Source organism: Micropterus salmoides, unplaced genomic scaffold (genome assembly GCF_014851395.1).
Source record: "Micropterus salmoides isolate LMB-PRFRI ecotype aquatic unplaced genomic scaffold, ASM1485139v1 Ms_hic_scaffold_2, whole genome shotgun sequence".
In the NCBI taxonomy this organism is placed as follows: domain Eukaryota; kingdom Metazoa; phylum Chordata; class Actinopteri; order Centrarchiformes; family Centrarchidae; genus Micropterus; species Micropterus salmoides.
In genome coordinates this window covers 31926743-31998831 of record NW_024041150.1, presented here as the reverse complement: position 1 = coordinate 31998831, position 72089 = coordinate 31926743, and the positions used below count along the sequence as shown (strand labels likewise).

Genomic DNA, 72089 nt, shown 5'->3' with positions numbered 1-72089 from the left:
GAGGGAGGAGGAGGATGATGTTTGTGATGAAGAGCGTGGTGAAGATTAGGGAGGCTGGTCTGGTGATGAAGCAATACATGTCAGAAGGGAGGAAGGAGTTAGTGGAGGAGGAGGAAGAGTTATCTGACATATCTGGAAGAGAAAAAGACATGAAAATCAAGTGGAGAAAATGCATAAATTATATCTATTGCACAGTGATTACTAGTGTTGCAACACATCTGCTGAGTGTGTGAATAGGAAAGTGCTTGCTAATATTTACGAAAACAACTGTATAACAGATTATTATTAATACCAACTTTATTATTTGAACCAAAAAAAAAAACATATTGTGAAATTAAGGGGTACTCCATTTATTATTATTGCACTTCAAGAAAGTTAGGATACAACAGAATGGGCAAATCAGTGTGGGTCTACTGACTTTTAGTCCCTGGTCAGAGTCAAGGTTAAAAACAGCTGGATCCTACATCTCCAAAATTGCAACTGAAATGCATCATTCATTAGATGTTATCTGTCTGTTCAATATCCACTGCTTTCAAAGTACATGCCTCCACTTGCATGTTTTTTGTATTTTCAATCCTCACCCTGACATGAAATCAACAGTGTGAACTTCTCAGACTTCAGAAATCTACTACAGAGCCACAGAAGACATTATGCAACTGTTTTCATATGCAGGATGAGTGGTAAAAACCATGATGAGCAAACTGACCTTCATGTGTAAAATCAGTGGAGTTCCCCAAAAAGTTTTATAGAGAGTCTATGAGAAAACAAGTGCGTTTATAAAATACTGTATCAACTGTGTAAGTGTCCAAACAGTGAGATAAAGTTTTAAGTTTTAAGATTTAAGAAGATTAGTGCAGTGCCCATTCACAGGGGCCAATGTGACATCTCCCTGCGCTTTTTGTTCAAAATGTGCATCTCACATTGGTTTCACCTACAGAAGTGATCGGCAGAGGTGGCCTGCGGTCCAAATAAATACATACTTTGATAGTGGCTGGTGCTGTAAAAGATCTCAGTCATGACAGCAACAGTTACTCACATAATCACTTCCTCTTAAAGGGGCTTTTGAATATTTGAATAAAAGTTTTCATTTCAGCTGTTTAACTTTGTTAATCTAAATAATGATATAATCTTTAAAAATAAGCATTTTATTAATGTTAGTCCAAAGTTTTATGTTTCTATCAAGATCCCTAACCACATTTGTTATTGTTCTGTGGTTTTTCTAATCTTATTTTATTGTACTGTGGTATTTTTACCAATATTTCTATAGTTTTATTCATTTTATATTCAACATTTGTGGACTTCCTCAATAAACAGATGCACCAATCATACTGGTTGTGCTACTGTCTTTGGTTTTGTATTGGTGCCTGCTTACTATGCCAACATGCAATGGGACTGTTGATACTGCTAGCCTTTAATATCCAGCTTTCACTGGTGTGGAAACTTTAAGTTAATATTAATATTTTTGTCAATAGTACTACTTGACATGAAAAAAAATTGCTCATCGGTCATAATACTTTCCCAGATCACTTTAACATTTAGCTTGTGGGAACGAGAACAAATTGAGCAAGAGACTTTAATTATTATTTCATTAAGTACACTAATTTGATTCAGTAAACTAAACAAGTATTGGCAGAGCTGCAACATCCGTTAAATATATCATGATATCTTTAAAGGACACCTACCTTGTCAGTATTTATTTCAGACCTTCCTCCTGCTGCATTTCAGAGTCAGAGACGGCTCAAAACTGATATCTGATCCAAATATATAGCATATTAATACATGAGTGGGTGTGTGGGTGTGTGTCTGAAACAGGTACTAAGCAGAACTGTGGGAGGTTTTGCATGTTTTTATATGGTTCATTTCTGTAAGCAAAGTAAGTAAAAACATCTGCTTAGATTTGACAACTGACACATTCATTCCTTCATTTAGACCAATATATTTTTTACTAGAACCTCATAACTTCTCACCACCAAGTCTTACTATAAGCATAATATCAATCAAGTTTTACAAAAACATTGATGATTAATTTAATATCTGAGCAGACATTTGTGCCAGTTTCCAATGTAACAATACACCAATGCAATTGTAACTAATTCTATCTGCCCATTATGATGAACATTTGACAGAATTCAAATTACTTTTATGTAAGCAATGACTGCTGTGTATTCAAATCAAATAATGAGATTTGGTCCAGAGAGTCTGTCTGTATTGTTTCATTCAAATATGAGCAGTAAAAGATTACTTGAAATTTGTGGTTTTGTTTTCATTGGGGGAGGATTGTTGGTCATGCAAATAACTTGATTAACAGAAGAGCTAATACTATAATAAATCATAATTAAAGGGGTTATATGTACATTTTTAATGAAAGCTTTGAAGTTGGAGAGTTTTAACTGCAGCAGATTTGGATGGGATTTTGTCATCAATACAGTCCAGGTGGCTTATCAACGCAGTCTGCTCAGGTATGTTTTCTGCACACTAACTTTTCTCCCCACATAGATATGTTCAGTTTCTGAGGATCAGAGAGGTAAATAAACTCAAAGAAAATCTCCTCCTCCTCTCTCTCTCTCTCTCTCTCCTTACAAGAAGGGCTGCTGGATTATGGCAAAAATTATAATAAATATTTTAGTCAATATTGAGATCATGATTATTTAACATGATTACTCTTTGACTTTAGAAACATGCACTTAAACTTTTTAACAGTGGATTTCCTTGAACTTTAAATATAATTCAAATGAAAAAAGCCCTAATCACAAGTGACATTTTGTTTGCTGTTGTTCACCTTTTGGAGTTCATCACTTTTTACCCCACTCCAGTCTCTCAGAGCAACTTGGTTGTGTCCTGTGTTCCCAAGGTTTCCAATTTTACTGAGCATCTGATGGGAACACATCCAAAGATGTTTCAAATCCCACGGCAGAACTTCCCAGTTACAGTGATGAATGCACTGAAGAAGCAAAGAAGACAGATGACATCACTGAAGACTTGATTGCTACTGACACCAGACCAAGCAGAAGCAAGTTGAAACAGGTTGCACAACAGCTGGTTGGGAGATACCCTGAATTCTTCTTGGTAAAAAAAAAAGTATTTCTGAAATGTAGCGGGTCAAGGTTTTCCCTTCCTTATTATGCAGGTTGAACCTCAGATGATAATATGTTTTCAGCATAACCTATAAGGTGAGACCAAAGAAGAAATGCAAATCATCTGACCATTATGGTTGTAGTCAGTGGCAACACTGAATGACTTCGACAACCACAAGGAAAAAAAGAAAAAGCTTCAAGATGCCTTTCAAGAAAACCTTCTACCTGACAGCACATTAACAGATTGATGTCTGAAACTGCTACTAAACAAAGACGTAGGCACACAGCATTCATTGCCTCACATTTGTTTTGGTTTAGTAGGTGGGGAATCTGCTGTTTGATGTACTGATACCAATGTTACCACTGTCAGTAAAGAGTCCTAAGCATTACAGGGAAATTCACAGCAAAACAACATTTTGTGATTGAGCCCAACAAATATGTCTGTGTAGCTGGACATAGTGTTCTTGTAGAATCCTTAAATGCGCTGCACCTAGCAATCCCTATCTGACAGTTTATTTGCCCATTCTGTCTTCACCTCTTACAGGATGCCTAATCAGAGCTGCCAAGCACCCCACGTATCATAGTTGTGGGTAAGGATATTGTGACAACCTGCACTTGTCAAGCTGTAACATCCATGAGCACCGCCAATTTATACAGCCCATTCTGGCGCCAACAAGCAGTCCGCCCAGAAAATGAAAAGAAAAATACTTTATTGTGCAGAAAGTGCAGAAGTGTTTTTGTGTGTAGTGTCAGGGAGAGGAGCAGTTTACTATGGAGAAGAAAGGTGAGGGGAGAAGAAGTGTCGGAGCAACACACTCAGTATAGTAGAACAAGTTCAATAGTAAGGCCATCCAATCCCTTCTGCCATTCAAATACCGACAACAGAGCAACGTTCCTGTACGTCTGCACTGTCACCATCCACGCCTCAGAAATAACCTCAAAGTAACAAGCAACAGAAAACACCAAAAACAAACCGGACCAGATTCCAATAACCGTAGTCCGTCGTAATCGTCGTAATTGCCGCAACTCCCCCCTTTTTTACCGCATGCTTATGTTTTTGTAATTGATTTAACATTTGTTTTGACGAACAGTGCAGCTTTTGTTATTTGATAAGCAACCTTTTTTTTTGCTGCTAAGGATTATTGCTTTATGTCAGAAAATTATTTCATAATTTGCTACTTTAAATGACCTGAACTGAATTACTTTTTTGAATAGATAGAATTGAAATGAACCTTGAGGTGGAATTTGAGTTGTGTTTTGTTTTGTTAATGTGATACACTTTATTAATACAAGTTACCTTTGTTGCATTTTATATTTGAGTTGTGGTTTTAATTACAGTACACTGGTTATTTTCATTCAATGGGAGGGTCCATATCATAATGTATCCTTTGTGACCTTTGGTGGGTCAAAACTTACATTACATAACATAAAATATCTTATACTGTAAGTCAGGAGAGAAACCTGATAGGCACCCCAAAACAGCCCGTAAGTCAAACTGTCACAACATGCATGTCTGCTATTAAATATTGGAAAGTGTTGTATATTTTCTACCTCTTAGACCCCATCCTGACTAGGCTGCTTAAAGAAGTTTTACCCTTAGTTAGCACTTCTATACTAGATATGATCAATCTATCTTTATCAACAGGCTATGTACCACAGTACTTTAAAGTAGCTGTAATTAAACCTCCAACCTCCTTAAAAGCCCAAACTCGATCCGGATGTTTTAGCCAATATAGACCTACAGTATATCTAACCTTCCATTTCTCTCTAAGATCCTGGAGAAAGCAGTTGCTAAACAGCTGTGTAACTTTCTACAGAGCAATAGTTTATTTGAGGATTTTCAGTCAGGATTTAGAGCTCATCATAGCACAGAGACAGCACTGGTGAAAATTACTAACGACCTCCTTATTGCATCAGACAAAGGACTTGTCTCTGTACTGGTTTTATTAAATCTTAGTGTTGCATTTGATACCATTGACCATCAGATCCTATTACAGAGACTGGAACATTTCATTGGCATTAAAGGAACCGCTCTAAGCTGGTTTAAGTCCTATTTATCAGATCGATTTCAGTTTGTACATGTTAACGATGAGTCCTCCATGCACGCCAAAGTTAGTCATGGAGTTCCTTAAGGATCTGTCCTTGGACCAATCCTCTTTACTTTATATATGCTTCCTTTAGGCAATATTATCAATAAATATTCCATAAACTTTCATTGTTATGCAGATGATACTCAGCTATATCTATCGATCAAGCCAGATGAAACTCATCAGTTAGCTAAACTTCAAATGTGCCTTCAGGATGTTAAAACCTGGATGACCTGTAATTTTCTAATGTTAAACTCAGATAAAACTGAAGTTATTGTTCTGGGGCCTAAGCACCTCCATGACGCATTATCTAAAGATATAGTCTCCCTTGATGGCATCGCCCTGGCCTCCAGCACCACTGTGAGGAATCTTGGAGTTATCTTTGATCAGGACATGTCATTTAAGTCTCACATTAAGCAAATTTCAAGGACCGCCTTTTTTCACCTACGTAATATTGCGAAAATCAGGAATATTCTGTCTAAAAATGATGCAGAAAAACTAGTCCATGCATTTGTTACTTCTAGGCTGGATTACTGCAATTCTTTATTATCAGGCTGCTCGAAAAAGTCCATTAAGACTCTTCAGCTGATCCAGAATGCTGCAGCACGTGTTCTGACAGGAACCAGGAAAAGAGATCATATTTCTCCTGTCTTCTCTGCATTGGCTTCCAGTAAAATCCAGAATAGAATTTAAAATCATTCTTCTTACCTACAAAGCTCTTAATGGTCAGGCACCATCTTATCTTAAAGAGCTCATAGTACCTTACTACCCCACCAGAGCACTGCGCTCCCAGAATGCAGGGTTACTTGTGGTTCCTAGAGTCTCCAAAAGTAGACTAGGAGCCAGAGCGTTCAGCTATCAAGCTCCTCTCCTGTGGAACCAGGTTCCAGTTTGGGTTCAGGAGGTAGACACCATCTCCACATTTAAGAGTAGGCTTAAGACTTTCCTCTTTGATAAAGCTTATAGTTAGGGCTGGCTCAGGTGAGTCCTGAACCATCCCTTAGTTATGCTGCTATAGGCCTAGACTGCCGGGGGACTTCCCATGATGCACTGAGCTCCTCTCTCCACTACTTTCTCTCGCTCTGTATGCAACCTCATCCCATTATTGCATGTTACTAACACAACTTCTCCCCTTTCCTGTAGTCTTGTGCTTTCTCGTCCCTCTCCTCTCTCCTGCTATCACTTCCTGCAGGTGTTTCTGGCTCTGGAGCTGTGGAGTCTGGATCTGTGGCTGCGGGTCACCTGCTGCCCCCGTGTTCCTGCTCAACACCCTCTGCTACAACAATTATTGTTACTAGTCCTATTATTATTGTTATAATAATCATTAACATTACGATTATTATCATTTACACTACTATACATATTTATACCATTTTTCATTTAGTAGGCTGCCTCCCTCCCCTCTCTCTCCTTCCATCCCTCTCTTTTTCTCTCTGTTCCTCTCCTGCCCTCTTCCTCTCTCTCTCTTCTTCACCCCCAACCGGGCGAGGCAGATGACCGCCCACCCTGAGCCATGGTTCTGCTCGAGGTTTCTGACTAAATCGGAAGGATCAAAATGCAGGATTGGCTGCTGAATGTTACCAGTGAGCTTAATGTGGCGACTCTTTTCTAGCCCCCTGGATGATCTCATTTTAAAGCTTCTTTTTCGTCGCTCGAAACTAAACTTGACTGTATGCAAGAGACTTTGTCTGATCATGCTCAGAAAATCTCAGCACTTGAGACCAATTCTAGTCTACAAGACGAGCGTATTTCAGTTTTGGAAACTTCCCGTGCTTCATTGTCGGCAATTATCTCTAAACTGCTGGCTAAAGTGGCTGATCTGGAATAACGTAGCAGTCGCAATAATATCAGGCTACTCGGCCTACCTGAATCCATTGAGGGCGGCCAGCCCACTTCCTTCTTCTCGGGGCTTCTGATGGAAGTGTTCGGTGAGGGTGTTCTGGGTTCTCTGCAGGAGTATGGTATGGCTCACCGAGCTCTCTTTGCTAAACCAAACCCAGGTCAGCAACCTAGGCCAGTTATTATACTCCTTCTAAGGTACCAGCAGAAAATGATCATACGTGAAGCCAGGGATAGAAGAGGAAGGCTTCAGTACCGTGGGACATCTATCGCGATCTACGAGGACTACACTCCCGAAGTAATGGAACAGCGATCAAAGTATTGTGAAGTTATGTCAGACCTCTAAAAACTTGGACTTAAGCCTGCGCTACTGTTTCCTGCAAGACTTTCCATCAATGTGAAGGAGGGACGTAGGAAAATGTTCTCCTCAGCTGATAAAGCCAGAGAATATACAGCATCACTCCCTCCTGCTAAGTAGAATTCTCTGGTGTTTTCCTGTGCGTTGCAGTTCTGTGCTTTGCTGTTTGATTTAATTCTGCTACTCCACTGCATAGATACACTACATTGCTCTTTTTGAAGGCCTGCTTGTTTATTGATTCCGTTTGGACAGCAGTAGTTCTGTCTTGACTTTTCTGTTTGAATATTGCTTCTTGTCCCTGCTGATGGCTGGTTGCTTTAGTCTGAGGCCTGATCTGGTTTGTCACTGTGAAACTATTATGTATTGATTAATGATTAAAATAAAGTAAAAAGATTAGCCATTTTTATTTATGTGGGTTTTGAGACTCCCTGAGTAACGTATTCTTTATAGTTAATGATCGCTGAGCAATTGTGCCCAGTTGAAAGTTGTTGGTTTGTTGTATATTTAACTTGTTTTTTGTTTCTATGTCTTTGTATATTTTTGCTCTTGTCTGTTGCTATTGCGGCTCATTTTCAATGAAATCCGTTAAAGGTCTACATAACCACAGGTCTCCCCTTACATGGATCCAAAACGGACAAACAGCGCTACAGAGCGCATTTCGTCAGCACGTTCTTCTTCTAGTAGATTCTTGTAGAATTCAGGCAGTGTAGACGCTCAACTACATCGAATATGTGTGTTTAAAGAAGAAGAAGAAAAAGAAGAAGAAGTAATAAAAATACAGCAGGGGTTGGCAAATAGGTTTTGCATCGGGGGAATTTTTTTTTTCGTTAGATGCTGGGTAAGAATATAAGCTATATTTAAATTAAATGTTATGGTGTTCAGTTAGCTCAGTTGGTAAAGTGCAGTACTCTCCCCAGAAGTTTGTGTGTTTGATCCCACATTGGGAGTAATTTTTTTCCCCTCTTCAACAAATTAATTATGAAGTGACTGTTTCACATGCTCACAATAAAGCATGTTCTGCAGTGTGTGTGTGTTCCAGTGTTTGATCCACATCCATCAACCTGCGGACGCTTTTTCATTTCCCCAGTATCTCCAGGCAGAGGACATTTAGAGGAATCACATTTTCTGACAGCTCTTTCAGAGGTGTGTCAAGCAGGCAACAGACTCTTTTTAATGTTGTTCAAAGCTTTTCAAAGTAAAAGCTCTTAATTCAACTCAAATTAAAGCATTGCTACAAAAAACATTCTCGCGTTTTTATTTTGCAAGCAAAACCATTACATAGGAAGTGATTATTTGACAGTTGTTGTCATGACTGAGATCGGGTGTTAAATACTGTAACCGGGATTCTATGAGTATAGGCGCAGCCCTCTAAGGCTATCGCTATTGGTGTACCCCTCAGCCAAAACACTCAGTACTGGGTGAGTCAGAGGGAAAAGGGAGACATCCCGCAGGTAGAAACGAACGAAAGAGCATGGGGACGACCAGGAGGCCGCCGTGCAGAGGTCATCCACTGTCATCCCACCGTGCAACGACACTGAGGAGGAGGTGCGCTCTGATGCCATCCAGGGTAGATTCACCAGCAGACACGTAAGCCTGGGAAATGGCATTGCACAGCCAGTGAGACAGACGCTGTGCCGACAGGGGAAGTCCCTTGGACCACTCCCTGTAGTGCACAAACAGACGCTGTGAATGGCGCCAGGCGGCCGTTCTCAAACTCGGAAGGCTGCCTTGCTTGCTTTATTTGACAAAGTATAATGCACAAATTCACCTCTTGATTACTGTATATCTTCATTATACATTATAAAGCCCCCTGGGCCCACAACCAAATTCAAACCATGTAAAAACCACAGAAAAATGTTGTCAATATGTAATCACCACTACTAAATCCTTCCATTTTCACAATCTTTCCCGAGTATACAACCAGACCAGCCACATAAAGGCTTATGTATATAATTACTATCATTATCTCTGAAGTGCTCATTCATACAGTAGCCTAACGTCCCTATCCATGAGTAAAATATATATCAGATTTGCAGTAAATATACTGTAATACTGTAAAGGTATAAGCTTGATACACTACATGAATAAACACACTCTTATTAAAATTCAACCAATTTAATAATAATCTGGATCAAGCCACCAAGTTGTTAAAGAACAGAGGAACAGAGAAATAAACACATATAAACGCAGCAGTTTGGCAGTTCTGGAAGCAGAATGGGCCACATCAGGTCCGGTCACAAGCTGTGAAACAACAGCACGGCTCTGTTGGTAAATAAAATGGAAAAGTTACGTTGCGTTCTCTAGTGGACCTGGATCAGCTGTTAGCTGTTTACAGAGCTAATGCTAATGTTGCTACGTGGCTGTGTTTTAATGTTTTAATGACCGGGTCTGTTTGTTTTGGTGAGGAGACGACCTCTGAGGTAATTCGGCTCCAGGTAGAACCCTGTCAGGGCTCTGAAGTGGAGCGGACCCAGAACAACTCTCATCAGCTGTTGGCTGTAATGGTAAACACTAGCAGGATTAAAGTTACGGTACGGCTGTGTTAAAACTATAACTTAACACAACATAACCGCGCTGTAATAACGTTATGCTTTATAAAATGTCACATAAGTAACAAAATAGATATATAATATCAGTCCAGTGACTGTTACCTGACAGCCGAGCTGCCTCTCATTCTTCGCCGCTGGCAGTCACTCAGCCTGCCAAGTGAACGAAAGACTGAGGAGGACCCATGTGAGCGATGAACGAGTAGTTCATTCCTGCTCCACAGTAGCTGTCACGTGACAAATGAACGACTCAGACCTAGAGACCCACATTTGAGAGTCTAACTTGAGAACTAATCAATTCTGTTTCCTGTGCTGCCTGCTTACCACAGCCCTGTAGCTGAGCTGTCACGTGACAAATGAACGACTCAAACAGACCCACAGTTGAGAGTCATGAACTAATCAATTCTGTTTCCTGTGCTGACGGAGCCCATGCAGCTGACGTGTGACGAGTGAACGTAAGTGTCCAAGATCCTTCACGCATGCGTGAAAACGAACGAATTACTCACTGAGACAACACGTTCCTTCCAAGTCATATACGCGATTAGGTCTTATGAATTAAACGTTCTTTGAACGACACAACACTAGCGTAAACAGCTGCAAATCCCACTGTGGGCAAACAGGCCGCGTCACCAGCCTGCGCCTCCGCACCCCCCAAAGGAAATGCTTCACCAGGGGGTGGGAGAACACAGTCCTGTCCCGAAGCCCTCGTGACAGGACGAAATGGCGGCAGTGTAGGTTTTAACTGTACTGAACGCCAGCCTCCCGTCGATGGGCAACTGGAGGAACGAAAGCACCACCGGCAGCAGACAGGTGACCGGGTCTGTCCCCTGGTCTAGACACCAGCGTTGGAAAGCCGACCACTTAGAGGAGTAAGAGGACTGAGTGGAGGCGGCCCTCGACCCCTTGATGGTGCGAACCACCTCCCGGGAGAGACCTAAGCCCTCCAGGCGTTGCCTCTCAGCAGCCAGACCCAGAGAGGTTGGCCGAGGAGCGGGTAACTCCTGATCGCACCCCAGCCTGAGAGAGAGCGTCCCCCCTCCAGGGGAGTTTCCAAACTGCAGGCGATTCAGAAGGCGCGGGATCAGCCGCACCGACGGAAAAGCATACAGCAGCCGGGGAGGCCAAAGGAGGTGCGCAAAGGCATCCACTCCCAGCGCAGGGACGTCCCACGGGCTCAATGAAAACCAAAGGGCGCACTGAGCGTTCTCCTTTTTGGCAAACAGATCCACCTCTGCCCTGCCGAACCAGAGACAGATCTGGTCGCCAGATCGGGATGGAGGTGCCACTCGTCTGGGCGAGGGCCCCCCCTCGACATGATGTCCGCCCCTCTGTTCAGCACGCCAGGAATGTATTCTGCTCTGATGGAGAGCAGGTGAGTGCGCGGCCACAGGAGCAGCTGCCTGGCCAGACCGAGCAGCTGCGCTGAGCGCTGGTTTATGTAGGCTGCCGTGGCCCTGTAGTCGGTGCGGACCAGCACATGCCAGTCCCACAGCAGAGTGGAGAATGTCGGATCACCTTCCACACCGTGACGAGCTCCATCACATTTATGTGGAGAGGCCTGCGGCCCTGCCACAGACCGCCCACCACCAGAGAAAGGCAGGTCTCGCCCCAGCCCATCAGGGAGGCATCTCCGACCGAAGAGAGAGGGGGTCCAGCCAGTAGGCCAGATCAGGGGCCTCTGTCTCATCGGGTTGACACGCAGGCGGATGAACTAGCGCTGCAGCCTCCTCATATGGAGGAGCCCCAGGGGGACCCCCACGTGAGCCGCCAACATGAGGCCCAGAAGCCTCATGACCGACAGAGCTGCCACCCCCGCTCGAGGGACAACACGGCGGAGCAGCTCCACCAGAGCATCCTCCCTCTCCTGAGAGAGCCACGCTCTCCAGAGAGAGGAGTCCAACACCGCCGCTTCATCCCGGGGTGGCGCCAACAGCACCAGGTCGTCCAGATAAAACAGGACCCTGATGCCCGACTGCTGCAGCAGCTCCAGGGTCGTCTTGACACACTCTAGAAAAGTGCGTGATCCGTGAAGGCGGGGATGCCGGCCGTGGGGGGCCGTGTTCCACCGAACAGGAGAGCCTAACACCTGGCAGGGGGGAAGGGAGGCTCATGGGCGCCAACACACGCCGCCATGCAGGATGGCGGGCATGTGCGAGTCAATCTGACGGCAAGGTGCGGCCACTGGGGGAGGCGATCCAACACTCGCTCCACCAGGGCCCTCCACGCTTGTGAGAGACCTTCACACACAGTCAGAGGGGTCTGTTGGGTGTCCTCCCATGTGTGGCAGGAGGGACCACAAGAGGTAGCGTAGTCACTCTCGTGGGTCCCCTGCCGTACCGCATCCCTGGTGGGGGGAGGGAGGCAGACACAGTCGCCAGGCCACGAGGTGGGGCAGCCACACCCGTGAGCCCGTAACAATGCCGCTCCCCCGACGAGGGGGGGAGGGCAGGGACAGGCAACAGAGGAAAAGGTCTGCCTGCGACATCTGAGCCAGACCGCATGAAGGCCGCACGGCCAGCTGCAGCCGGTCCACGCAGTATGACGGCAGTCACTGACTTCGTAGAGACAGTGGCGGGCCGAGGAGGAAATATTCTGCTTGTGGCATCGGAGCCAGACTGCATGAAAGCCATCCAGCCAGCTGCAGCCTGTCTGTGTTATGGCACTCCCCTGGTGAGGGGAGGGAGGCAGGGGCTCATCGCCGAGCCGCCTGACCGGCATTAGAAGAGGGCAGGGGAGGCGTACATGTGGGCTCAGGCCAGCCACCTGACCCTGTCAGGGAGGGGGGCAAGGGGAGAGAGGATGTGCAGCTTTGCAGCAAGCCCAGGCTGCTTGTTAGCCATTTGGCTAACACACAGCTGGCTCACACAATGTGGGGAAGTGCAGCAGCTTCTTCATAATCTCAAGAGAAGCTGTCTGTACAGCACAACACTTTGCAGTTTACAAGAAACACAGTTCTCCCCAGCGTCACTGTCGCCTGCCACGCGTAACGTGTTGGCACACACTTGATGCCATACATAACACATGTACAGCGCACAACACAGCCTGTCACACACCTCTGGATGCAGGAGGAGGGACTGCGTCGGTGATGCCGTGGTCACGCACGAGCCCGCAGCCGGGCTCTTGCTTTGAGCTTCAAGCTGCAGGTTAGCCACTTGGCTAACAGCAGCTGGCTCACAGTGTGGGAAATGTGTGCTTGGTGTGGCTGGTTCGACTGAGACAGGCACAGACAGAAATTGTTCAACAACTTCCACAAAAAAGAGCAACAAGATTTCACACAGCTTTTTTGGACCCACAGCTTACCAGTGGTTCACTCTGACCGACGAGGGTCAGCCAGCAGCAATGAAACCGGTTGCTAAATGTCATTAGCCGCAGCTTGTGAAGCAACGTGGGCATACGGGGTCTCCCTGGCCAGCTGATCCAGGCAGACCGCATGTGAGCGTCACGTTAGCTATCCGTTAGCTCCTTGTTAGCTCCTTGTTAGCTTGCCTCGCCGTGGCAACCTACTAGCGTCGAGGCCGCCGCCATAGGAGGTTGGAAATGGGGAAGCGAGGAGCCGCTCGGAGACCCGTTAATGGGAAGAGTAGAGCCATCCAACTCCCGCTCTTCCATCAACAGCAGACCGAAATTCTCAGTGCCGCGCAGGCGCGGAAGGGGTAAACCCAATAGCGATAGCCTTAGAAGGCGAAGCCTATACGAAATAGAACTGTATACATACTTAATTGAGAACTCCTTATAACATGAACCCTGACAAGCATGGCAGCAACACCTCCACAATCATGATTTCATTTACGCATGAGGTTATAAAACAGAAAGCGGCAAGTGTGGAAATAATTGCTTGTGTTCTTCCTGCTGTGGCAGAAAGATTTTCACATAAAACCATGTAAATTTCTTTAAATTAAATAATTCGAACCACATTTTATAGCTGTTTAATCAACATTATTCAGGGAAGCGAACATAACAGAAAGAAGAAAACTGATGCCAAAGACAAACAACCAATTCAAAACAATTGACATGTTTAGTTACCAGAAGGACACAATAAAAACAACTGCATATATATATATATGAATATATATAAAGCTCCAGAATATGACTTGATTGTGCCTTGGGATGATCATTGCTTACACAATTATGAAACTACATAAAAAGACTAAGAACTAAATGTAAATAGCCAAGAGTAACAATTCAGTTCATACAGCACATACAGATAACGTTGCAGAACAAAAAAGTATGGAACCCTTTGGAATTATGTTGAATTCGTCATGAATTGGTCATAAAGTGTGATCTGATTTTCATCTAAGTCACAACAATTGACAAACACAGTATGCTTAAACTAATAACCACACAAACAATTCTATGTTTTTATGTTTTTATTGAATACACCGTGCCCAAAGCTAATTTGAGCCAGGAGTCAGTCAACCTGGAGTCCAATCAATGAGATGATATTGGAGGTGTTGGTTAGAGCTGCCCTGCCCTATAAAAAACACATCAATTTAATTTTGCTATTCTCATGAAATATTGCCTTAAGTGAACCATGCTAGAACAAAGCTCTAAGACCTAAGATCAGGAATTGTTGACTTGCATGGAGCTTCAAAGGGTTATAAAAGTATCTCTAAAGCCCTTATCAGTCCACGATAAGACAAACTGTCTATAAATGGAGGAAGTTGGCACTGTTGCTACTCTTCGAGGGGTCGTCCTGCAAAGATGACTGCACAAGCACAGCGCAGAATGCTCAATGTGGTTAAGAAGAATCCTAGAGTGTCAGCTGAAGTCCTACAAAAATCTCTGGAACAAGCTAACATCTCTGTTGACGACTCTACAATACGCAAAACACTTAATAAGAATGGAGTTCATTGGAGGGCACCACAGAGGAGCCATTGCCATCCAAAAAAACCCACTGCTGCATGTCTGAAGCACCTGTATGTTTCACAGCACTACTAGCAAAATATTCTGTGGACAGATAAAACAAAAGTTGAGTTGTTTGGAAGGAACTCACAACCCTTTGTATGGACAAAAAAAGGCACAGCACACCAACATCAAAACCTCATCCCAACTGTGAAGTATGGTGGAGGGGGGAAGTATGGTGGAGGGGGGAATCATGGTTTGGGGCTACTTCGCTACCTCAGGGCCTGGAAGGGTTGCTATCCATCCATCCATCCATCCCTCCATCCATACATCCATCGTCAACCGCTTATCCTGCGTACATGGTCGCGGGGGGCTAGAGCCAATCACAGCTGACATTGGTCAAAAGACGGGGTACACCCTGGACAGGTCGCCAGTCCATCGCAGGGAAGGGTTGCTATCATCAACGGAAAAATGAATTGCAAAGTTTATTAAAGAAACTTTGCAGGAGAATGTAAGGCTGTAAGCCAATTGACGCAGACGGACCCAACAGAAGACGGGTGATGCAACAGGACAACGACCCAAAGCACAGCAGTAAATCAACAACAGAATGGCTTCAGCAGATGAAAATACACCTTCTGGAGTGGCCCCGTCAGAGTCCTGACCTCAACCCAATTGAGATGCTGTGGCATGACCTCAAGAGAGCAAAATCATCCTGACAGTTGATCGCTGATCTGCAACTACAGGAAACATTTGTTTGAGGTTATAGCTACCAAAGGAGCGGCAACCAGTTATTAAATCCAAGCGTTTCGCCTGATGTAAGCTGCGATTGGCTCCAGCCCCCCATGACCCTGTACACGGGATAAGTGGTTGACGATGGATGGATGGCTGGATAGTTTAAGCAGGCTGTATTTGTCTATTTTTGAGACTTAGATGAAGATCAGATCAATTTATACAGAAATCCATATAAGTCCATGCTAAATACATAAATAAATAAAGACAACCTTTTTCCTTCCACTGAATCTGTGCAGCAGGGAGTTGGCTAAAGATTGGGAAGCAGATTAATTCACCAATGCATGTTGTTGCTACTTATTCTAGCCATAACTTGCATGTATCTGATCTTATTTCATTTAATGCAAATTGTATATAATCCTTGTCCTCATGTGGTGTTGTTCTTACAACACACTAATGTTCCTGCTCTGTGTAGAAACAGAAGAGGTAACACCAGATTGCCAGGGAGATTAAACCAGACTCCGGACGACATCATTATACAATCACTATTTCCTCTCGACAAATAAAAAATAAACAAAATCAGATTCCAACCACACCTCAACAACAGCACTCCCAGTATGGTAAGGATGGTGTAGAAAGCCCTCTGCTTTGATTGGTCAACCCTCTCCCTGTCGCCACCCTGTTCCCCTGGCCCTGGACGAATCAGAACGCAGAGAACAGAAAGGCTGCAGAAGGAGATGATGATCAGGGAGAAAATCAAGAGGCAGAAATTCACGAAGAAGGAGACATTTTCTAAAGTCTTCAGGCTTGTTCCTCCAAAGCAAATCACCCAAACACACCCAATGCTGATATTTCTGATTCTGATCCCTCTCTCCCTTCTCAGGCTCAGATAGGTGATGGGATGAACGACAGCCAGGTAGCGCTCCACACAGGTCAGGACGTGAAAAAATGTCTCTCCATACCAGGCGAAGGACCAAAGAAAGAACCCCACCAGTAATATATTGACATGATCACCATAGATACCACAAAGGAAGTGGATGTACCCTAAGACACCAATCAGCTCCATGGCAACCATGTGGTAGGTGAAGCTGTCAGAGTGACTCGTCGTTGCTGCTGTGTTGGTGGAGAGTCGTTGCCATCGGTGAAATCCCAGGTAGAGAATGAGGATACAGAGAGGGAGGAGGAGGATGATGTTTGTGATGAAGAGCGAGGTGTAGATTAAGGAGGCTGGTCTGGTGATGTAGCAATACATGACAGGGAGGAAGGAGTCATTGGAGGAAGGGAGGAAGGAGTCATTGGAGGAGGAGGAAGAGTTTACTGACATATCTGGAAGAGAAAAGGGCAGGTTATTTAAATGGAAAGAATTTATAAATTATATCTGTTGCATTTCTTTCAATCCTACAACTGGGATCTGTCACCTGCTGCTCCTCTTGCCACTCAATGTTTTTTTTCCTTTTTAAGTTTTTCCTTGTCTGAATTCTGTGGTCTAAAGATGGTATAGATATGTATATGTATAGATTGTAAAGCCCTCTGACGCACATTTGTGTTTTGGAAGATATAAATCACAACTGACATGACTTGACTATTGCTGAGTTTGAGTAAATCCTCCCTGTGTCTAAATGTCTTAATTGGTGTATCACAACATGCACATGAGCTATAATAATAATATAATATATAGTAAAATCTGTGTCTAGCAATGTCTTGGGGTTAATGAGTGTCAGAGTCATTGTAAATGCAGGTGTGACTGTGTTGTCAGACTTAAAATACAGAAAACCGTATAGAAATGAAACTCAATACATACCCACGGTTCCCACTCTTTTCTAGAGATAATTTTCCAGGATTTTTCTAGGATGTTTTCAGTGATTATCTAGCTGATATGACAGACAGGGTTCACGTCATGCACTAGTGGTTTCTCCTCTATGGAAGCATAATATTAAGACCTGCAAATGGCTAAGTTAAATAACTTATCTAAGAAACCATCTCTTTCTGTTGCCTTTTTCCTGTTTATTTCTTGTTGTTTAATGCTATTTTTTAATATTATTACAATTTTTTGAGTATTATCTCTGTAATTTTTGGAATGTTGTTTCTTTTGGAAAGCCGTTTGTCTTCTGTGCTTGGCAAGTGCTTTTTTTATGAATTATATTTTAACAACTGCTACCTGAACTGAATGGTGTCAAGACAAATAACAGCCTACAATTTTGCCTACTAACAAATCCCAGCATTCTGTTGAACTTTAGCTATTTAAAATTACTTTGGTCCTCAGCCCAAATGCAGGTTAATGGTACAAATATGTCTTTCAGACATGTTGCTCTCTTTATGTCCACACTTGGTGTATTGACATATAATAATGTCAAAAAACTTGGACTACATAGGTGTGTAAAAGTTAGTTGATTTTCTAAAGAACGTGCCACAATAGGAAATTAAACAAAGCCACGGTGAGAAAAAAATTCATGTCATGTTACTGTCCATTTTATCGTAATGTAGCAATGCATTTGAAGAAACAATGTTAGCAAAGTAAAAAAAAATGTTAAGCCATTTTAAAGCCGGTGTTTGATACACATTCAGCTAGGCTCCTATTTATTGTTATCGAACTTTCACAACCATAACCATCACATTTTATCCTAGCCAGAGTTGAAAAACAAACCTTAAACCTTTGCAGGCAAATCAATCTAGCAAGCACATCAGCTTCAGCAACAGAACCAAACAAGTTAACCAATTTAACATTATTCTACCGTATAAAACAAGTTGAAAAAAAAACATATATGAACCTAATAAAAACTACCACACTGTACAGCAGCGAATAATATTTACATTGGGAGGATAGTGCAACTTAGATTATTATAAGTTTCGATCACTTGAATTAATGAATGCAGTGCCCGTTCACGGGGGCCGATTAGATGCCTCCTTGAGTATTTTAATGCAGTTCTTGTTCAGAATGTGCGGTAATAATATATAATGCTAATAATAATACAATGCTTTTTGTTTCACACGGGAACAAAACTTTGGTTTCCTGAATGAAGGTCGCCTAATCATCTAATTATCCATCCATTGTAGCCCTACTCCACCTCTCTCTCTCTGCTCTCTAATCTAAATTCAAATTCACATGTTTAAATTGATGTGACAATGACAAATCACGGTAAAAAGACAAATAGAACATGTATTAATGCTCACTATACATACATGCATGTTTGTACATTCACATAGACAAACTCATATAGATGCTATAAATCCCCAGACACACACATAAACATAACCTGTGATGCCTGCACATCAGATAGACCTTCTTAGCATAAATAATATTAATTTTATCTTGTTAATCTTACATTATTCCTTTATTTGAATACGTTAAATTTGAAAATAAAATTGAATTTTGACTCTGACCAAAATTCTCGGACTAAAAGTCATCTTTGTACCCCATTTGTCTGGAAGTGCCATACTAAATCACTGGAGCACTGCTTTAATTCCACAATGTGTTTTTTAGCTTCAAATAATATATAATAATGTTGTTAAGAAAAATGTACATATCATCATGTTATACGGTTGTTTTGCGATCAATGCGATGAGTATTTATTTAATTGTAAACTAAATATATTTGAGTTTTAGAATTTTCATCGAACAAATCAAAACACTTAAAGACTCTTGGGCTCTTGAAGCTGTGAAGAAGAAAGTTCTCCACAACTTTTTGACACCTTATAGACTAAACAATTAAATAAGAAAATAATGGAGATTAATCAATAATGAAAATAATCCTTAGTAGCAGTGCCAGAGATTAATAACTAACAATAACATTAACTTATGACTATGTTTTAAGGTTCTTTTTGTGATCAAATCAGAGAATTTGCTGTTGTATATCATTGTAAACTAAACAAGTACTGACAGAGCTGGAACATCAGTTAAATATATCATGATATTTTTAAAAGACACTCACCTCAGTATTTCAGACCTTCCTCCTGCTGCATTTCAGAGTCAGAGACAGCTCAAAACTGAAATCTGATCCAAATATACAGTATACACACAGTGTGTGTGTGTGTGTGTGTGTGAAAGAGGTGTGAAGCAGGACTGTGGGGTTTTTTTGCATTTTGCAAAACCAGTCCAGACTTTGTGACACTTGGCTAATTTCTGTAGGCAAATTTTTTCATCACACTCTGCTGTTCCAGGAAATCCATAGCACAGGTCAAAAGGAAAGTGGGGGGGAAAGTGGGACTGATTACCCTGGGTCCCAGTGCGGAGGGCCCTTGAAAATCCTGGAATGAAAAGTTTGTTTTTGTTTTAATGTTTTATTTCTTAGCAAGTAGTTTCATGACTAAGTTAAAATAAAGTTAAAATGGCTGAATAAACCTTTACAAAAAACACAAAAGGGTGTAGTCCGCAACGCACTTAGTCTGTTTCTCAATAGAGGGTATGCGTTGATGTCACTTCCTCTTCCGGAACACGCTGGACTGAGTGGCAAAACATCCGTTACCATGGCTGCGTTTAGCAAACCGGGAGTAAAATAAGTGATTATTTGCTCAAATTAAAGGCAGTTGGACTCAACAGTGATCCTTACTGCTTACCAAAGAACCAGTGGTCCAGCTCTTTCCCATTTTAGATGTGTTGTTTGTGTTTTAGCTAATTCAAGCTAACACTGCTGCTCGTCTTTCTGCCACTCAGTGAGCTTAACTGCGTTCTGTGACGTCATGCGCATACCCTCTATACCGAGTTCGCCAAGGTCGGACTTCTCTACTTGGAAGCTCAGACTTGGCAAGTTCAGCTCAGGAGTACAAACGTCCAGGAACTGGAGCACGCAGTCCGTCATTCAGCAGTTGGAACAGCAGTGGACTTGATGACAGCTAGTCCCGTTAGTGGGCGGGACCTCACATCTCCGGAAACATTGTAGCAAATTTTGAAATCACCTCTATCTTGAGAAAACTCTGCATTCTGTGACACATAAAGAAATTCATTCATTCACTGAGACCTATATATTTTCTAGATTTTTACACCGATTTTCAAAAAAAGTACTGACCTCCGAGTCTTACTGTCTTACGGCCTAAAATGTATTGAATTAAATATTTATTATTTTATAATTAGTATCTGAGCTGACATTTGTGCCACTTTACAATGTAACAATTTACCACTGCAAATGTAACCCATTTTATGTCCATTCCATGGTGAACATTTGACAGAATTCAAATTACTTTTAAGTAAGCAATCACTGGTGTGTATTTAAATCAAATGCTTAGCCCAGAGCGGCTGTCTATATTATTTCATTCAAATATGAGCACACAGATAAGATTTCTTGGAAAACATTGTGTGTGGTTTTGTTTTGTTTGGTGGGTGTGTGGGGGATTGGACTGTCATGCAAATAATCAGATTAACATTAGAGCTGAACTTTAATAAACCATAATTAACCTTGAAATCACTGAATCAAACCAACTTTTAAACTAACGTAATAAGATAACCTTCATTTTTTGTCTTTATGGGACATGTTGAAAGATCTGATACTGTTTGTTCTTGTCAATCTTGGTTTAAAAAAAGGCTATCTACTATTAAACTTGTAATATTTAAAAAGGCCACGAGATGTCAGCAGATATCTCTACATTTTTTATCCGTATGGCATTTGTGAACATTTTTTAAACCTTAATAGACAGCTAAATCAGACATGTTAGGTATAAAACAGTTCCTGTACAACAGCCCTATAATACCAAATCATCTACTATGCGTATGTACTGTTTACGGTGTAATATCCATGCATGTACAGCCCTTTTATAATATTTATTTACTGTCAAAGGAAAGTAAATAATAATACAGGCTGTAATTTCTGTGCATATACATAATATGTGTATATACAGTATGCTATAACAAACGCCTACTGTTTGCACACAAAATAACTTATATTTATTCAAGCAACCCTTTTGACGCTTATAAACTCTTGTACTATTTGATTTTTTACATAAAACAATGTAAATTTGTGTACATGAAACAATTCAAACCACACTTCTTAGATGTTTAATCAAGATCAATCAGTGAAGCAAAATTAAAATAACAGATAAAAGGAAACCAAAGCCAAAAATACCAATTCACATGAATTAAAGAGAAAATAACAGAAGGACATAACAAAAGCACTCAAAAATTTTTTTATTGTTATTATTTTATATAAACTGGTGTGAAGATCCAGCATATTATTTGATTCTGCCTTGGGATGATCATTATTACGGAAGCCCTAAGCGGCCACCGATTAATATCTCTATTTTACTTATTTTATGTTTCCCTGTGATAACGGGATAATTATCTCAACAGTCGTTATCTTGAGACTGTAATCTCAAGATAACGTTATTACCCTTATCATGGGGAAACGGAGTAAAATAAAGATATGAATCAATGGCCGCTTAGGGCTTCCATAAAGAAACTAATTTAAAGAGTTAAGAATAAGAATGAGTGCAGAACCTTATTTCACTTCTGTGTTTCTCCCAAGTTTCTTTTGTCTCCCTTGTTAAGGATTTATTTTTCTGTTGGACATGTGAATTATCTCTTTGTTTTTGGCATTGTCTATTTCCTGGACTGCCAACTTCACCTCTATTCTAGTTTCATCATTTGTAAAATAAACATTACCAACTTCACCTGTTCTGTGTTTGTGTCTGCGTTTGGGCCCAGAAAACCCTGTTACCTGTGCTCAGCTCACAAGCTGATCATAACAGTTTAGTTATATATTGTAGCCTATAACTTCTGAGTCCCAAAACTTTATAAAAGTGCAATAGCAGATTTCCCAATTTAACATTTAACCTTAAGTATATAGCCTACAATTGCATGTATATATACTGTTTATAAAGGCTGTCATTTATTTGAAAGCTAATTTTTTTTGTCTTTTATTATGCAGTATAGTAAGCATTTTCTCAGTGTAGGGCTATGACAACTAAGATGGAATTTATTTCAGCATGACTTATAGCTTTGATAATGATAAATGCTTCAATCAACATGGACAAAATAATATTATTTTAAGCATGATACTGATGATATAGCAAAGAAAGTAATTGCAGGATACAGTGTTGAGAAAAGAGGGTTGAAATGTGGTGAGATGTCAAACTGTGCAGACAGTACAGATCACAGATTATTATTACTCATAGGTGACATTTATACTGGGGACATGTCCCCACTACATTTTGAAATGGCTGATTTTGTCCCCAGCACTTTTTGAAAGCATTTGTTAAAAATGTTCTGAAAAATTGCAAGTGACAAGAAATGTTAACTAACAAATGAAAATGCTTTGAGAAAGGTTTATATGCACAATAAGAAAATCTGCAATGCAATTTAAATATAGAAAGAACAAATTAGCATTTTCCAAAAATTGCAGCTGATTGCTGCATTATATTCTGTTATAGTTATGAATTGTGACCTGCCAGCTGAATTTTATTGTTTTGTTTCCCTCTTTATATATAAAGATATTTCCACCGTAAGTTGGAACAGAAAATGTCTCCATAATGCAGGAAATTGTTTAATCATTTTTCAAAAGTTGCGTGAGAGACGGGGCCAAGAAAGAAAAGGGGCCCACAGAGACTGCTTGTACATGGGCCCCAGAATTTTGTGCTACGCCCCTGGCTGTAAGAAATAAGACTGGCTTAAATTTGACAACTGAAACAAAAAGAAATTCATTAATTCATTGAGACCTATTTATTGACTAGATTGTTACACCAATTTCCAAAAAAGTACTGACCTCCAAGTCTTACTGTCTTACTGCCTAAAATGTATTGAATTAAATTTAGTATCTGAGATGACATTTGTGCCACTTTCCAATGTAATATGCCACTGCAAATGTAACCCATTTTATGTCCATTCCATGGTGAACATTTGACAGAATTCAAATTTCTTTATGTAAGCAATCACTGGTCTGTATTCAAATCAAATGCTTAGCCCCGAGCGGCTGTCTATATTATTTCATTCAAATATGAGCACACAGATAAGAGATTTCTTGGAAAAGCGAATACACACCAGTGATTTCTTGGAAAACATTGTGTGTGTGTTTTTTTTTCGTTTGGTGGGGGGAGTTGGACTGTCATGCAAATAATTGGATTAACATTAGAGCTGAACTTTAATAAACCATAATTAATCTTGAAATCACTGAATCAAACCAATTTTAAACTAACGTAATAAGATAACCTTCAATTTTTGTGTCTATATGGGTCATGTTGAAAGATCTGATACATTTTTTTGGTTTGTTCTTGTCAATCTTGGTTTAAAAAAAGGATATCTACTATTAAACTTGTAATACTGAAAAAGGCCATGAGATGTCAGCATATATCTCTACATTATCTCTTATTTTCTGACCTGACGAAGTCCATCTTGTAATTCATCTCAACTTTATTATAATTTAGAACACTTATCAAAAAATTGTTCTTATCCGTATGGCATTTGTGAACATTTTTTAACCTTAATAGACAGCTAAATCAGACATGTTAGGTATAAAACAGTTCCTGTATAATAGACCTATAATACCAAATCATCTGCTATACCTATGTTCTGTTTACGGTGTAATCCATCCATATACAGCACTTTTTTTTATATTTATTTACAGTCAAAGGAAAGTAAATAATACAGGTTGTATGTTCTGTGCATATACATATATATGTGTATACAGTATGTTATAATAAACCGCCTACTGTTTGCACACAAAATAACTTTCCTATACTATATTTATTCAAGCAACCCTTTTTACGCTTATAAACTCTTGTACTATTTGATTTTGAATGGTAATTTCTTTACATGAAACAATTCAAACCACACTTCTTAGATGTTTAATCAAGATCATTCAGTGAAGCAAAATTAAAATAACAGATAAAAGGAAACTAAAGCCAAAAATACCAATTCACATGAATTAAAGAGAAAATAACAGAAGGACATAACAAAAGCACTCAAAATTTTTTTATTGTTATTATTTTTATATAAACTGGTGTGAAGATCCAGCATATTATTTGATTCTGCCTTGGGATGATCATTATACATGCAGGTGAGTGCAGCAGGGACTCAGACAAATGTTAGGAAACAGATTAATTCATCAATGCATGTTGTTGCCACTTATTCTAGCCATAACTTGCCTGTATCTGAAGTGATTTAATTTAATGCAAATTTGATCTAACCCTTGTCCTCATGTAATGTTTCTTTTTCAACACGCTAGTGGTCCTGCTCTTTGTAGAAACAGCAGAGGTAACACCAGACTGCCAGGAAGATTAAACCAGACTCCAGACGAAAGCATTATACAATCACTCTTTCCTTTTGGCACATAAAAAATAAACCAAATCAAATTCCAAACACATCTCAACACCAGCACTCCCAGTATGGTCAGAATGGTGTAGAAAGCTGTCTGCTTTGATTGGTTAACCCCGCCCGGTTCCCCTGGCCTTGGACGTATCACAACGCAGAGAACAGAAGGAGATGATGATGGTGGTAAAAATCAAGAGGCGGAAGTTCATGATTATGGAGACTTTTTCTAAAGGCATCAGACTTATTTCTCAAATGCAAAGCAGCCAAGTGCACCCAATGCTGATATTTCTGATTCTGATCCCTCTCTCCCTTCTCAGGCTCAGATAGGTCATGGGATGAACGACAGCCAGGTAGCGCTCCACACAGGTCAGGACGTGAAAAAATGTCTCTCCATACCAGGCGAAGGACCAAAGACAGATCCCCACAAACAATACTTTGACACGATCCCTATAGATACCACAAAGAAAGATGATGTACCCTAAGGCACCAATCAGCTCCATGGCGACCACGTGGTAGGTGATGCTGTCTGTGTGACTCGTCATTGCTGCTGTGTTGGTGGAGAGGCGTCGCCAGCGTTTATGACCAAGGAAGAGGATGAGGCTACAGAGAGGGAGGAGGAGGAGGATGATGTTTGTGATGAAGAGCAAGGTGTAGATTAAGGAGGCTGGTCTGGTGAAGAAGCAAACCGAGCTAGAAGGGAGGTAGGAGGAAGAATTTATTGACATATCTGAAAGAGAAAAGAAAAGAAAATATAAATTCTATCTGTTGCATTTCTTTCGATCCTAGAAGAGTGATCGGTCCACTGCTGCCAGTAAAAGTTTTCCTTGTCTAAATTCAGTGGTCTAAATATAGTTGGGATCGTATGCACAGATTGTAAAGTCCCCTGACTTACATTTGTGTTTTTTGAAGATATAAATCACAAGTGACATGACTTAACTATTGCTTTAAAGTGGGTTCATCCCTCTGTCCAAATGTCTTATTTGGTGTATTACTACATGCACATGAGCTATATCCATTCTAATAATTATATATCCATTATAACTTGTGTCTACCAATGGTTTAAAAGCCAATGTGAGATACTGATTCTAATCATTATTACAACAAGGAAAAGTAAACATCTTGCAAAATTACATTAGATTTTCAAACACTACTGATTACATTGTCTTTTAAATTAACTTTACAAAGAGACATCTGATTTGTGTTTTACAAGTTTCTAATGAAAATTATATGGGAGTAAATCAGTGTTGAAATCACACACACGAGCCACAAATACACAAAACACGGTCTACAAATACATTCAATATCCACAAACTCTTCAGAATCCACATATATAAAACATGATCTACAAATAGATTCAAAATCCACAAACAAATATCTAAGATTCACAAACAGAAATCAGTGATTTGTACTTGAAGACCAGAATTTGAATGAACACTGAATTATAATTTTTTCAATTATTATTTTTCCGTGTGAGGGTCATACTGTATTTGTAGATTGTTTTGCATTTGTCCGGTAGAGGCGGGATAAATCTGAGAAAATAATTAGTTGGGTTGAGTGTGGGTGGATGATTTGTGCATACGTGATTATTCAGATATTGTCAGAGCCAATTCGCGCATCACACCAATGTAGTTCATTTAATCGTGACAAAACAGTGCAAACAGCTGCTGACGTCAAATTATTAGGTTGTATAACATAAAGAGCATCTTTTGCATTCAGCACTAACCCGGTGTATTTTATGTTGTCATATTGTAACAATAGTTAGAAGTGTTCCTCCCTGTCAATTCATAGTTTTCAGTCATGTGACATTCGCGGTAGGCTACCTGGAGGGCAAAAACAACAGACCAACACAACGGCTCACGCCGCGACTCCCCCTTAGAGACGTCGCAAAAGCAGTTACATTTATTTGGATCACCTCTCAACTTAAGAAAAAGAAAGATATGAACACAAACTGCAAGTGTTGGGCACGTCCAATCCATGTTGCAGCACCCGCTGCCATTTTTCTGTCGTTAAAAAGCGCCAGGTCCCTGCCGCTGCTCGACTGCGGTAATGTTTACGTTTATCTTGTGGGGAATCCCTCACCTAACACAGCTCAGGCTTGTCTCTTCCTCGATTTGTGCGTCAGAAAGTACAACTACCATCCAGCATTTTGGCAATGCAAAAGTAAAAAACTCATAGTAACAGTGTATAACTTGCTTCCTGGCAGTGGAAAATAACGCATTTTTTGCCCTCCAAGGGAGCGTTTTTCATGGAATGTGACGTCACGTGAAAACTATGAATAGGGGGTGCTGCAGCACCTCCGCACCCCTTTGCATAAGTATAAAGTCATCTCCGTGGTAACCTGAGACTCCCTGCTTTTTGTTTAGCACATTTTGGGTCTATTTTTGATGCTAATTTGCACAGATAGCTTATTAATTCACACAAATGTCCCACTGTATATTATTTGAACAAAGTATTACTTATTTATCAAACGGGTAAGAAGTTCTTCTTCCATGTAGGCCTACATTTACTAATTTGGCAGACACTATTATGAGGAAAAAAGTCACCTGAAGAAGAATGTTCTTTCTATAATTTGAACCCGGACCTTCTGAATCTGGGACGGCTACACTACTGCTGTACTACTGTGTAGCTGTGTTCTGTGGAGAGTAATCCACTGTTACTAAGCGTCTCTTTTGTTGTCAACTTCCGTTGTGGTTCACTTCTGTTGTGGCCTTTTGTATTTGTGTTGTGGTTTTTGTATTCGTGTTGTGGCGTTTGTATTTCCGTTGCGGTTTTTGAATTTGTTTTGCTGCTTTTGTGTTCGTATTGTGGCGTTTGTATTCGTGTTGTGGGATTTGTGTTCGTGTTGCAGCTTTTGTATTAGGCCTGAAACCTACGGGCCACCATACCTTCCATCACAAAATTGGACTTATCTAATTATTACATTACAGTACTGCTCCTATAAACTCTCTCTGTTGAAACATGTTCTACTTTTATGTTTGATGTCTTACCAGAAGTTTAATGGGTATTTGATCTCAGCACTGAGCTGAAAGATGTGTTAGCTTGGCCGACAGGCAGGACGTGTGGTTTGTTGGTTAGCTTTTCGGCTAAATTTCAGCTATCGGTTTAATCACTATTTACACACTGAGTCATTTCCTAAAGTTACAGAGTCATAATCATAAACTTAATATACAGTAATATCTAGCCTAGCTACTGTGACATGCAAGATATCTGTAATAAAACACAGATAAATATACTGTTTCAATCTATATATAATATTTTGTAAACTTCAGTACTAGCAAAACTTAACTAAGAAATGTTGTTAATGTTTCACTGACACCTAAAAACTGTATTTCTAAATACATAGAGTAAAAATCTGTAAAGAAATATCCACACCTTCCTTTCCCCAACAACAGATTTTAAGCTATTGCTGATCGAAACAGCATCCTTTGTCAGAGAGAAAGTTATTTCTAACTGGCTAATCCACAAAAATGTTATGGTACTTTGCAAGTTTCAAATCCAGAAATGGATACACCAAAATCTAATAAATTCTGGAGCAATTCACAATTTTTTTCAGTCATCATTAGTTTCAGCAGGGCATGTTCTTCCTCACACACACACACACACACACACACTGCATATCTGGCATGCCTTGCCAGTCAGTTGAGCTACAGTAATCTCATCTCTCCATATTTTCACTTAATCTTTCTTTCTTTCTTTCTCTCTCTCATTCTTACTTTCCAGAGCTTGTTAGCTTGGCCGACAGGCAGGACGTGTGGTTTGTTGGTTAGCTTCTCATAAAAGAAAATAAAATGCTCCAATAAAAGAAAATAAAATGCTCCAAAGTTGTTTTATTTTGAGATTGTGCCAACCACCTGCAGCTTTGCCTCCATTCAGTTGGTTAGCATTCAGCTGAAGGATTAGACCTTTCTGGAGTGCTGCATGCAGTCAGTCATCAAGGCTATAGCGTTAGCTGTTGATGGCCAGTTAATACCAAACCAAAGGTTGGCTGCTTGTTTAACTGCAATGTCTTCTTTCTTCTGGATGAGAATCAACAATTAAACCCAAACTATGTTCTAAATGTCCAAACAACCATCTCTGACCCATTATCTTTCTCTCCTGGATCCTGTCCCATGAGATAACGATTAAGTGTTACTGTACTGTGCAAAAGGTTTAAGATAGTTATATGCTAAATACTGAAGTATTTTATTTTTATATCCACAAATAAAAAACTTACCCTTTGGCATATAACAAAATATAACTGAACAACTGACACAAAATTATAGGCTAAGAACATTTAAAGTATGTTTTTATTTGACTTTGTCTTTAAATACAGAATATGAGATGTGAGGGTGATGAGTCATGTAATTACTTCTGTAATTACTGTAATGAGAAAGTGAATTTTTAAGTAACTTCCTATACACTGATAAGCATGTCTTTTTCAGCATGAGAAAACTTTCTCTCAGACACACGCACACAAACACATATCCACAGTGGGAGTTTCCTGTTGTACTGAGCAGGAGCAGAAGGGGAGGAGGAGGAGGAGGGAAAAGTGGGAGGAGAGAAGAGAAGGAATGTCTAAACCCAAGCATTGTGTTTGGTTATCGCATGACCAGAGAGAGAGAGAGAGAGAGAGAGGAGGGAGGGAACAGAGAGTCTGCTGGGAAGTAGAAACCCTCTCAGAAGGAGGTGTGACTCAGCCATGGATAGAGGAGCAGCTCTTTCACATGAGGATCGAAATTGCTGGAGACATGGATCAATCAACCAACAGACCTGTTGATCGATTACAGCACAAGCTCTCCTCAAAGACTGATATGTTGACTGGAGGCCTTCTCAACTGATTTAATTTCCAGTCAAGCAACTGGAAGTCTGGTCTACTGATTTAAAGATCATCAGATCGGTTGGAGAATGGGAAGCCTTGGTGATTGATTTGAAACCAAATCAATTGATCTCAAGTCTGATTAGAAGCCTGATCGTGGGATTGGAAGTCTAACTAGCCAGGGTTACCCTTGATTGGAAGCCTGACTGAAAGCTCTTACTGATTTGATACCAAACTGACTCATTTGACACTTGATTGGTTAAGTTGGATTGAATGCCGGGAATCCTAATTTACTTATTGGAAGTCTCTCAGCTTTGACACCTGATTGGAAGCCCGATCGACTAATTGGAAGCCAAGTTCATTGACTGGAAGCTGTGTTAGCTGAGAACGTTTTATTGGTATTAGGATGAGTGGAGCAGGGGAGGTGGTGTGTGAGGGCTGGCTGCGAAAATCACCACCAGAGAAAAAGCTACGCCGTTATGTGAGTACTTCACTGTTCTTTTAGATTTCAGCAAAAAAAACCCTGAGAATAAGTTTTACAGAAACTCAAAAAAGGTCCTGCATGCTATCAAAAGAGTACATTTCTAAAGTAACTGTATGTTTATTGTGTGTTTTGGCTTGTTGGCTGTCAGTACCTTGCTCAAATACACATCAGTAGTGACTGTTTTTTAGATGCTGACATGTACCCACAAGACACACACACTCGTGAGTAGATTAGCTATCGGTTTAATCACTATTTACACACTGAGTCATTTCCTAAAGTTACAGAGTCATAATCATAAACTTAATATACAGTAATATCTAGCCTAGCTACTGTGACGTGCAAGATATCTGTAATAAAACACAGATAAATATACTGTTTCAATCTATATATAATATTTTGTAAACTTCAGTACTAGCAGAAACTTAACTAAGAAATGTTGTTAATGTTTCACTGACACCTAAAAACTGTATTTCTAAATACATAGAGTAAAAATCTGTAAAGAAATATCCACACCTTCCTTTCCCCAACAACAGATTTTAAGCTATTGCTGATCAAAACAGCATCCTTTGTCAGAGAGAAAGTTATTTCTAACTGGCTAATCCACAAAAATGTTATGGTACTTTGCAAGTTTCAAATCCAGAAATGGATACACCAAAATCTAATAAATTCTGGAGCAATTCACAATTTTTTTCAGTCATCATTAGTTTCAGCAGGGCATGTTCTTCCTCACACACTCACACACACTGCATATCTGGCATGCCTTGCCAGTCAGTTGAGCTACAGTAATCTCATCTCTCCATATTTTCACTTAATCTTTCTTTCTTTCTCTCTCTCATTCTTACTTTCCAGAGACATTTCTCTCTGTGGTCTTTTTTAGTATACATCTCTGTCGCTTTCTCTTTCATTCATTTACTCTTTGTTCCTGTTCTCTTGTTACTGTATCTGTGTGTGTGTGTGTGTGTGTGTGTGTGTGTGTGTGTGTGTGTGTGTGTGTGTGTGTGTGGTGGGGGGGGGGGGTTATTGGTTAGAGAGAAGAAGAACATGCCCTGCTGAAACTAATGATGACTGAAAAAAATTGTACAACTGTTGTATATACGGCCAGCTGCGTGTCAACTGTCAAGACTGACAGGGAGAACCCTATAATGGCTGCAGCAGGCTGAGTCTGTGTTCATGTGTTCATGTTAAGTATTGGGCCAGAGGTCTTGGACTGTACCTCATCATACACTCCCTGTTATGTCGAAAGCTGTGTGTGTGTTATGTAATAAACTAATCACTCTCAGCTGGGCCTGGTTGGAAGACGGGGCCTCCCTAAAGATTTAGAAGATTTGGAAACACACACGCACACACGCACACACACACACACACACACACACACACACACACACACACACACACACACAGACTCACACTCACACACACACACACACACACTGAGACTGGAACAGAACCAAGCTGAATGAAAAATTCTGCAACCTTCAGTACAATAACAAACGTCACACACACACAGTTTAAGCTGTATCTGCAAAGGTTAGAGAGATTCTCCTGTATCACAGATCTCACAGCTTGATGGAAAAACAGCCGTGTTTTTCCATCAGAGGATATTTCCACAAAGAGTGCACTGATGTTAAAATTAACATTGCACACACCGAAATTAAAAGCTGAGATCTGGGAACATGACATCGCTATAAAGAAGGTTAAGAAATCAGGTTATAGACAAGCCAACAGTTCAGTCAAACTTATTTAAAAGAGAAATGACACGGGAACAGGAAAATTATTACCCAAACTGTCTGTTAGAAAAACATCCATGGCAGCTTACAGACCGACATCACGGTTAAACTTTGATCTACGAACTACCCATTGCAATTAAGGGATCAGTGGTTCCCAAGCTGAGGTTAGGGACCCTCCAAGGAGTCACAAGATTTTCTTTTTCTGTGAGAATTTGTTGAATAAGTTTACCTAAAGCCTCTAAAAACATTAAATGAAATAATCTAAGAAGGAATAATCATCTTTAGTGGAACTGGTCACCAACAAGTGACTGTAACACAGATTCATAAGAAAATGTAGCTTTATTTCAAAGGGGTCACAAGAACTAAAAGGTTGGGAAACACTTATACACAGTATATAATCTTGATAAAGTCTTTACTAATTTACAACCAACGATGGTGCGTCCTGCAATCTCAGCCATTATTTTAGTGAGTGCCAAGTTAACAAAACTGACAGCAGTGATGAACAAAATTGCCCACAAAGACCCAAGAAGTGATAAACCAGAATAAATGACATGTCATATGAAAACTATTTTGATGCTTTTCAGTTCCATGCTGGAAAGTTTTAAGTAAACAATAATAGCAAAAAGGATTTGAAGGGATAAGGCAGAGGTGAAAAGTCTGCAAAGACATTTAATTTCAGTGTGCTGCATTCCTTCAGTGTATACAGCGATTTTTGTAAAATTGAAAGTGTTGCAAGGTCACGTGTGCAGTTCTGAGAACTAAGCATTAAATGAGATGTGAAGAGGAGGAATAGATCAGTAAATGAGGAACAGTGGGAAATGTGTTACTCAGATCTGCTGTTAATTTTGGTTTGGAGGCAGGATGGAGGAAGTGTTATTTTAGAGCCATTGTGCCCTCTTCCTGTCAGGGTCAGAGGTCAAAGTACGAAACAAAATGAAAGCAGATTTTTAAGTTGCTGATATTCAGGTAGCTCAGTGTGGATAATGAGGATTATAGTACTTTGTGCAGGCAGATGAAATGTATTGTGTCATAAACTGAAGCTGAACTGACATTTTACCTTAAACACAAACAGAAACCACCACAGCTGACTTAAACATTACTTGTACACTACTGGGGGGACCACTGTTCAAATAATCACAGATATTCCTATCAGGATTATTTTGTAGGCCTATGTGTCTACTTGGATTTGAAAGTTTGGTTCAGCCAAATTCTTTCACCTCTCCCTACCCGTGAGAAAATAGGCAAGAGTCCGAGGTCTATTACATATAATGACCCCCGACCATGGTAGCAGCTGCTGCACCAATTATGTACGAAATCTAGCTTTAGTTTGTGCCTCTCACATACTGGTTGCATCAGCATTAGCAAGCTGGATAAGCGCTGAAGAACAATGTCATATACACATACATGAGCGCACAGATAACTGTGCTACATTCAGAGCTTCATAAGATATTTAGGGCTGTCGAACAGTAACATTAATAATAGGAGAACCTCTCATTGTAGAGCCTAGCCGAGCTACAACACAGGTACCCACACCTCACGAACATACTTCTAGTGACTCTTCAACAGAGAGATCATGTCACTGAAATGTGAATCGGTAGAGTGCGTGCATGTAGACTTGTTTTACTATATTTGTGGGGTCCATTACAGTTGTGGGTCAAAATGCTGGATCTCACAAGTTTAAAGGACTGTTTGGCTTTAGTGTCGGGGGTTATGATGGTTAAGATTACGATGGGGCTGTGGGAATGCATTATATCAATGACGTGTCCCCACGAAGATTGTGACACGAGGATGTGTGTGTACATGCTGTTTATTTTTAAAATCCTTCTTCATGCTCGGCTTCACACCTTTAAATAATCATGATGTGTCTTTCACACACACTACCTACATACTAACACTGAATCCACAAACACACACACACACACACACACACACACACACACACACACACACACACAGATGGTGAGTCATGACTGAAATATGAGGTGTCATCTTGTGTATCACTCACGGGCAGCGCCGCCACCAGGAACTTTGGGCCCCATGACAAAAAATCTAACTGGGCCCCCTCTGCGCAGCTGTTCTCACCACATCTCTAGGACCTAACTGTCCAATCAAAAGCTTTACATAACTCTAATTAAAGGCTTGCAACTGTCTTGTTTTTTGTAGTTCAATACTAGTACTAGCACAATATTTACTGCTGGTGATTTTTACATGCAAGTCTGCAAACAGTATGCAGTTCACTATTTGATGCAAGATTAAAAGCCACCATAAAAATGTCCATAAGGCAATCTTTTACTGTCTCAGTGTATTTTTATAGTAAAATTAACATTTAACAGCCATAATTAAATCTAAATGAACGTATCAAACTGGATCTATTTTAATATTGTCTGTAAATTACGTGCAGGTTGAGGTAAGCTACTTACTGTTTCCAACTGTCCAGCATCCAGTACAGACAGGAGGTTGTTTTTTATTTTATTTCATAATGATCATTATGTGAGAAAATAATTAGTGTGGAAAAAGTGGCAATTTTGTCCTTACGACTGCAGGAGAGGTCAGGGGCCCATAAACATTATTCTTAAGAGATCCTCCTCTCAGGACCATGAATCTATGACAGTATCTCCTTCAGTCCAATACCTTTTGTATTGTGGCGTGTAATGAAATTTGCAGCCTTTAATCTTGTGTAAGTGGGTGGAGATGTCAGTTTAGATAAAAACCGACTCAAGACCTTAAAGTAATTATAATAATGTTGACATCTATTAAATCTGTATGTTTAAAAGCTTATAATTTAGATATTGTTTGATGTTAACAAGAAAATAAGGAAAAAACTACTGAATAATCTCTAGTAATAACTGTATCGGACTCTCTCCAGGCATGGAAGAGGCGTTGGTTCGTGTTGCGAAGCGGTCGGCTGACTGGTGAGCCAGATGTCCTGCAATACTACAAGAACCAGCAGTCCCGCCGGCCAATCAGAACTATTAATCTGAACTTATGTGAACAGGTAAACCGACAGACACAGGACGGTCTGACATCATGTTGGAGAACTACTGAATGTCAGTGGAAGTCCGGCCGCTGGGTGTTATGAGCCAAAATGTATTATTTTTATGATTTTAGTATTGATTTAATACTTCTATAAACATTTAATTTCATTAATTGATGACCAAAAGAAATCTGAAACGAATTGGGCATGTTTAAGTTTAAATAATATAATATTTAGTATTGTGTATTTGTTTTCTTTTTTGTTATTTCAATATTCAGTTTGATAAAATGTTGATTTATTTTGTATCTATATGTTTTTTTTCTTCATGTAATTATTCTACTGTATGTATTTATTTATGGATAAGCACTGCACTTCACCAAACTCAAGTTAATATGTGGAGAGATTATCACTGTGTGGTGCAGATGCTTGCAATTTAAGGTTGACTCAATTTTCTGGATTTAATGCTAACTCAATATAAATGCTTCAACATTTAAAAATTATATATAATTGAATTGTCTTTAGTTTTAAGCTCGAGTTTTATGGGCTTTTCATTGTATTTTTTAGTAATATCTGTTAAAAGGAAAACGTTTCTGCCTCTTGTCCCTCTCTGTATCCTCTCTCCCTCAGGTGGATGCTGGCCTGACATTCACAAAGAAGGAGCTGGAGAGCAGCTTTGTGTTCGACCTGAGGACGGAGGAGAGGACCTGGTACCTGGTGGCTGAGTCTGAAGAGGACATGAACCGCTGGGTGTCCTCCATCTGCCTGCTCTGTGGCTTCAACCCGACCGATGACGGTAAGACGGAGAGAGGGAGGGAATCAAAATATTCCTTGCACCTTTCTTGTTTTGCATTTGAAAAGGATAGATATGTGTGTGGGTCGTGTCTGAGCCAGTGTGAAAACTAGTGGGAGGAGAGAGAACATGCAGAGATAAATCCTCGGGATTGTGTGTGTCGGTGACTCAGATGTGTATATGGTAAATGTTTTAAAATATCATAAAATATGGTATTATATATAAGCTTAGCCCTGTACAGTAATTTTAACTTTGTCTTCTTTTTGTTATAATAGCTAAGACTTTAATACCCATGGTGATTCATTCTGTATCCAGGCTTATAACTCATGTTTTTGTAACTTTTTGACTCACAATCTCGGCCTAAAGAATAAGATCAATTGGCCAATAGGAGGACTCAGAGTCAAAGGTTACACAATACAGGGGTTTGTACCTCCAGGCCCCATCATGTCAAGATCAACTTTTGACAGCATGTGTAACACTATGAGGCATTTGTTGGAGCCCAACACATTTTTATTGTACTTTCGCTGATATACATCTTTTCCCATAGCTGGTGTAACGGTAGCCAGCTGGCTGTGCAGTGAGTAAACCTCACTCCCCAACGCCTTAAAGGTTCACTGTGTAAGTTTTAGTGGCATCTAGTGCTGAGGGTTGCTGATTTGCAACCAAGGACTCACTCACCGCTCACCCCTCCCTTTGCAAGAGTGTAGATGAAGCTACGGTGGCTGACAAGCAGTGCAACATGGCGACTTCCATGTAAAGGGACCTACTGTGTATGCAGATAGAAATGACTCATTCTAAAGTATTAAAAACATAACGGTTCATTATGTAAGGTCTTTTTATACACCACTGAAAACATAGTTATGTTTATTATATTGCATTTCTGTCAAAAGATCTTCCTAAATATTACACACTAGACTTTTAAGAGATGTGCTAGCAACAGATGCTCGTGCCCATGGGTTTTAACCTCCTTGTTAGTGCGTCCGACTTCCCATTCCTGAGGTCACAAGTTTGAGTCCAGACGGTACTACAAACCTCGGGGCCGGTTACACTGGGAATTCATATTTGAAGTAAATTAGACATATCCCATAATGTAAAAGCTAAACTAAAAATGTATTTATATTAAAACAAGTCAGACTGCAGGATTTGTTTAAGAGGGTTTATTCACACCAGTTTAGCGTTGAATGCCTTCACTCAGTGGCCACTTTATTATGTACACATGTAAAATGTAATGCAACAGCTCAGCCACTAACTCCACCTTTACAAAGATAATCATTTTTAGTTTTGATTGATATTGTCAGAAAGGTTTTGATTTAATATTATATTGAGAGATTTTCGAATGTTTCTAGCAGATGTTCTAACTGTTAATTTATCAGATTTCGTCTGCGCTGGAGCTTCAAAAGATCCATGTTGATAGGTTGAGCTTTAAAGAAAATAGTTCAGATACTCCAATGCCCTGCAGGCAGATGCGGGAACTTAGAAGAATTTCTCATAACTTCTTCATAACTCCATTAGCATTCTTCATAACTTCATTCCTGCTAGGAGTTATTGTTATTAGATCTCTCATTTAAGTGGCTTTCTTTCTACAGTTCCACAGAGACCTCCTGTCTCTGGCTCGTCCTCCACTACAGCGTCCACCCCAACCAGAGGCACTGCCGCGGTAACAGGGTCAGTCCCACCCCCATATGATGCGGTGAGTGTGGAAAGCCTGGGGAATGATGCCGCTGCAGAAGATTACCTGTGGTTGTCACACTGCCAGAGTCACATCAGGTAAACACACATCATGTCATGGAGACATGACATGGCTTAGTCATCATGTACAGAAAAAAATAAAATCTTATTTGTTTTGCTCAGCTTTTCACAAATGAGCAAATGCAAAGTGAAATTATTTGGTGAGTTTAAGGTATATAGACCTCAATTATAGGTCCCCATAATGCCACGCTTCACTGTAGCATTCAGAACCAAAACAGAGAGCCATATTTCTTTACAAACTGTAAACTTCATTTAAAATCAGTTACTAAAACAAGCAAAACAAATAATAACAATGATAATAGTAAACAGTAAATTATGAGTCATGTGAGTGTTGGCGTCCATTTGAGTAAAGCTTTTACCATCAAGTAAAGTAAGCATAATAACATAAATGACCCCAAAATACATACAGTACATGCACAAATTCAACTTTTCCACTCTGGTTCAGACTAAAGACAATCAGCTGAAGTTAAATCAACTAGGCTGATAGTTAGAGTTACAGGTTCAGACTTGTTGAATCTCAGAACAGGATTAGGGGTTTATCTTGGATCACACCCATGGATTTAAAAAAAACAAAAAAAACAAAAAAACCTCACACAAAGCAATAAAACCTCCTTATTTGGACAAGTTTGTATCTAATGCCAAATAGTTTTGGTTGTCATTTGCTGAGATCTGGTGATTTGACTGGAGCTCACCTGGAGCTCTTTGATTTGAAGCACATAGAAACTGAATTCGAACCTTTTAAAAATCGTCACACAGTTACTCATAATTCCTGACTTAACGCTCTCATTTTGTATCTCTGTGTCCAGACCTCCTTCAGGTTCCTCCACCTCTCTTGAAACCGACTACAACGACAACCTCTACCCTCCTCCCTCTTACACGTCCTCCTCTTCTTCTTCTTCCTCCTCTCCTTCCCTCCTTCCCAACGGCCTCCCAAATCCGTCTTCCTCCTCTTCCTCCATCTATAGGACAGCCCTGTGGACAGTTGCCACCATGACAAGCCCTTTAAGCCAGTCTCTGGATGCCAGCATGACCTCTGACCTCCAGAAACGAGCTGGCAGAGCTCGTTGTCACCCATCTCCTCATCCCAGGAAGCACTCCCTGGATTTCCACCTACGGCCTGTGGAGATATCTCTGAGTGATGAGACACACTCCACCGTGCAGCCAAATACGCACTCGCACACCACTAGTGCTTACCAAATCCCCCGCCCAGCAACAGCCGTGCAACCACGACCCACTCGCCGCCCATCCTCTACCCCCAGTGTGGACTCCCTAACCCAGGCGGAGCTCCACGCCCCCACCAGGACTCCTCCTCCACGCCCGCCGAAGCCCCCAAATATCGCAGCCCAGGGAGAGAGCTCGCCCATGGGCATGCTCCCTCGATCCAGCTCAGAGTCAGAGAGGAGGGACGGATGTGTGGAGGGACGGGGAGGAGGTATGCCGAGGAGTAACACTGTCACTGCGCCAGGACGCACACAGACAGGTAAGAAGTGAACTGTCTGTCCTGACTTAATTAACAGCCTGGTTTTAAAATATATTATGTCTATTCGCAGAGAGATGATCAATATCACTCTTAAGTCAGTCCACCCAGCCAAGAAATATTCCGGCACATGACCTGTAAATCCACAATGTGTCATTTGTACACCATTTTTTGTACCGTGTTTATTAGTGAGCTTTGAATGTGCTGGTAGGCGCATTAATCAGTGGAAATAAATAATGCTCCTAATTCCCAGTGGGCGTGAAATCCCTGTAGGAAGCAGGATCGCCACTACTAGCCGGCAGAGAGTTTTAAACGTGATTCCTCAGAGGAGATCAGAGAGCACTGTGGTTATAAAGCTGCTTTATTGTGCAGAACCGGCAGTGTTGAGGGATTATATCCTTACAGCTGAAACAATTTGTGCCTGTTTGCACCATAATTTGATTAGCATTAGTTTAATTCATAAGACGAGACCTTTGCCCCACAACAGATTTTTTTCAACCAGACCTCTGTTTATATTCATACATGCTCAGACTTGATGCTTTGTTATCTGCTGTCTCTGTCCATTTTTACCTTCATACGTGGTCAAGATCTGTTTCCACTCTGCAGAAGATGTCTTAAAGCTGAACAAATGTTCTGTCAAAAAGTTACATGTGATTTTTACATTGTACTCATCATGGACCGTGGAACACATTTGAACTTGGTCGGGCCCACTCGCAATACCACCACCCAACACACACGTACGCGCTCACACACACAAAACGCACACACAAAACACCAGCATCCCCTTGATCACACAACTGATTTGCGTCACGACACAAGCCAAAACGATTTTTAGACATCAGAATGCATTGCTTGCTCATGGGCTGTGGTCCCTGAGCTTGATGTGGCTGCCTGCCATAGACCTTTTATAGTTAAAAATCGCCTACAGATTTTTTTTTCTGACGTTCAAGCACACACGCTCCAGATTTATTTCCATTTGCGATCGTTATATTACAGCTAACACAATATAGAGAATAAAAGTAGTTTAAAAAGAAACGTTAAACTCACCCCTGCTCTTAATATTTGTAGGCTATCTATGTTGTCTCTGTCTGTCATTATGCTGTATGAAGTCCCTGGCTATCCTCAAAGCATCCACTGTGGTCAAAAAATCCTGTGTGTGTGTGTGTGTGTGTGTGGTGTGTGTGTGTGTGTGTGGGCACACATCAAGCTATTTAGTCTTCTCTGGGTCATGGGCCTGGGTCAATGACAGCGACAAAACAGGCAGAGTGGCCAGTTTCAGCTGGAGCCAAGGCAGATGAACACCGAATGGAGACTTTGCTGGCTGAATGAGACGCACCAGACACAGTGGCACATTGGGGCAACCGAGGCAGTAGCAAAACAGAAATCCTGGTGATCGGGTCCCAGCAGATGGCAAATACTGCCATCTGCCATCTGCTGGTTCCCTAGTAAATCACATTAAGCCTGTGGCAAAGAACCTTGGTGTCTGGTTTGATAGTAATTTAAATTTCGAGCAGCACACCACAAAATTTGTTCAATCATGTTTTTATCAACTTAGAAATATAGCAAAAATTCGATCTATGTTAACTTTTTAGGACACCGAGACCATTTTACACGCCTTCATCTCATCACACCTGGATTATTACAACAGCCTTTTCACCTGTTTAACCCAAAAATCTATTGATCGACTCCAGACTGTCCAGAACTCAGCTGCTTTTAACCAGAACAAAGAAATATGACCACATTACTCCTATTTTAGCTTCATTACACTGGCTCCCAGTATGTTTTAGAATTGACTTTAAAATTTTATTGATCACTTTTAAAGCTCTTCATGGCCTCTCGCCTTGTTATATTTCTGACCTTTTAGTCCCATACGCACCAGCACGTACCTTGAGTCTCGGGCAGAGGTCTGTTGTCTGTTCCAGAGTCTCGACTGAAAACTAAAGGGGACAGAGCGTTTGCTGTCAGGGCCCCGAGGCTCTGGAACAGCCTGCCCGAGGAAATCAGGTCCCTTCTTAAAACATACTTTTAAAGGAGAGCCTTTCCCGATCTTATTTGACTTTATTTTATCCCTTTTATTTTATTCTATTTTACTTATTTTATATTTATCTTAAATGTGTATTTTGTCTTGTATTGTTTTTGTATTATTGTCTTTACACTTGTTAAAGCACTTTGTAACTTGTTTTTGAAAAGTGTTCTACAAATAAAGATTATTATTATTATTATTATTATTATTATTATTACATCCAGACCAGGGCTGTCGCTGTGTGGTACAGCAGCAGACCAGCAAGGTAGAGCAGCAGAGCTTTCTTCTCAAGCTTCAGGGTCTTCACGGTCAGCGTCGGGTGAAGTGACCGCAGCTGCAGTTCCCATAACTTTCGTGTTATTTTCAGGAACTCATTGTCAGTAAAACCGTTAAGCTACAAAGTAGCGTCATAAGCAGCGCCACGTGGCTAGCATTTTTGTAGTAAAAGTTTTGTTTACATCACATGACACAATCAACCAATACATTTTTAGATAGAATAATTTATCACTTTCTCATTGGAGAATGACGCTGCTGCTATACAGTCCATTTACAAAGTAGCTCTTGAAGAATTTTATTTAATTTGTATCTTTTTTTAAATTTATTTTACATGTTTGCTAATCAAAAGTAGGTAGGGCTGCGGTCCTTGGTACTTGCTCATTTGTCCTTGTGGAATTATGGAACAATTATAAGGAATATATTTTAATATTTTGCAAAATATACTTCTTAGCTTTCTTGTTGAGAGTTAGATCTATACCACTCATGTCTGTGCACTAAATATGAACCTACATCCAAGAGAGCTTAACATACAGACTGGAAGCAGAGGGGAAAAGCTAGCCTGGCCTTTTACAAACAAGACACAGCACGTTAATTAGACTTCACCTAGACATACTTAGTAGGTAGCTAGTAGGCACATATTTGTTAACTGCCAGGCTAGCTGTTACGCCTTTTCAAGTTTTATACTCTGTGTTTCAGGTTATGAGTCTCTTTACATCCCTCAGTCACTGTCTGACAGAGCGAGCATGTTTGAGTTCAGCGAGAGCTTCAGCAGTTACTTCGTAAGTTAAAACTCAAGAGTAAAATTTTAAATATTTTCATGTATTCCATCTCTTTATCTTCTTTATCGCTATCATTTCTAAATATAAGTTTCTTTCTCTCTCTGTCAGTTTAATAAAGGCATGGTACCTCTGGGTAGCGTTTGCTCTGAAGATGATGATGTGGACGAACACTACGTTCTCATGAGCGCTGCCACCACTGAGCCTCCTGTTGCACCAAGGTTAGTCAGAAGATACATGATATGATGCAACTGTGTGTGGATTTAAGGAGCCTGGACCTTTTCAACTGAAAGACTGGTCTTTGTTTAGATGTCGGTGACTCATGTCATGATAAAAGTTAAAGTGTTCAAATTCAGATTTCATTCCACTTTGCTTTGACAGAACACAGATATAACACGCTGTAAACATAAAATAGAAGCCCTAATAAAATCAGTTTTGTTCTGCAGTTTAAACAAAAAGCACTGATAGATCTTTGTGTTGTCTTTGAAATAATATAGTATACTAATAATATGTTTCTTTAAATGTTTATTTTATAAAATTTCACTAAACTGGACACACAGACCAGCTTGAACAACCAACGGATGCCCATTTTTTAAAAAATGCACTTGAGTTTCTAATTTCTTCTTCTCTTGTTTCAGGGTGCCTCCACCTCCTTCCTCTGACCCCTCTGTCCAGCTCCAGGATGCCAACTACGTCCCAATGACCCCCCTAACTCCCTCCCTTCCTATTCATCCCACGCCTGCCACAGGTGACCTGGCATCCCTGGGGAGGCAAGTCCCCCCACCCGCCCACATGGGTTTTCGTAACTCCCCCCTGACCCCCGTCGCTCCACTCACCCGCCTCTCCGGAGGAATACCATGAACACTGTCGGTGGAAAGGAGCCAGTCGAAGCCATGCCCCCTCCGATCCACCGCAACCTGAAACCACATCGCAGAGGTGAGTAGGAGCTTTTCCGAAATTTAAACTTAACCCTGTGTCTTCAAGCTTGATTTGATGTTTAATCCCTTCACTACTGCTCGGTATCCAGAAATACCAGTTGCTCAATCATTTTATAAACATCTCTGTCAAACAAACACAACAGCATTAAATAACTACATTACAAAACATACTTTATGTCTGCAGTCTTAATTGCGCCAGTTGTTGAATGCCCCATTCCACACAACAACTTTTGTAGGCAGGGGTCACCACCTAGAGCAAAACTTCCAGCAAGTCTCATGCCAGCAGTCACTCTCATAAAAGCTTGTTTTGTGATTCACTGGGCTTTAATGAGCTGCTTGGAGTGATGCAGGCAGACAAGACATTCAATGGACGGTATGGTCCATTAAATCTGAAATCGTATTTCAATATTCTTGAGGCATGAATATGGGAAATATATTGTAATATTTACAATTACAGGTAAGACAGACCCCCTGAACTGTTGTTTTTTCCAGGTCTTAATTAAGTCGGTCAGACCCCCCCAACCCAACCCACTCCGTAATTCGAACCATGACATGATTTCAATCTCTTCTTAAACAAGAGGCCTTTTGTGGTTCAACAAGAGCTTAATTTAAAAAATGAGAAAAGTAATCCAAATAGAAGTCAACAAGCTGCAGCCCATCGTTGTTTGCACTGAAATGAAATGTATTTTATCTTTTAAAATTTCTCAACAGTATCTACAATGTTGTACATGTATTTTTAAACACAATCATCACTTTGCTTCACTTTAAGATATTCTTGTTACACTGATTTGCACAAAAATTAAAATGTAAATTATTCACAATAAGAGTAGCCTAAACATTCCCATTGATTAGTAGCTGTAGTGGTGCAGCCTGGTTGCTGCTTTCTGATGTTGTTTATCACTGCAGGAGTTAGTGTCAGTCAGCCTGCGGGGAGAACAGACGTCCGGACTGGTGGAGAGCCGACACACAAAACAGGAGGTAAAAATTAAACTGACAACACAGGAAACACAGACTGAAATGATTTTAAACGTAATCAACAGATGTGAGAGATGACAAACCCACTTACTAGCTTTTTCCAGAACTTCCCACCACATCTTACAGTCTTAATCAGAAAATGGAGCAACTGGAAAAACTTTATTCTCTGATACAGATGTGTGTGATGTGGTTCAAACCACCAGAAAAAGCAAACCTAGAGTCGACCTTGAGTCAAGAATATTTAGTCAAATATTACATGTTGTGGGAGAGGAGGACTGTGCAGATGATATTCATTCCCTATGAGGTATCCTGGGAATTACATTCAAGTGATTTACGTCCATTGCCTGTAGATGCAGGAAGTATGTAGGTGGAAAGTAAGGGTGTGGAGGTTGGAGTGTTGGATAGGAGTGTAGCGAGGACTACTTTCATGCACTGGACTTTCCTGGAGCAGAGATGCAATTAACATAAATTTTTTTAATTTACTGTAACCATGATTGTTCCCTAATCTTAACCAGGTGTAATCTTAGCCCTAACTATAGTTTATTTGCCATAATCATCATCTTACCAACCTTAAACAAAAATGCAAAGACATTGTACAAAGCAGAAACCATTTGTATTGGATGTCAAAAAAAACAACAACAAAAAAACCAACATTGTCAGAATCGTCCAATATCAAAATTTTTGGCTGACAATAGGGTTGTTATGTCAGAACAGTCCATCAGTTTCAGGTTAGCAGCAGCAGCTTCTGGTTTTGCTTATCAAGCAACAAAATGAGTGATCTTAGTGCAAACTACAGTACTGTCAAATCAATGTCATCTAGGCGAGAACTAAAATGGATGATAATGAGGTGGCCCCAAAGCTTCTTTGGTTAGATTAAAGAAACTTATCTTGTGCAGAAGGTAAAAACATCAATAGTTTGATAGAAGCTTGGTCTTTGTTTGATAATAATAATAATAATAATAATAATAATGCATTACATTTATATAACGCTTTATCATTGAAGTCCCCCCCACTTCACAGTGAAGTGGGGGGGACTCACCTCAGCCACCACCATGTGTAGCACCCACCTGGGTGATGCACGGCAGCCATTTAGGGCCAGAACGCTCACCACACATCAGCTTGAGGCAGAGAAGGAAGGAAACATTGAGCCAATCACGAGGGGGATGATTAGATGCTCAGATGGAGAAAGCTAGGTTGCGAATTTTGCCATGACACCGGGGAACCCCCTACTCTTTACGACAAGTGCCATGGGTTCTTTAATGACCACTATGAGTCAGGACCACGGTTTAACGTGTCATCTGAAGGACGGCATCTCCTACAGCACAGTGTCCCCATCACTGCACTGGGATCTTATTATTAGGACCAGAGGGAAGACTGCCCCTACTGGCCCACCAACACCACTTCCAGCAGCTACTTAGTTTTCCTAGGAGGTATCCCATCCAGGTACTGGCCAAGCCCAAACCTGCTTAGCTTTCAGTCATCCAGCAGTAGCAGGGTTTACATTGGTATGGCTGCCAAGAGACAGGACTCTTGCAGAAAATAAATGTGAAACTGGTAAAACTTGATGAAGCACTGAACACTACGCTCTTGTTTCCATCAATACTTACTTTCTGCCACAAGATACTTCCCTATTTTGGTCGTGTCTCCTTCACTGGATTCTGTCCAACTTGGCAAAACACATTTCTGTCGTTGTTTGTAAACTTAAAGTCTGAAACATCTGCAACCGAGACTGTTTCTGTTCCCGAAATAGTTGATCATTTCTTCTTACTTGTTCTTCTCTCACTTTCTTTTACCATATTCTCTCTCTGTCTCTCTCTCTGTCTCTCTCTCTCTCATTTCTCTCATGTACCCCTTTGTCCTCTTTTAGTTTTAATTATTAATCTGCTTCCACTTTGCTCAACAAGGCTGCAGTACAATGTCATGACAGCAACACGCGCACAAACACGCAGTTCCATATATAGAGCTGTAGCTTATAGAAAAGTTGGCATTAAATATTAATACATGTTCACAGTTAGGGAGCTGATTCTTCAGCTCTCAAAATGCTGCTTCTTCATTTGAGATTTCACTTCCTGTACAGAGCTTTTATTTTCATTTTCAACATAATAAGCCCCATTAGTATTTTTACTTTTTTACTCACACATTTCTTTTTGGAAAAACAATAACACAGTCACAACGTATGAGGGTTAAGTTAAGTCTTAACTAAAGTCGGTTGAAGAAACTGGCCCATTTAAAATGATAAAATCACTTTCATTTACACGCGTCTCTCTGTTGGCCAGGTGATTGCAGTCCCTCTTGTGTGCCATTAGCTAACAATTATCCAACAACTAACACAAATATATGAATGACTCATATTTATGAGCTATGAGCGAGACAAAAGTTTTATTGACTTCACTCACGCCGCTCCCTTGGCCATAAACTGCACGGTCAGCTCGTATTTGATATGATGTGTGGAAACCAGAGATGCTCACAAGTCTCTGAGCTAGAGTCCAAGTCGATTCTCAAGTCTCTCGTGGTTATAATGAATGTTGTATCACCTGTTGTGTTCAATCCAGGCTGCTTATAAAACTGCATAGCTATAAGGAATTCTGTAACTGTAACCTGTTTTGCTCTTACTGAGCACAACCATGTAATGTACAATGCAATTAATTACATCTTATTAACTACTGTAAGTCAACAAACCCCGTTGACTCTAAAACCTAGTGTAACATTATAGCTAAATAAAACTATGACGTTACATGATCAACAGTAAACCTGTAACCTGTTTGCAGCCAGTGTTAATAATTAATGTGATGGCAGCTAGCGGGACTTAAATTATTAGTAATTGACCACCACAAGTTTGGCAAGCAAACAAACGCTCATGCATCTTTTCATAACGAACGACAGTTGAAGTTAACCTCCGGTAGGTCGTAGCAAAAGCAAGAAGCAAGCTAACGTTAGATGGCCAATGCTGAGCTAAACATGTTTACTAACCTCAGGTTACCAACCTATTTTGCCGTCAGCGCTTCTTTGTTTTGGTCTTATTGTATTGGCACAGCAGCTGACACAGCTGTTTGTTGTCCTCTCTCACATGTGGCGTAGCTGATACTGTGTGTTACGTATGCAGGTTTATAGGTAACGGAGGGAGGGGAATAACAGCGAGCTCATCAGACATTTCCTAAAAATAAACATTGTTCACGAGTCCCGCACTTCGAGTCCGAGTCAAGTCTGAAGTCTTTTGAGGACGAGTCTCAAACTTGAGTCCCCATCTCTGGTGAAAACCGCGGGAGCTGTCTTCCTTTAGTGTGACAGAGAACAAACGGCTAACTTCAGTAATTTTATTGTAACTTTAGCTGCCATTATCATGACTCACCGACGTAAGTAACTGACTGATTACGTATGTTTCTTGTAGAGATCGCTGCATTTATAAGTTTTTAACATCTGGCTAGAATGCGACCTCTCGAGGAATCCATCTTGACTGCTTCTTGAATGCGTTAACGCTTAGCTTTTTTGGAGATCAGATCCATCCAAGTCGATGAAGTGTAAATCGGGTCTTTAACCCTCCCATTTCTCCCGGGATTATCCCATATTTTACAATACTCTCCCATTGTCCTCCTGTTTAATTTTTTGAAACAGAAAAAAATAAAATAATCACCCATCAATAAAAGAAGGAAAAAAAAGAAGAGCACTGCGAGGATTCAAGGATGGATGAACGTGAAAGGGATGGATTAGGCCTACCTGCCAAAAAAGTTAAAATTCTCACCAAATGGGAGCCATTCCTCTCACTCACCCTCTCCCATCTATTTTAGTAATCACTCTCTTCTATCTATTGTCTCACTTAAGCCTATTTGTAGTGCTGAACGTATATGCCCTGCTGCGTTTTCATTTAAATAGGCCTAATGCAGGGATGTTCCCAACATTTCACTTTTAATCAGGTATGACATTCTGACCCTAACCCTGACCACCTAATTGTAGTCACTTACTTATTGTAGGAATTAGTTGACCCAACAGTTGTTGCACTGATATTTTAAAGCAAATGGTTGCCTAGTGGGGAATTTAGGATTTGCTGTGTACCCTTGACTAATTGTCTAAAATGGGTAAATTGCTAGCCTCCCTTCTTCTAAACTAAAAAGCCAGCAGTTGTTGTCAGATGCATCATTATTGGCTTATCCTGTACAATCTATACTGTTGTGCTCCTGGCGACCCTCCCAGGTGTGTTGCATCAGTGGCTGAAAACCATGTGAGACTTCAGGGCAGACACTCCAATCTTTTCCCTACACACCCCCTGATCTGCCAAACTAAAAGTCTTATCAAAACAAGTATGTTGGCAATTCTGTACTTTATACTTAACATGCTCTGGTCTGACTGTGGGTGAGATGAGAAACAAACCTTAAAATGTTCTTTTTTTTTTTTTTGCATAAAACTTCTCTGTTCTGTGGTTAGCTGTGTTTCAGAAAGTGAAAAATCTCTCTCTCTCTCTCTCTCTCTCTCTCGCCCTCCCAGTTAAACCACCTCCTCTAGACATCAGTCCAGTGCAGCAGCACTGGCAGGAAGTCCCGCCTCCTATACGCTCGCCTGTCACTCGAACCTTTACACGAGAGTAAGTTTGTGTAGGTTCGTGTGTGTGTGGCTTGATGTTTTTATTGCAGCGTCAGAATAAAACTGACACAGCCAGAAAGGGAGTCATGATCTTTGGGCAGCTACGATGAATCTGTGGCACTCTGCTGCCCCGCTGTGGTGATGCAGGAGCACTGCAAGTTATCACTACTAACCCGAGTGGTCAGTGGTGGAAAATTACATTTATTCAAGTACTGTACTAAGTACATTTTTGATATACTTGTACTTTATTTGAGTATTTCCATTTGATGCTACTAAATACTTATACTGCACTAAATTTAATAGGCCAATATTGTATTTTTACTCCACTACATTTATTTGACAGCTGTTCAAATTTTTTTCACACAAAAAAAAGATTAGACAAGTCTGAATAATGAATACAACTTTCTCTATCAGAAATTTCTTCTTTCCTCTCCCATTAATCCTCTCACGACCCCTCAAATCTATCTGGTGACCCTTTGGATGGGCCCAACCCCTCGGTCTGGACTGTCCTACTGGGTATAAAGTAGTTAAGTAAGCATAAAATAACTCGAGCAGCTACAACAGTAAAATGCAGCTCTAACTTTGATACATTGGGACTAACGATCTAATAATGTCATGGGCCTATTTCACAGGAGTCACTGGAAACCTTTCACTTCAGAACGAGGAGCCTACTTTTACGTTTAACATTTAAATACATTTTACTGATTATACTATTGTACTTTTACTTGATTATGGTTTTGAAAGCGGGATTCTACTTGATACAAAAAAATCCTCATTGCAGTTTCCTAGAGTGCAAGATGATGTCTTTAAATGTCTTATGTATGTCCAAACAACACACTTAAACGGACTGATGAATTTAAATTATCAAAGTAATTGCCAGTTAAATTTTCATTTATGCTACTAATTGATCAAAGTAGCCTAAATGAACTGATTAGTTGTTGCAGCTCTAAACTTTTTCAAATTATTTGAAGTTTTCCGACCACCAGTCGCAAACTTGACTATATTCATATGGAGCCAGAGAAGGTTTTGAGATTTTGCTGATAATAATGACCTGAATGATTAATCAAAGTAAATTAACTAATTGTTGCTGCTCATATTCATGACGTTTGGTGTGTGTGTGTGTGTGTCAGTCCGTCCAGTCGTCGGACAGTCAGGCCGACCTCTGCCCACAGCTCGTCCCCCTCCTCCGATTCTGATGAACCCGATGACAGCTACGTTGCTATGACGTCCTCCGGCCTCAGTTTCAGTGCCGGGGAACAGGTAAAACCCTCCTTCCTTCCTTCCTTCCTTCCTTCCTTCTTACTGTGCATCCTTTCCTTTTCCTCTCTCCCTTTTTTCATTCAGTCCATGCTGTGCTGCTTTACTTTATTTTCTGTCCTTCCTTCTTTACACCCTTCCTCCTAAATTCTTATAATGATAAGACATTTAATTTCAATTTACAATAAAACCAGTAGGCTACATTAACTACTACTACTACTTAAAAATAGGTGAAGCAGTAAAATCAACATAAAATACATAAATGCAAGTGAAACAATAAAATGAGCAAATAACAGCAGGTGAAATGTAATGTCATTCGAGGTTGAATGCTAATCTAAAGAGGTAAGTGATCTGAATGTGTCCACGTCAGTACAGTCACGGATGTGTTTGGGTAAAGAGTCCCAGAGGGAGGGGGCTGCGATGGTCCCACCCCAGGTACTTGGTCCTGAGTGGTGGGGAAAGGTTACTGGGGGTTGTAGTAGTGGAGCTGGTCTATGAGGTCGGAAGAGGCCTGGTTACAGAGGTCTTTGTGGGTGAGGAGGGGAATAGGGAGACAGTGGAGATTCTGGAAGACGGGGGTGATGTGGTCACGGAAAGCAAGGTGTGGGTGAGGAGACGGGCAGTCCTTCCTTCTTTACATCCCTCTTCTTCTAGCATCTTTCCTGTCATTCATCCTTACTTTATTTTTTTCTTCCTTGCTGATGTTATTAATTTTCTCCCTGTCATTTTCCTTTCTGACATTTCACTTCTTCATATTTCCTTCTCTCAGTGTTCTACTTTGCTTCCTTACTTAACCTGTTTCCTCATCTGTTTTCTTCTACTGTTTCCTTTTAATATAGGCTTAACTAAACATGTGTGTGTGTGTGTGTGTGTGTGTGTGTGTGTGTCTACAGTCTCTGAGGCTTATGCTGCACAGGGCTTCAGAAGGCGGAGTCAGTAGCCCCTTGCTACGGCGAGCCAGAGGCAACAAACAGGTGGAGTACCTGGACCTGGACCTCCACACTGGGCGATCGACACCAACAAGACAGGTAACCCTGCTATCAATTTCTCTCTGTTATGTCACACAAATCACAAAATATAACAAACTATGTTGTTTTTGTTTTTTTTAATGTTATATATTGTGCAGCCATGTGTAGCTGTGTGGATTTTGTTCGTTTGTTTTGTTTGTATTTTCCAATAATTGGTCAGTTGAGAGAAATGATCTTGCATGTCTTTTAGATGGTCAGCCACTAGAGGGCGCCAAGCCAACACCTCTCTCCTGTCTGTGTAACACATTAAAAATCTTGTATTATATTTAATATACTTAATATTTGGTTCCACTTATTTCCTCTGATTTTTTTTTTTTTATGTGTGATAAATTTATAATTTGTATATTTTATTGATAAGCAATTATATCTGCTTTGTCATTTGTTGCATCACATCTTTTTGAAACAGTTTTATTTTGTAAATCTTCTTGCAGTGGACCAATCGATACATAAATTAATTGTGAGTGAAAAATAAAAAATGTGTGTCTGCCATAACCAGAAACGCTGCACTGCAGAAGGCGGAAGCGGCAGCAATGAGCAGGCTGAAGCAGGTGAGGAGCGGGCACGGGGCCAGCGTACACGTGTGGACTACGTGGTGGTGGACCCCAAAAGGACCAAGGCCCTGAGGAGCACCAGAGAAGCATGGCATGATGGGAGGATGTCTACGGAGAAGGAGAAATGCTAGAAATGCACACAGACATAATGTTTGAAGAAGCATTTTAACCAGCACTGAGGTCAAGGACAAAAACAAGAGTTACTTTGCTTAAAAGTAGGCTACGTTTACTCCCAGAGAAAAGTAGTTACACCTTAATTTTTTTAAATCCTAAAATGTTCAGTCTCAACTTACTTACTAGAGGTAATCTGATCTTATTAAGGGTTTATAAGTTGTAGCTAATGCTTTATCAATGTTAACGAAGCATTCTTGCAGCTACATTTAAGCAAATAAAAGCAAATAATTTAGTGATAACTTGTCTTATTAAGTGGCATCAAGGAATCTGCTACTTTGAATTGGTGAATTTTCCACTTTTAATTTGTCAATTGAAAATGTCCAAAAGTTGTAGCCAACCTGAAAAGGAATAGTGACTTTCTTATCTAGCCTTCGATGGACCTGTCAATTTAAAACTCAAATCATTGTTTGATACATGCGGAGACAACAAAAACAGAGAGGCCAGTAGTAAAAGGTGAACGGCTGTATTGAAACTCAAAGTGAACGGTCACAACAGAAATAGCAACAGAAAGTTCTGTTTTTCACATTGCTGCTACGATCTACCAGCAGTCGACAATTACTACTAAATAGTAGTCTGTCCATATGTTAATCTCCCCATCCATCCATCCATCCATCGTCAACCGCTTATCCTGCGTACAGGCTCGCGGGGGGCTGGAGTCAATCCCAGCTGACATCGGGTGAAAGGCCAGTCCATCGCAGGGCCCGTTAGTCTCCCAAAATTGTATTTCCTGCTGAAGCAGTGAAAAATATGGTGGACTGTGGGACGAATCAAGATGTGCTGATGATATCGGTATAATGTGATCAATTTTTTATGTAATCACTGAATGATTGAGTCAAATCAAATCTGTAATGTTAGTGCTGATTAATTTCACTGATTCTGCGAGGGAGGAAAGATGTGATTATAGTAATGACGGTCCAGCTGTGAATAAACACTACACGTCACTCTTTGGACTTCTAGTGTGTTTTATTGTTTTCCACAGAAAGCCGTCTGAATCCAAGCTGCTGAGTGTTGAACTGTAAATGAGAGGGAATTTATTATTAGGGGTCCAAGCCCGAGTGGGCTGGGAACCCGTGAATGCAAGGCATCGCGGTTCCCAGATCCAGCGGAGCTGGGAACCCTATTGTAATTGTTCTGGTTTTTATTATTATTATTATTCCGTGACGAAAACTGATACTTACCTAGACGGTAAGTGCTACAGACACAAAACTCATAGGATAGGTCCAGGTCATTGCAGCGACCGCAGGCGCAAAAATCGCTTGACTTTGGACTCCGGTAAGTTGTGAGGGGCAATTTTTTTCTTTAAACTGGTTGATTAATTTAGAAAATAATTGGCAGATTATCAGTTAGTGGCAGATGATAATTAAAGATACACACATTAAAAAATAACAATAAAATAGATAATTATAAAACAAATAATAAATAAAATAAAATAGACAATTAAAATGTATTAAAATTCATAAAATACCCTAAACCTAAACTATAAGCCTTCTCGCAAAATAAAGAAAAACCTTCCCTAAAAGACTTACTAAAAAAGGTTTTTAGCCTACTCTTACATGTTGAAATGTTGGTTGCTTCCCGAACCCAAACAGGGGTCTGATTCCACAGCCAAGGCACCTGATGGCTAAAGGCTCTCGCTCCCATTCTACATCTAGAGACCCTAGACACTACAAGTAGCCCTGCATTTTGGGAGCGCAGCGTTCTAGTGGGGTAGCATGGGGGGCACCATTAAGGGCTTTGTATGTAAGAAGTATTTTAAAATCAATTCTCAATTTTACCGGGAGCCAGTGCAAAGTTACTAAAACAGGGGCGATATGATCTTTCCTGCTAGTTCTGGTCAGAATGTGTGCAGCAGCATTTTGGAGAGATTTTTGAGCAGCCTGAAAGCACAGAGTTACAGTAGTCAAGCCTTGAGGTAACAAATGCGTGGACAGGTTTCTCTGCATCATCTCGATGCAGAAGGTTTCTAATTTTCGCAATATTGCAAAGGTGAAAATAGGCAGTCCTTGTAGTTTGCTTTATGTGTGAGTTAAAAGACATGTCTTGATCAAAATAACTGCCGATTCCTCACAGTGGTGCTGGAGGCCATGGCAATGCCATCCAAAGCAACTATGTCTGCAGACAGTGTGTCTCGGAGGTGTTTGGGTCCAAGGCCTACAACCTCAGTGGCCTACTACGAGGAGGTCAAAAGACAGAAGAAAGAAGGATGCAGATCATCTTCTCCCTGTCAGAGAGGAGACAATTGTATTAGAGGAAGAAGATAAAAGTATTAGGCCCAAAACAGGACAGATTTTAGATCACTTGTATCTGAAATGTTTAAGTAAGTGGTAACTTCTTAAAGACTAAAACTTCTTTAAGTCATAATAAAAACATTTGCAAGGGTATTACATTTCAGAGAGCATGTGATTGAATAGTATTAATTCCCGTTTTCTGGCAGATCAAGACAGACTATTAGCCTACTAATAAGTAGCCTATGCTATTTTTAATTTGAAAATATTTTCCATTCATCAACGTCCCCGCTGGTGTCAAGGACGTTGCCTGGTAACGTTGCCAGAACGTTTCCAGACAGTCACGATGTGGAGTTCTTTAAAGGGTTTGGAGGACCTTCAGGGAACATTCAGGACGTTCCGGGAACGTTTAGAGGACAATATTTAATTCAGAAATTCAATGTTTCCAGAACATTCTGAGAACGTCCTGTTGGTGTCAAGAATGTCGCTCGGTAAAGTTCCCACAACGTTCCCAGACAGTCACGATGTGGAGTTAAAGGGTTTGGGGACGTTATTTGGAGGACCTTCAGGGAACATTCAGGATGTTCTGGGAACATTACGAGGGCAATATTTTTTTGGAAATTAAACGTTCTCAGAACGTCCCACTGGTGTCAGGAACATCGCCTATTACTGTTCCCACAATGTTCCCAGACAGTCATGATGTGGAGTTCTTTAAAGGGTTTGGGGACGTTATTTGGAGGACCTTCAGGGAACATTTAGGACATTCTGGGAATGTTTAGGGGACAATTAGATAGGACATTCCCTCTAGGACTCCACTACACTACATTCCCCTAACATTTATGGAACCTTTAAGAGACCAACCTAGAAATGTAATTTGTTGGTGCCATTTAGGACCTTCGATTATGTTTACTTAACATTTTTGGAACCTTTAGTAATGTTAAAGGAACCTTTAAGGGACCAAACTAGTTATTTTTTGGTTCTTGCTTCACCTACCCAGAATGTTTTTTTCACGACTGTAAATTTCACAGTTCATAGCTGTTTAAGTTACTGTTTGTTAACGGTAAATAACTATAGAATAAACAAACATCTTAGGTTTAGGTTGGGTCTGCACCCATCTACCTAAACTCCATAATACAAACTTACGTTCCTTCTCGCCCGCTACGCTCCTCCAACGAACGCCGCCTGGCTCTGCCATCCCTTCACACAAAGCAATCCCAGTCCCGGCTGTTCGCATCTGTGACACCACGATGGTCGAATGAGCTGCCACATGCCATCAGAGCAGGGGCGTCCCTCTCTAATGTCAAGAAGTTCTTGAAAACTCATCTCTTCCCGAGAACACTTCCTCTTATAACACCTCTAACTCCTAATCTCTAACATGCACTTCCTGTGCTCTTCTTCTTCTATCCCCTACAATGATCTTGTATTGATTGCACTTTTTTGTTTGATTGCACTTTTTGTTAACTCTTACTTCCTTCCCTAAGTATTTACCCCATTGATGTGATATGTACTATGAGCTCTAACTAGTATTTACTGCTGCTCTTACTAGTATGTATTGTCAGTTGTAGATCTGTATTTGATGCTCTGTTGATGCTTGTATGTTTTTCCTCAAATGTAAGTCGCTTTGGATAAAAGTGTCTGCCAAATGAGTAAATGTAAATGTAACTAGCAAAAAACAGAAACAAAGCAAAAGTTACAGTCATGCAGTAGTTGAGGATGATGCCTACACAGAGAAACTTAACCTGTTGGAAACCTCCAGATATTTGCAGGAAAAATGCCTTAAAAACATACCCAAAATGAACCAGGAATAACTCCTCAACTGTTTGGCCTAGATACATAATTCTGGTCTCCTTTGAAAGGTCAGATGGTCCATCCATCCATCATCAACCGCTTATCCTGCGTACAGGGGGGATTGGCTCCAGCCCCCCTTCCAATTTAAATTACTATCATACCAAACACGAAGGTTCTTTGCCACAGGCTTAATGTGATTTACTAGGGAACCATCAGATGGCAGTACTCTGCCATCTGCTGGGACCCAATGACCAGGATTTCTGTTTTGTCTGAGTTCAGTTGGAGGAAATTATTTGACATCCATTTTTTAACTTCACAAAGGCAGTTGTTAAGTGAACTCAGCATTCCAGGCTCTGTGGATCTGACAGGCAAGTATATTTGTGTGTCATCAGCATAAATATGAAAAGAAATGCCATGTTTATGGATAATATGTTCAAGGGGAAGCAGATACAAGGAAAACAAAATGGGTCCTAAAACCGACCCCTGAGGCACACCATATTTAACTGGACAGAACGAAGAGACATAGTTGTTTACAGACACGCACTTCCTATTTGAAAGGTAGGATGAAAACCATTCTAGGGCAGTACCTGAGATCCCCACCCAGAGCCTCAGTCTGTTTAACATGATGTTGTGATCAATGGTGTCAAAAGCAGCGCTAAGGTCCAGAAGTACAAGGACTGAGCACATGCCTTCATCAGCAGACATTAAAAGGTCATTGTTGACTTTAAACAGGGCAGTCTCGGAGCTGTGGTTCTTCCTGAAACCAGACTGAAACTTTTCAAATATTTTGTTATTTCCAGTACAGTGAGCAGCTGTTTGGACACAATTCTTTCTAGAATCTTTGCAATAAAAGGCAGTTCTGAAATTGGTCTAAAATTATGTGGGAGGGAGGGATCTAAACCAGGTTTCTTTAAAAGTGGGTTCATGCAAGCCGTTTCAAAATAATCAGGGACACAACCAGTAGATAGGGAGCTGTTGAAAACAGAGATCAAATGGGGCCCAACAGAATCTATTACTTTCAGTAAAAACTTTGTAGGTATTACATCAAGTGGGCTGGAGGACACTCTCATTTGTGATACTGTAGGGACTCAAAACAACTGAAGAAAGGGACTTGAGACTTGAGAATGGCTGAGACTGATTGGAAGTTGAAATCACACACAATAATGCAAGGACTAGATTAATACAGTGCTTAACGTCAACAATTGCATACTAGGAGTGTGCGATATTTATCGTCTACGATAATATCTTAATTGTTGTTTTAACAATGTGTGAGCAGACTTTAATGAGTAGGCTATGTCACTCACTTTTCAAAATACAATCAAAAACACCTTGTCCGTCAATGCATCATGCATATAGTACACGTGTGCTAGAGTTAAACTTGAAATGGCTGCTGAAAAAATGCATGACTGAAGTTGAGTGAATAAATAGCGTCAAGCAATATAACATCTTACACTGTAAAATACTGCTAAACTAAGGCCTTATTGGTGACACGCTGCTTTCTGCTCAGCTGCAATTCACGGCGTTCACACACAAACTTGCTCCAGCTCCGCTCACGCATGTACACTGAACGAAAACGAGCTAGTACTATACTCAACATTTACAAACATATTTCTGAAGGATGCCAAATATTGTCTAATTGTGGTTATTGATGAATTCCCAGAAAATGTTTAGACATTACTTCATATGCACATTAAAACATGAAATTTCTGACTAGTGTTTACAAAAAAAGATAAGCCTTTTATAATCCCTGACAGACTCATAAACTTTGGTGATGTCCTCACCTGATAACAATATGTAATTTTTTAGCAGTAAATTTACTCAAAGGATGTCTGACCCAACCCATGTACAGTTTTCTCAACAACAGTGTTTTGTATGTTCAAGGCAGGTAGCGGAAAGTTACACTTGAGGGCCAAAGTCATCTGGTTCAACTGGAACAGATGATGCTGAGATCTCTGTAACCTAGTACAGTATGTAGCAAAATATCTGTGTTTCTGTTACATCTGGGCGGTTAACTTGAATATATGTGAGCATCCTTTCACTGGACAGTGAAAGGATGCATTTCATTCCACAATATGCTCCTTAAGGTGAGCTACATTAAGGTTAGATCTTTAGTATCTTGATATTGGCGTTTATGTAACGCTATTGCACATTTAAAGCAGTAACTAACCAGCAGCCTGACATTTTCCCTCAATGAAGGTATCGTTAACCCCATATGTCTTGCCTTGCCACAAAACATTTCCTCCGTGGGTTTAAAGTTAACTTAACGTTACCATTAAATTACAAGCTAGCACTTTTTTTGCAAGAGCAACACAAAACAGCAGAAAGGACAGCGTTAAAACTGTTTGAAAATTGTAACATTCACTGGCGACACGGTCGACCGTTAATGTTTTACCTAATGCGACCCAGCAAACATTAACATAACGTTATTCCAAACCCAAACAACCCTTCAAGAAAGCTTTTACTTGACACTGGAAGAAATTCTGTACAACTTACCTCAAGAAAGAATTTTTCCTCTCCAGGATCCAGAGTCCGGACATCGCACGTCAATTTCAAAATATATACACAATCACAATGGATGCTGGGCGCGCAGACAGGGCGCAACTGCTAACGTATCTCTCTCTCTCTCTCTCTCTCTCTCTCTCTCTCTGTCTCGCTGCAGTTAGCTACTCTGTACCTTTTTTTATACAGTCTATAATTACTCTGAAATAATTAAAATAAACATAATAGATATTGAGGTGTTGGTGGAGCACTCATATATGAAAAATAATTAGTTTCACAAGTTTGTTAGAGAGGAAGAGGGCAGGAGAGGAACAGAGAGAAAAAGAGAGGGATGGAAGGAGGGAGGCAGCCTACATAATATACACACAGAGGTACAGACAGTAAAGGTGATGTTGCTATAGACTAAATGAAAAATGGTATAGATATTTATAGTAGTATTAATGATAATAATCATAATGTTAATGATTATAATAACAATAGGACTAGTAACAATAGTTGTTGTAGCAGAGGGTGTCGAGCAGGAACACGGGGGCAGCAGGTGACCCGCAGCCACAGATTCAGAGCCAGAAACACCTGCAGGAAGTGATAGGAGGAGAGAGGAGAGGAATGAGAAAGCACAAGACTACCGGAAAGGGGAGAAGTTGTGTTAGTAACATGCAATAATAGGATGATGTTGCGTACAGAGGGAGAGAAAGTAGAGGAGAGAGGACCTCAGTGCATCATAGGAAATCCCCCGGCAGTCTAGGCCTATAGCTGCATAACTAAGGGATGGTTCAGGACTCACCTGAGCCAGCCCTAACTATAAGCTTTATCAAAGAGGAAAGTCTTAAGCCTACTCTTAAATGTGGAGATGGTGTCTGCCTCCTGAACCCAAACTGGAACCTGGTTCCACAGGAGAGGAGCTTGATAGCTGAACGCTCTGGCTCCTAGTCTACTTTTGGAGACTCTAGGAACCACAAGTAACCCTGCATTCTGGGAGCGCAGTGCTTTAACGACATGTCCTGATCAAAGATAACTCCAAGATTCCTCACAGTGGTGATGGAGGCAAGGGCGATGCCATCAAGGGAAACTATATCTTTAGATAATGCGTCACGGAGGTGCTTAGGCCCCAGAACAATAACTTCAGTTTTGTCTGAGTTTAACATTAGAAAATTACAGGTCATCCAGGTTTTAACATCCTGAAGGCACATCTGAAGTTTAGCTAACTGACGAGTTTCATCTGGCTTGATCGATAGATATAACTGAGTATCATCTGCATAACAATGAAGGTTTATGGAATATTTCCTGATAATATTGCCTAAAGGAAGCATATATAAAGTGAAGAGGATTTGTCCGAGGACAGATCCTTGAGGAACTCCATGACTAACTTTGGCATGCATGGAGGACTCATCATTAACATGTACAAACTGAAATCAGTCTGATAAATAGGACTTAAACCAGCTTAGAGCAGTTCCCTTAATGCCAATGAAATGTTCCAGTCTCTGCAATAGGATCTGATGGTCAATGGTATCAAATGCAGCACTAAGATCTAATAAAACCAGTACAGAGACAGGTCCTTTGTCTGATGCAATAAGGAGGTCGTTGAAATCACTGAAAATCACACAGCTGTTTAGCAACTGCTTTCTCCAGGATCTTAGAGAGAAATGGAAGGTTAGATATAGGTCTATAGTTGGCTAAAACATCCAGATCAAGTTTGGGCTTTTTCAGAAGAGGTTTAATTACAGCTACTTTAAAGTACTGTGGTACATAGCCTGTTGATAAAGATAGATTGATTATATCTGTTGATTATATCTATATCTATTGAGGGTAATTCACTATCTACTATGATACAATTTTGAATTGTACGGTCTTTTACTGTTGCCGGTTGACAGTGTTTACTTTACTTTCTACAAAAAAAAAGTCATGCCATGGAATCAGTGCATATGACTTTTCCTATTCCACTCCATGACCATTTTTTTGGATATTTTCATCCATTTGTAAACCTTTTAATTTAATACAGGTGTATGGGGAGGGGTATACTGTACTATACCAATTAGATGCACTGATCCATACTGCAACATTCGGTTAGTGTCCCAAATTTATCTTTGTAACGTTGCTATGTGTCCATAAAATAACCAATATGGAATGTCCCCCCAAAGTCATATGAGGAATGTTATAATATGACCAACTTAGACCCATATGAGAGTTTTCTGATTAAGTTAGTAACAAAACATTCTCATATGGCCAACAGAGGACCACATGGGTATGTTCTTATTAGGACCTCTTTCTAACGTTATAATATGACCAACTTAGACCCATATGAGAACGTTCTGATTGTGTCCTCTTTGTAACGTTGTTATGTGAGCGTAAGATTACCATTCCGGGAACGTCCCCCTAAAGTTATATAAGGAACGTTATAATATGACCAACTTAGAACCATATGAGAACGTTCTGATGTCTATGTCCTCTTTGTAACGTTATTGTGTGACCATAAAATTACCATTATGGAACTACCCCCTAAAGTCACATAAGGAACGTTGAACGTGGAACAGCATTTTCATTACCAAAAGAGGACGTTTCAGGAACGTCCCTAATGTTCTGTAAAGGTTCGGAATGTTCGTCACCTTTAGAGAACTATTAGGGAACGTTACCCATGGTCGCAGGAACGTCATCATCAAAACAAATGATACAGCACCAACATTTTACCACCCATAGGATGGAAACAAATACAGTAATTGGCATAGCCATCTGATAATTCGGTTATTAAAAAGATCAAAAAGATTAGTGGCCCAATCTTGCACCCAGCACAAAGCAGCGCAAAGCACAGCGCAAGTGTCTAGTTTCCAACCGGCGCAGTTGACATTTGCACGCTTGTTTAAATAGCAAATGCACTTGTGCCCATCTGTGCGCCCATGGGAGTGTTGTCCCATTGCAATTGAGGCAGCAGAAAGCGAATGCGCCATTGAACCCCCCAAAAAACAGGTCTAAAATCAATGGGACATATTTCACTGTTGTTATTTTAGTGGCGCATACTGTGATACTGTGACACTTTACACATTTATGCACGAGGCACAGCAGCGTAACTTCATTGAATATTAAAATCTCCTGACAGGCTGACAGGATCGGTCAGGATCAGTGCTTGAAGTGGGCCAGTATCGGGACATTTTCTTGTGTACCGGGACTTCTCCCAAGCTGCCTGTAGCTACGCTACTCTGCCCTCTCCATATCAGGTTCTCTGGGCACTACGTGATGCTCACTTGTTCACGTTCCCCGATGTTAATTGATGTTCTGTGTTCTTTTACACATCCAAAAGGTCTCACAACACAGTCCAGGTTCATACATTAAAACTGTTTGGAGTAAAGCAGCCGTCCTCCATCAGAGCATCTAAACTATTTCAGAAGTTAAAAGTTGAATTCGGTTTTCCTCTGGAGAGTTTTCTTTGTCCTGTCATGTCAAGTTTATAACTTCAGCTTTTTTCTGTTTTGCTGCTCAAATACCCCATGCTATTTTTTGTGACTTTATTGCGCACATAACGTTTAAAATGACTGTCAGCAGCCTCTCTAATCATAAAAGTAAATCATCAGAGAAAAAACTGATACATCAATAACACAAAATAATGAAACCAGTGTAGGAGAGAGATGTGACCCACGACCAATACTGATTTTGAGGTATGAAAGTAACTTTTTGGATGAACAGTATTTTTCTTCTGGTATCAAAGTTTAGATGACTGCAAATTTAAACTTGCATACATTTTATCTCTAGGTTATTGATTAACAATTAACACTAACAAACTATATGCTTATATAGTTGTGGCTAGCATGCATACAAGATTTTATCATGGCTGCAACTTTGGGGGCAATTGTAACACTGTTTTGCAATTGCCTCCAAGCCACTTGGCCCAATGTAAGCAGCTTGTTTGTCTGTTTTGACACAGACCCTTTGTTAGAAAATGAACATATTTCACTAAATATAAATGTAACACTACATTAAAAATGGTGTACTAAAATAAATGAATTTGTTCTAGTTTAAACAAATCACCTATTAACTATAGGCCAACCTTCTTTGTATAAAATAATGTGTGTTTTCTATGTGTTTAACAGAAAGTGTGAATATTATATAGGCCTAAGTCTGCAAAAGTTAATTTCATTGTCAATTTGTCTGTATAGTGGACTTAAAGTAGTTGATTGTATAAGACCCAGCAAAACCAAAGAGAATGACTAGTTCACTTGTAAAAAGCAATTTTATGAAGTTAGAACAGAGAACTTAGCAGAGGATGCCTGACATCCAAATTAATTATAACCATATAAAAACCGCTAAGGTAATTACTTTGAGGTAGGCTTTTACTTGAGATACAGTGGGTTAACATGACTTATTTTTCAGTGCTACGATTGCCCTCACACACTGTTACAATTGCCCCCGCCAAGGGGCTGACTTCTTGCATTTAATTAAATATTTTAGTCTTGTTCTTATATATCAATTGTATTATTAATTAATGCACACATATGTTTCTTGTATCAAAAGATGACTAGTGTATCTCATGTAGTTTGTGAGTTATTTAGGAAAATGTAACAAATGTTACAGTTTCCCCCGGTCTCCCCTACGTTATTTTTTATAATAGCAATGTGTGGAAATTATATTACTGGGTTGAGCAAATAAATAAACAAAATACATATACATAAGCCCCCTGTGATGGACTGGCGACCTATCCACGGTGTACTGCACCTTTTGCCCAATGTCAGCTGGGATTGGCTCCAGCCCACCGCGACCCTGTACACAGGATAAGCGGTTGACGATGGATGAATGGATATACATAGGCCATAATGATAATAGTAATAATAATAATATTAAAAGACCATACATAAAAGATTAAATGTAAGAGGACACAATTTTCTGCCACAACACAAAGCACCAAAGTACAAGCGCACCTTTCTTTAAACGGGAAATGACACTGATTGGTGTATTGCGTGTTATGCCATACACACCCATGAGTAATTCACATAACTAAGACACTTTTGAACCATGCACCAGGCGAACAGACAATTTTTTCTGCCGTCAAACTAGCCAAATTGGAGTTTGACCCCAAACGCAACTGCGCCATGCCCTTCACGCCATAAAGGGCCCTGTGTATTGATATATAAATATATATATAAAGATTTGCCCCCTCGCCATTTTCTACTGCCCCCTCAGTCACTTCATCCTGGTGCCGGGCCTGTCTGGAGGTGGTGTTCTGGCTCTGGGAACGTCTCCTCTGCTAACCGGAACTTAGCTAATGTTAGTTAAATTACTTGCTGTGTTGTTGTTCGCTTTATATCATGATTTTTGTCATGGTGATGACAGATTTCTCCACAATCGCTTACTCCACCTTTAATAGTTGATGCTCGAGAAAGTTTAGAGTTTTAGTGGTGTTACCTAGGTGTAACGCTACTATCTGTATTTGTTTGCGTTACAATCTGTAGTTACGTATCTGTAGGCAACTCTGATTGAACCTAAAGTGGCTTTGGTTTATGCTAGAAATTGTTAGATATTATCAATGTCATGGTAATTTAATTGTGTGTTCTGTCCAACACGTGCAACAGCTTACAACAACCTTAGACAGGTTAGATATATCTTTTTATGCACAAGGAAACAAAGTAGGTCAGGGGCTGCCACCAAACTACAGTACTGCAATAACCCTCTCAACTTAACCGCAGGTTCCTGTTTTTCTGCAAGAAGTGTGAATTCAGCTCTGGGCAACTCGCACGCAATGAATGTGAAACTCATGTCATCAATTTTCTCACTCAAAAAAAATTCATAAGTGTTGGTTTCCGAAACACAGGAGCTATTAAAGTCTAGGAGTTTACAACTGAATTAAAATAAATTAATTTGTCATTGAAGTGAGAACGTGGTTAATTTCCTAAACAAAAGACACAAAAAAGGAGGGAAAACTATAATTGTGCCTACATGTGTTGACTCAGCAGGGTTGATATTAACTGAGAAAAGTTGATCTACAGGAGAAAACATATCTGACAGGGTGCTGAAGCTACCCTTAAATGGTCTTATGGTCCAAATAGTAATAACAAAACATGTACTCAACAAAGACAAGCAAAAATATTGATAATACCACAGAATAACACAAATATAAATTTTATTTATTGGCTTAAAAAAATCGTTGTTTCTGCTGCTTTACAATTTAAATCCCCACTATGGTTGGACACCTGAACCCTGAGGAAAGTTGCATTTTGAGCTGCCGAGCAACTTTACTACACACACGGACTGAGTGAACGGTGAAGGAAGATTCAGGTAGTGAGTGATACAGAGTGAAATTGTAATTTGTTGTCAATGACTGTTGCTGAACTTAAAGTGGTCACAGTATGCTCATTTTCAGGTTCAAAATTTTATTTAAGGGTTGTACCAGAACAGGTTTATGTGGTTTCATATTCAAAAGCCTTTGGGAGCCGTTTGGACATTTCTACATGCAGATACTGGATGACTAATGGCAGGCTGTGTGGTTTATTGCAGAGAGAACCTCCACAAAGTCCGTGTTCTAGTTGGTGAGTGAAATTCCTGTATTTTATTTATGTGTTAACAATATTTAACAGGTATTGCTGTCGGCATATAGCTTGTTAGCTTAGCTTGTTACATTAAATAGCCAGATACGAGCAGTCCCAAGCTGCTAACGATACTAAGTTAACGGGAGTTAGTCTTCTAACTGCATCTTTTAAGGAGTCAAAGTCAGCAAGAAGAGAGAGGCCTAAATGTATTAGGTTAACCTTACTGTTAGACATTAGGATTATAATGCTTTGAAGAAAAAGTGTCTGTGTGAAGTTGTAAAGTAAAGGCTCAGCTCTCAGTTAGCTGATGTTATGGTAACGGTAAACTTTACAGGCGACTTGGCCTTGTACTGTAACGGAGTCACTGTTCAAATAGATACTAGTCAGAGGTAGTACAGTTCAGTAAGAAATATAAAATAAGAATAAACTTTCAATAAGATCTGACTTGAGTAGTCAACAGGTGTCTTGCAGCATGAATTATTATTGACCCAGCAGCAAACCGTATATTGCACTTATTAGTAAACGGTGTATTACACACTGCCACCCCTAATTACTGTCACATGCCAGAGAGGTTTTCATGCTGAGGCAATCTCAGAGTTCAGTAGCTTTATGGCACTTAGAAAGAAGCTGCTTAACTGTCTACCCATTGTTGTCTTTACAGGTGCCAGAGGAACTGATTGCAGAACCCTCCAGATGTGATTTGCTGTGTCCAGCTCTACAGGAGAGAACAGCTCCAGCTTCCAGCTCTTCAGCTCCTGCATTGTGCAGCCTTTTCTTTTTACTCACAACACCTGAACACTACTGACGTGAAATTATGACACTGGGTTCTTATCAACAGATTCTATCATTATAATAACTCAACACATTTCAAGTCTTACAAAAGTACCTTTTACATTTGTAACATTTTAATATTGATGTTTTCATGAATGCAAGACAAAAGTTTAATTTATTAAACTATTAAACTACCTCTGGTGTGGTTTACATGGTGTAGAATGCAAAAGTGCATTCAATCAGCTCTGAGACCTCAGAGTTTGCAACGTCACAATAGATACCACCTAGTGGGATTCACAATTACTCTGTGCAGATCATTCTTTGTTTCACCACTTACCCACAGGTTGGTTTGGATGTGCCCACATTATTCTGTGTTTAAACTAGACTTAAATCAGAGCAGCAAACAAGGCACTCTTCAGAAACTTCAGGCTCTGTTATACAGTATATGGTTACTGGGTGTATGGCTTCTTATCTATCTTAAAGTATAAGGTAGAAAGTAAAAATACTCCTGCACACACAGAAATACACTGCATAATTACTTTTCAACATTTCATGTGAAACATGTTGGGAGTATTTTCAGTTTTTAACTTATACTAGACTGATGTTCTTTAGCAAGAGTTCAGTTTTAATGTTTCATATTTTATCTGTGGTATACGATTAGCTTCTCAGTAAGTAGTAAAGACAGGAAGTGCTAATATATATAGAATTTATTACAATGTGAACCATAAACAATATCTTTTTTTAAATGGACCTATAACACAAATATGGACAATATTTAAATCTCAAATTGAACCGAAGGAGAGATCGCCTTTCCACATCAGTCTACGCTAACAGCAATGCGGAGGCTTCCCAGGTCTCTGCAGCTCTCTGGGCACCAGGTGGGACATCTGATCCACAGTGTGACTCTGGGAGGAAAATGTGTAATAAATGCATCAGGTGATGATAAATTAAACAACAATAAAGTAAACAATTCAGATGAGTCTATAGAAATAGAATATTGTGGAGAAGTTACTTTTCTAATGAAATTTAATTCAAGAAATGAATCTTTGATAAATTATAGATTCATTACACAAAGTGAAGCATTTAAACCCTTTTTTCATCTTGATGATTACGGTTTACAGCTCATGGAAATAAAAACTCCACTATCTCAAAATGTATAAACATTTTAGAATAAAAATACATTTCTGTATTATAAATTATACAGACTGGAGACGAGCTCTCTAATCAGATAATTAACTCACATTAACTTTTCCTCAATATTCTAATTTTTTGAGATGGTCTAAAAGATGCCTCAGTGTTTTAATGTTGACAGCACAATTATTTCACATACGTGGGAGAAAATGGAATAAGGGAGACTTTAAATGTTTTTGTGTTGTCCTCATAAGACAGACAATTATATATCAGCTGTCAAATGTCCAGTAGCTAAGTTGTCCTAGTAACGTTACTTACAGTTTAAGCTTTGAGTAGCAGACGTGGAGGCATCAGAACCTCAACTAGAACCGATCACTAAAATTTTGTGACAAATATAAAAAGTACCTTTCTCTCTCAAGTGTCCTATTCCAGACAATAATCCCACAAAGCCCTGCCAATAGCAGCAACTTTACTAAAATAGCGGTGTGGGGAATAAAATAACGCGATGGCTAACGTTTTACAAGTTATACAACTTCCATCATGTGACTAAGGACTCTACCGCTAGCACATTTATAGTTAAGTATAATGTCAATAACAGATATGTGAGTAATTTTAATATTTTCATTCATATATTTTTTATAACTTAATTTTGCACATAGCTATCACAATTCGATCAGTTGCTAAGATGCATCGGTCAAAACTAAAGCCACTTTTTCTAAACACTTCACACAGTCTGCATTACCAACATGCATCTAGGCCAAACAGTCAAGCTCACTTCCAAAATTCACGCGAACCACCAAAACACTTCATACAAGTCTCAAAATAAAGTTGTTCAACTAAAACACTGACAACAATTCTCACTCAGAAGGCATACACTGTCTATCATAACACACTGACCTACAAAACACTAACAACAGGAAGAAAAACGTAAATTTGATGAAATTTTATCTTCAAAATGGGAGTTTTTCATATAAATCAGTATTTCGTTATAGAAAACAGTTGTTCTCAGTCACTCAGTCTCAGAATTGAAATTCTATTTGTTCAACCTCCACATCTTCTAGTCACTTGTACATCACGTAAAAGCAATTTCTCAGTCTTTTGAGAAATTGCAAATTGAACATGCTTTGACAGATTTATGCAAATGATTATGACACCAAGAAATGTTAACTATCAAATGAAAATGCTTTGAGAAAGGTGTATTTGAACAATAAGAAAACATGCAATGCAACTAGAGTTTTCCCTCATATAAAAAAGACATTTCCCCCGTAAAGTGGAGCAGAAAATGTCCCCAGAATACAGGAAATTACCAGTTTAATGCTCTAAAACTTCTGGGGGATGACCCACAGAACCCGTCACATATATTTCAGCATCAAATATTTAATCTAAATAGTGCTAAAAAAATGATTGTCTTGTTCTCATGCATTGTCACATCTCATGACCCAAATGTATCATTACGCCACTAATCTGAGCCCTTATGTGCCCACCACTTTTCAACACAAAGTGAAGCCTTGACTGACCCGCTCCGCTCTGCACCAGCTCCTCTCTAGTAGGCCTACTTACTCTGTCCACCAATTAGTGAACACTTCTGCTAGGCGTTGTATGCATGCTACATTCTCATTAGGGGCTGAGCACCCCTAAAGGTCTGATCCTAGACTCGCCCCTGGTATTACTCAAGTAAGTGTAGGGGTACTTTACTTGAGTATTTCCATTGTGGCAAATAATGTACTTTTTACTCCACTACATAATTTTCATACTTTTAGTTGCTAGTTACTTTGCAGATTTGGATTATTTAGGCCTACTACCTCCACTCAACTGCTATGGTCCTAGTTTTTAGTTTTTGTTCAGTTTCTACTTAGATTTATTTCTTTTTATTCATGCTTTTCTTTTCTTCCTCTTGGGTGTCCTTATGTTTTGTTTTGCAGTGGTAGAAAGTAGCCTAACTAAGAAATGAGTTTCCTCAAGTAGCCTAGATGTAGAGGTAGGCTACTCGTACTTTACTTGAGTAGCTATTTTCATTGTGGCACATAAAGTACTTTGTGCTCCACCACTTTTTTTTCATAAAGTCCTTGTTCTGTTCATACAAAGGTTTAACTTAAACTAATGTGACACTTCAGCATTCTGTATTAGACAAATCAAGTGAGTATATCTTCCAAAGTAAGGGTCTACTATTTATGTCTTCATATTGTTTTCCTTTTATTACTGTTATAAATTGTCAATGTCAAAGGTATTATATTATTTGTTCTGTCCAACACTTGCAACAGCTTACAACAACCTTAGACAGGTTAGATATGTCTACTGTGACACCTACAAATGTGTTGTCACAATTGTTAAGATATTTTGTGTAATAGCCTGTAAAAAAGGGGCATAATGTAAATGTATTTTGAACGGGGTTTGAGTAGTATTTTTGAGGGTGTAATTGCTTAACGATGCCACAAGAGAGAGTATCCACTTATGTGAGCGCTAGTAGGGCTGCGCGATGCTTCCGCTCCTCAGACAGAGAACAGCCTGCTGAACAATCATAAGTGACATCTCCTGTCTTTGCTTTTCCTGTACGAAACAGGACACAATATCTGTTCACAGGTAACTCTTGCTTGATGACTGTAACTATTATGCACTAGGCAACAAAGTAGGTCAGGGGCTGTCAACCAAAGTGGTTAACTTCACCAGTCTTGCAATAATCATCTTATCTTAACCGCCGTTTCCTGTTGTGCAGGTGGTGTTAACTCCAGCTTCCGTTTTAGCTGCCAACTCGCACGCAATGAGTGTGGAACCTCATGGACTCAATGTGTTTGTTTCCAGTCTCCACCTCCTGTCTCATCTAGTAGGCCACAGTTAAGAGTTTCTGTTTGTCAGACAGCGATATGATCATATCAGCAGAGCAATAATGCAGACAAATGCACAGCATGTTATGGTGCAGGTAGACGTCTCAAAAATATTAGGAATTCTCATTAAATGACAACGTTATTCTCGTAATATTTCAACTTTTTTCTCGACATGTCAGAGAACACTGATATTTGGGATAGATTTTGAATGTGCAGAAAGCTTCGAACATGAGCAGAAAACTTGCTGAAACACAGGAGCTATACAACTGAAATAAAATAATTTGTCATTGAAGTGAGAAGGTGCCACATGCACATTGAAGGAGGTGACTTTCCCAAACAAAAGACACAAAAGAGGAGGGAAAACTAAATTGTGCCTATGTGTGTTGACTTGATATTAAATGAGAAAAGTTGCTCTACAGGAGAAAACATATCTGCCAGCAGCACAGAATGCCTGAGAGCCTTCATATTCGTTTTTATTTTTGTATTTTGAATTGTCACCTGCCGCCTGACTTTTGTGTTTCCCTTTATAAATTTATAAGTAAATAAATTTCCAATTTCCCAATAATTGGATTTTTAGAGGGGCTGAAGCTACCCCCCCCCCAAATAGTAATAAGAAAATAATTATTAGATTTAGACTTTTGACATGTACTCAACAAAGACAAGTAAGAATATTGATAAATACCACAGAATAACACAAATATAAATTTAAAAATAAAATAATCGTTTCCGCTGCTTTACTATTTAAATCCCTACTATGGTTGGACACCTGGACGCTGAGGAAGGTTGCATTTTGAGCTGGTGAACAGTGAAGGAGGATTGATTCTGGTAGTGAAACAGAGTGAAATTGTAAGTTGTTGTTAATGACTGTTACTTGCTGAATATTATGCTCATTTTCAGGTTCAAAATTTTATTTAGGGATTGTATCAGAACAGGTTTACGTGGTTTCATTTTCAAAAAACACTGTATTATTGTCATACTGCACACATACTGAGCTGATTTACACAGAGCTTCTTTATGGACAGATTTACTTTTTGCTAAACCACCTCCTTTTATTGTTCCAGAGTTTCATCTTACAATAGGGAAGAGGATTAGTGATGAAGTATCAGTGTACACAGAGAAATGCTAGCAATTTTGTAAGCAGTGCAGTGGATAGAGGATTCAAGTTCATCACTAATCAGTTAACACAGCAGTCACTCAGACAGCAGACCAGATATTTTGATAGAAATACAACAAACACTATATAGAGTTTAAATGATGGGCATTGCAGTCATATTTTTGTAGATACCAGCTAGGGATGGGTATCGCTACGACCGAAACAGCCTGGTATCGAGTAGAATTGAAACGTCTCCAGTCAAACCAGTACTTCCATCGATACCTAGGCCTAGGCTACTTTTTGTAATCAGATCATGGCAAAAAATTACTATTTGTATGGTTTTGCCAACTATTTCACTCCTCTCCCATTCAAATATAAAATAACTCCCACGCTGTAGTCTTTCCCCTTATAGGCTAATACTACCAGTGAGGATGACCTAATTAGGATGGTGAGCTATGTGAAACAATTTCCCAATACTTTTTAAGTAGCAGTTATTTAAACAAGAAAAAAATAAAAATAGATAACCTTGCTTGTCCATAACAACAATAAAAATAATAATAAGCTACCAATCAGGTGACATGTCAACACATCAGTTTTATGCAAGGTATCGAATGAAGTACTCAGTTGGAATCGGTTTTACTTTAAGGGTACTGGGTTTGGTACTGGTATCGTAAAATTTTAAACTATACCCAAACCTACTTAATATGATTATAAAGGCCAATACAGTTTTTTCCTTCTTTTTTTAAATTAGACTGTGACAGTTATGTTTCTCCTTTTAACTTAAAACAAGACAAGGACTGAAAAAAATGCCCTTCAATACTTGAGTGATTAGAGAAAAGTAAAATCACACATTGAAGAAATTATTGCAAAGCATTAAATCATAAAATCGAATTATGAGTGAACAAATAAACATACTTCAAATCAAATTCAACCTTGACGATTACATTAATTAATTAAAATAATTGGTGAAATTATGTGCAGATCTGAAATACTGCATAGAGAATATGGCTGTGTCAGCTGAAATGATGATAATAATATAATTAGAGGCTTACTACATGTATACTTACTGAAAACAGTTTTTGTTCAGGCAGAAATCTCACCACAAATGTTCACTTCAGCACCTGCACATTTTCACAATAACAATAACTGCGGGTGGGTTATCACCACAAGAATGAAATATGTTTTATTGATAATAATGCATTTATTTATCATGTAAACTCATCTAAAAAGTTTTGTTATTCATGTAAGACAGTATTGTTGTATCATTTACAGTTTTTTTCAGTCGCTAACAAGCGCTTACCCATACTTCAGATACTTTTTCTAAACTCTTAACACAGACTCACACCTACAAAACACAATTGGCCAAATGGATAATTTTCTTCTCAAAAACACATTTTGTTAAATATATACTAACTCTTCATTTCAAAATATAACACATTTTTCTCTGCACACACTATCTTTACCAAAACACTGGAAATCTGACTCAAAATGAAATTATTCTGTCAAAGAATGACACTTGTTTTCACTTCACAAAGTACATGCAGTCAATCAAAGTACACCAGGTTTCAAAATACTGGCTATTGTTGACATTACAAAAACTACATAGACTTTTATGTTTCAGTTTTACAGGTATTTGCATGCAAAACATGCAATCCACCGTTTTTACACTATATTTCTTGGTTGGTAACTGTATGTCCACAGTAATGTTCACATTCAAAAGCATTCCATAAGCATTCCAAAAGCATTCCATAAGCATTCTATAAGCTTTGCACTTGCAAAGCTTATAGAACTGGACATTGAATTGAATATACACTATACCTGGACATATTGTTGTCGTAGCTCCTTGACTCTCTCACTGTTCCTCTCAAAGGGAACAGTGTAGAGCTGCTTCATCCGCACTCTGTGTTTGGACAATGTCCGCGTAATGGTTGTGAGGCTGATGCTATTGATGTTATCAAACATCTCATGGTCCTCCA

The 72089-nt window shown here is 39.9% G+C and overlaps 1 pseudogene; it reads left to right on the top strand.

The window, feature by feature from the left end:
* Positions 1-29351: 29351 nt before the first annotated feature.
* On the top strand, positions 29352-52225 carry LOC119912514 (annotated as a pseudogene).
* Positions 52226-72089: the final 19864 nt, after the last annotated feature.